General features: G+C 39.3%; 3 protein-coding genes and 3 pseudogenes across 3 annotated transcripts; 2 read left to right on the top strand and 4 right to left on the bottom strand.

Moving 5' to 3' along the window:
• Window positions 1–13602: 13602 nt before the first annotated feature.
• Window positions 13603–14562, bottom strand: Or5a21 (olfactory receptor family 5 subfamily A member 21). Its single transcript, NM_001000250.1, has one exon. The coding sequence runs from the start codon at window positions 14560–14562 to the stop codon at window positions 13603–13605; it is 960 nt and encodes a 319-aa protein (NP_001000250.1).
• On the bottom strand, window positions 20707–21221 carry Or5q2-ps1 (olfactory receptor family 5 subfamily Q member 2, pseudogene 1; annotated as a pseudogene).
• On the bottom strand, window positions 24717–28062 carry Rpl7a-ps9 (ribosomal protein L7a, pseudogene 9; annotated as a pseudogene).
• Window positions 28063–29788: 1726 nt separating this feature from the next.
• Or5an1b (olfactory receptor family 5 subfamily AN member 1B) lies at window positions 29789–30730 on the bottom strand. The gene has a single exon (NM_001001041.1). It carries the CDS (start codon window positions 30728–30730, stop codon window positions 29789–29791), a length of 942 nt encoding a protein of 313 aa, NP_001001041.1.
• Window positions 44564–45444, top strand: Or5an12-ps1 (olfactory receptor family 5 subfamily AN member 12, pseudogene 1; annotated as a pseudogene).
• On the top strand, window positions 61539–62501 carry Or5an6 (olfactory receptor family 5 subfamily AN member 6). Its single transcript, NM_001000759.1, has one exon. The coding sequence runs from the start codon at window positions 61539–61541 to the stop codon at window positions 62499–62501; it is 963 nt and encodes a 320-aa protein (NP_001000759.1).
• Window positions 62502–72089: the final 9588 nt, after the last annotated feature.

The raw sequence follows: 72089 nt of genomic DNA on the forward strand, positions 1-72089 counted from the left end.
TTTCTTTCTTTCTTTCTTTCTTTCTTTCTTTCTTTCTTTCTTTCTCTCTCTCTCTTTCTTTCTTTTTTTCTTTCTTTCTTTCTTTCTTTCTTTTTGCATAGATATTTTCTTTTAATTTAGAAAGTTTTCCAAATGTTAGTAAAGAATTATTCCTATGTGGCAAGCTTTCAAGGTTAAATATATTGTACATCAAAGTAAGTAAAACAAGAAAAAAGAGAATAGATCTGTTGTTGTAAAAATATAAAAACAAAAGAGGTAATCTCCCCCTCCCACCCCCCGCTAGGTCCATACTGCGGTGCCCCAAGATATCTGCTAGATATCTGGGTGGAAACACATCCCAGCCGCATACTTTCCTACACTCAAACCCTCACATAAAAGAACACACAACACGATAATCTTAGATCCAACTGATAAGATATAATGCCCACTTAAACATACAAAGCCCGGGACCATCCATCCCTTTGGAACATTGATAACAACCTGTAAATACACACAGCAGAATCTTAACCTCACCTGCCATATTGTCCTGCCATGGCTTCTCTGCCCTTCTCTCCCTCCTGTCTTTCTTTCTGTTCTAGTCTCCTCTTCTTCCTACAAACTTCTCTCCTGCCCATCCTTCCTTCTCCTCTAATGACAGGCCTCTTTCTATCCTGTACCTGCCCCTCACCTGTACTTAACAAATTCAATGGGGAGGTGGTCCTGGTGAAGTCACCGGAGTTCTGAGTACCTGACTAGGCAGCCTAAGCATCACCTACAGAATGCAAATGATGAAAGAGAATCTCAGGCACAAAAGATACAATGGAAGAAATCCATACATTGGTCAAAGAAAGTGCTAAATCTGTTAAGTTTCTAATACAAAGCATCCGGAAAATTTGAGACACTAAAAGACCAAACCTAAGAATAATAGAAATAGAAAAGGCAGACTCGCAAGTCAATGGCACAGAAAAATATCTTCAACAAAATTATAGATGAACATTTCCCTAACCTGAAGAAATAGATTCTTATACACATACATGAAGCCTACAGAACCCCAAATAGAGTAGAACAACAACAAAAACTTCTCCTACCACATAACAATCAAAACAAACTTTACAGAAAAAAAAGAAAGAATATTAAAAGACACTAGGGATAAAGGACAAGAAACATATAAAGGAAGGCCTAGTAGAATTACACCAGACTTCTCAACGCTTGTTTTTTTTTTTTTTTTTTTTTTTTTTTTTTTTTTTTTTTTTTCTGGTGGTAGCAGGTTTTAAGGGATGGAGGCAGAATTGGCTTCAGGTTGCTGGTTGTGCCAGGTGGCAGCAACACTTAGGGATGCAATTAGAGCTGGATTGTCCCTGATTTTTGCAGGCCTCTTTTTATCCTGGCCAGCAGCAGGCCTTCAGAGATGCAAGCAGAGTTGTGATCTATGAAATACAGTACAGAAGAATAGGATAGAGCTTGCTGCTGTTGGGTTTGTCCAGAGGGGTCTGAGGGAAGGGAACTGGAATAGGGATCTTGCTGGTGGTTGCTGATGGTTTCAGACATCTTGGATTGTAGTTAGTAGTGTGGGCTGGAATATGGAGCACAGAGGGGTTGGGGCTGACCTCAGGGTTGCAGGATTTGCCAGGCACCCAGCAAGCAGAGGTTTGGGGCTTGGGGATCTCTTCTGTTTGGTCCTGGCAAGAGCAAGCTTGTAATTTCTGAGGGACCTCAATATACATTTGGAGACTAGAGCACTTCTCAGGTGGAAACCACATTGTCTCTATAATCTCACTAAAGCAGACCTGTCAGGAGCAATTGAATATCTGGGTGATTATTATGCAAATAGAAGCAATGTGCTTTCTTCTGTCAAAGCTGTTTGGGTCTTTTTTCCTTCTTCCTGTAAATCTGATGTCTAATACACCGTCTTATGACCCACCCCAGACAGTCAGGTTTGATGTCTGTGTTTCTTTACCTTATCTTTTCCTTTCATTCCTCCTCTTCCTCCTTCCCCTCCTCCTCCTCCTTCTCCTCTTCTTCCTCCTCCTCTTAATTCTCTTCCTCTTTCTCCTTCTTCTCTTTCTCCTCCTCATTCTTCTATTGTTCTTCTTTTTCCTCTTCTTTTTCGTCTTTCTTCTCTTCTTTTCACTCTACCTCTCTCCTTTTCCCCTCCTCCTCTTTCTACTTCTCTTTTTCTTTCAACTCCTCCTTCTCTCTTCTCTCTTCTCATCTTTCTCTTCCTCCTTTTTCTTTTCTCCCTAACCCCTAAGAAATAACAATAATTTCAGCAATGAGGTGACTTCTTTGAAAATTTATCAAACATGATGTTTTATGAAATTTCAAATATCAATCAGTTGGTAAGCGAGGAATGGAGAAGAGGGAGGATGTTACATAGCATACTGCCTTGATGTCAGGACTTAATGCTTTTCACACAAAGTCAATTTGATACTCAATTTCCCTGTAAATCTAGTTAAAAATATATCTTTAGGATATCCTCATTGTTATTAATTTTAATGTAACAACTCCCATCTCTGAGAGGCAACTCCTTATGCTCTCTGCATACCAAGAGTTTAATTTTCTTTTATAGATGTAGCAAAAGAGGAACTTGAATATGTTGGAAATAGTCAAGAATCCCAGAGGTGGCAAACAGCGTCCTCAAATATACTCTACTCTTCAGTAAACAATTACCCTTTACTTTTTATTTATCGGTGACAGCTAAAACTTTGCCTAGTATGAAATAGTCATCAGATGAATTCATGTAACTCCTTAATATTTTCAGAGTCTTGTGACTTTTCTCTGGTATTTCTCACTGTTTATCAAATGCAGTCCTGAGCACTGTTTGTATTTTGAGTATGCAAAGTTCTATTTTCTGATATATAATCAGTTCCTAATTTAGTGTATGTTAATTTAGTTAAAATCTCATGGTTTGTAATGAGTTATAGGTGTGTTCTTCTAGATCTTCAACACAAATAATCAGGCTTTTGAGATTATACTTTAATTATAAATTTTCTCCCTTCCCTTTTCTCCCTCCAAACTTCCCATATACACCTACCCACTCTTCAAATTCATGGCCTCTTTTAAAAAAATTATCATTGCATAAATATATATAATATATATTCCTGGGCTGGAGAGATGGCTCAGCCGTTAAAGGCTAGGCTCACAACTAAAAATATAATATATATTCCTAAATATAACCTGTTCTGTTTCTTTAATTAGGTTTGACAATGAAATATTGCTTCATTTAAATTCCTAGTTTAAATTAGAAAGTAATAATAGACCATAGCTATAGCCCCAAAAATTATCTATGAGAAATTTAAATGTTTTTATTATTATTATTTCTCTTATTGAAAATATGTATTTCTCACATAAAATATCCTGATTATGGTTTTCCTCCTCTCAGTTTCTCCTCCCCTCCCCTCCCATCCAGAGCCAACCATTTCTGTTTCTCATTAGAAAACAAAAAGTTCTGAAGGGATAATAATAAAATGAAATAAAAAAAGGAAATGAAATGAAAAGAAAATACAACAAAATAACACACTAGAATAGGACCAAACAAACAACAAACCAACAAACAAGGAAAAGAGCCCAAGAAATAGCATAAGAAACAGAAACATACTTGCCTGCACACTCAGGAATCCCATAAAAATACTACATTGGAATCCATAATAAATACACAAAGAACCTATGGGGTAAAAACAGAAAAAAAATATAAAATAGAACAAAAATATAAAGAATAAAATTAAAAAATAAGATAAAAAAGGCCTGATACAACATTATGAGAGAGAATCCCCCAAACCTTGGCATAGATCCTGTTCTGTTGGCCATCTCCTGCTGGGCACACACCCTACATTAGCATAGTTTGTCTAGCCAGTGAAATTGAAATTTTCAGTTGCAAGTGGCTATCAGTTGGAGACACCTTCTTGATTAAGGATGGGGCATGCATCAACTTTTGTCAGCTTTAGATTCTAATTGGTGCAGACATGTTCAGGTCCTGTTCATAATACTTTGGTCTCCAAGAGTTCATATGAACATCCTATTGATTTAGAGGACCTTGTTTACTTGGTAAATAAATTTATTTATTTACTATAAATTTAAGTCTTAAATTTAAATAGAATTTTATCACATTTCCCCTCCTTTTTCTCCCTCCTGCCCCTCCTAAGTATCCTCCCTCAAACCCTCCTAGGTCCTCCCTCTCAAATTGATAATTTCTTTTTATAATAGTTATCATGTAGTGTTTTACAGGTTTTTTTTCCCGTGGAGGAAATGAAAGATTTTCATTTCTTTCTCATTCTCAAAAGTTGGAATTTTCATAGCTGTTGATGGCAGTTTCCTATAGTAGTGTAAGTTGTATGATATATGAATTATAACTCACAGAATCTGTCTGAATCCATATAGCCACTAAGGAAATTTTGAGGTTTTTCTTGTATGTATTTGTAGTGTGTATCTGTGTGTATGTGAATATGTTTGTGTATTCATGTACATATGTGCAATGTCTTAGGAACCCAGGCCACCTGCAAAGTGGCATAAATATCCCTTTAATCTCCCTTTTTCCCCAATAAATGAACCAGTTCTTTGACGCTGTTCCCAGGTGTGTGTTTGTTCTACCAAGAACTCAGTGTTCTTCCAAAATATGTCAGCACCTACCTGCTCAGCTAAGCTTCTCTCCCAATGTTCAGCCCAATGTGAAATAGGCCTGGCTATTGTCTGCCAAGAGAGAGAGGCAGACACAGGCCTGCAGGGTAGGGCTATACAACAGAGCACCAGCAACCTCTTGGGGACACTTCCATGAAAGAAATTGAATCTTGCTACCCATTCAGCCTTCACAGCAAAGGTCTTCAGCTGGTGGTGGGATCTTTTGAGCCTCTTCTTCAATACTTTAATTTGATTATTTTTGTCTGTGTAGGCAACCACAGCTGCTATGAGTTCATAAAGGAGATAGCCCTGTTATGTCCAGAAAAGAAGACAGTTTCATAACAGTCCTTCACAATTGCTGCCTTTTTCTTTTCATCTTTATTAATTTGGGTATTTCTTATTTACATTTCGATTGTTATTCCCTTCCCCAGTTTCTGGGCCAACATCCTCCGAACCCCTCCCCCTCCCCTTCTCTATGGGCTTCCCCTTCCCATCCTCCCCCCATTAGCACCCTCCCCCCAATAATCACTTTCACTGGGGGTTCAGTCTTGGCAGGACCAAGGGCTTCCCCTTCCACTGGTGCTCTTACTAGGCTATTCATTGCTACCTATGAGGTTGGAGCCCAAGGTCAGTCCATGTATAGTCTTTAGGTAGTGGCTTAGTCCCTGGAAACTCTGGTTGGTTGGCATTGTTGTTCATATGGGGTCTAAAGCCCCTTCAAGCTCTTTCAGTCCTTTCTCTGATTCCTTCAACAGGGTCCCGTTCTCAGTTCAGTGGTTTAATGATGGCATTCGCCTATGTATTTGCTGTATTCTGGCTGTGTCTCTCAGGAGAGATCTACATCCGGTTCCTGGCAGCCTGCACTTCTTTGCTTCATCCATCTTATCTAGTTTGGTGGCTGTATATGTATGGGCCACATGTGGGGCAGGCTCTGAATGGGTGTTCCTTCTGCCTCTGTTCTAAACTTTGCCTCCCTATTCCCTTCCAAGGGTATTCTTGTTCCCCTTTTAAAGGAGTGAGGCATTTGCATTTTGGTCATCCTTCTTGAGTTTCATGTGTTCTGTGCATCTAGGGTATTTGAGCATTTGGGATAATATACACTTATCAATGAGTGCATACCATGTGTGTTTTTCTGTGATTGGGTTACCTCACTCAGGATGATAGTTTCCAGTTCCATCCATTTGCCTATGAATTTCATAAAGTAATTGTTTTTGATAGCTGAGTAGTATTCCATTGTGTAGATGTACTACATTTTCTGTATCCATTCCTCTGTTGAAGGGCATCTGGGTTCTTTCCAGCTTCTGGCTATTATAAATAAGGCTGCTATGAACATAGTGGAGCACGTGTCTTTGTAATATGTTGGGGCATCTTTTGGGTATATGCCCAAGAGAGATATAACTGGGTCCTCAGGTAGTTCAATGTCCAATTTTTCTGAGGAACCTCCAGACTGATTTTCAGAATGGTTGTACTTGTCTGCTCTCCCACCAACAATGGAGGAATGTTCCTCTTTCTCCACATCCTCGCCCGCATTTGCTGTCACCTGAGTTTTTGATCTTAGCCATTCTCACTGGTGTGAGGTAGAATCTCAGGGTTGTTTTGATTTGCATTTCCCTTATGACTAAAGATGTTGAACATTTCTTTAGGTGTTTCCCAGCCATTCGGCATTCCTCAGCTGTGAATTCTTTGTTTAGCTCTGAACCCCATTTTTTAATAGGGTTATTTGTCTCCCTGCGGTCTAACTTCTTGAGTTCTTTGTATGTTTTGGATGTAAGCACTCTATCGGTTGTAGGATTGGTAAAGATCTTTTCCCAATCTGTTGGTTGCTGTTTTGTCCTAACGACAGTGCCCTTTGCCTTACAGAGGCTTTGCAGTTTTATGAGATCACATTTGTCCATTCTTGATCTTAGAGCATAAGCCATGGTGTTTTGTTCAGGAAATTTTCTCCAGTGACCATGTGTTTGAGATGCTTCCCCACTTTTTCTTCTATTAGTTTGAGTGTATGTGGTTTGATGTGGAGGTCCTTGATCCACTTGGACTTAAGCTTTGTACGGGTGATAAGCATGGATCGGTCTGCATTCTTCTACGTACTGACCTCCAGGTGAACCAGCACCATTTGCTGAAAATGCTATCTTTTTTCCATTGGAAGGTTTTGGATCCTTTGTCAAAAATCAAGTGACCATAGGTGTGTGGGTTCATTTCTGGGTCTTCAATTCTATTCCACTGGTCTATCTATCTGTCTCTGTACCAATACCATGCAGTTTTTATCACTATTGCTCTGTAATACTGCTTGAGTTCAGGGATAGTGATTCCCCCAGAAGTCCTTTTATTGTTGAGGATAGTTTTAGTCATTCTGGGTTTTTTGTTATTCCAGATGAATTTGCAAATTGTTCTGTCTAACTCTCTGAAGAATTGGATTGGTATTTTGATGGGAATTGCATTGAATCTATAGATTGCTTTTGGTAAAATGGCTATTTTTTGCTATGTTAATCCTGCCAATCCACGAGCATGGGAGATTTTTCCATCTTCTGAGGTCTTCTTCAACTTCTTTTTTCAGAAGCTTGATTTTCTTATCATACAGATCTTTTACTTGCTTGGTTAAAGTCACACTGAGGTATTTTATATTATTTGGGACTATTATGAAGGGTTTCATTTCCCAATTTCTTTCTCGGCTTGTTTCTCTTTTGTGTAAAGGAAGGCTAATGATTTATTTGATTTAATTTTATACCCAACCACTTTGCTGAAGTTGTTTATCAGGTTTAGTAGTTCTCTGGCGGAACTTTTGGGATCGCTTAAATATACTATCATATCATCTGCAAATAGTGATATTTTGTCTTCTTCTTTTCCAATCTGTATCTCCTTGATCTCCTTTTGTTGTCTGATTGCTCTGGCTCGAATTTCAAGAACTATATTGAATAAGTAGGGAGAGAGTGGGCAGCCTTGTCTAGTCCCTGATTTTAGTGGGATTGCTTCAAGTTTCTCTCCATTTAGTTTAATGTTAGCAACTGGTTTGCTGTATATGGCTTTTACTATGTTCAGGTATGGGCCTTGAATTCCTATTCTTTCCAGGACTTTTATCATGAAGGGGTGTTGAATTTTGTTAAATGCTTTCTCAGCATCTAATGAAATGATTTAGTTTTTATCTTTCAGTTTGTTTATATAGTGAATTACCTTGATGGTTTTCCATATATTAAACCATCCCTGCATGCCTGGGATGAAGCCTACTTGATCATGATGGATGATTGTTTTGATGTGCTCTTGGATTCGGTTTGCCAGAATTTTATTGAGTATTTTTGCGTCGATATTCATAAGGGAAATTGGTCTGAAGTTCTCTTTCTTTGTTGGGTCTTTGTGTGGTTTAGGTATAAGAGTGATTGTGGCTTCATAGAAGGAATTTGGTAGCACTCCATCTGTTTCAATTTTGTGGAATAGTTTGGATAATATTGGTATGAGGTCTTCTATGAAGGTCTGATAAAATTCTGCACTAAACCCGACTGGACCTGGGCTCTTTTGGTTGGGAGACCTTTAATGACTGCTTCTATTTGTTTTGGAGTTATTGGGTTGTTTAAATGGTTTATCTGTTCCTGATTATCTTCGGTACCTGGTATCTGTCTTGGAAATTGTCCATTTCTTGCGGATTTTCAAGTTTTGTTGAATATAGGCTTTTGTAGTAGGATCTGATGATTTTTTTGAATTTTCTCTCATTCTGTAGTTATGTCTCCCTTTTCATTTCTGATACTGTTAATTTGGACAGACTCTTTGTGTCCTCTTGTTAGTCTTGCTAAGGGTTTATCTATCTTGTTGATTTTCTCAAAGAACCAACTTTTGGTTCTGTTGATTCTTTCTATAGTCCTTTTTGTTTCTACTTGGTTGATTTCAGCTCTCAGTTTGATTATTTCCTGCCTTCTACTCCTCCTGGGTATATTTGCTTCTTTTTATTCTAGAGCTTTTAGGTGTGCTGTCAAGCTGCTGCTATATGATCTCTCCTGTTTCTTTCTGCAGGCACTCAGAGCTATGAGCTTTCCTCTTAGCACAGCTTTCATTGTGTCCCATGAGTTTTGGTGTGTTGTACCTTCATTTTCATTAAATTCTAAGAAGTCTTTAATTTCTTTCTTTATTTCTTTTTTGACCAGGTTATCATTGAGCAGAGCATTGTTTAACTTCCATGTATATGTGGGCGTTTTTCCCTTATTGTTGTTGAAGACCAGCTTTAGCCCGTGGTGGTCTGATAGCATGCATGGGATTATTTCTATCTTTCTGTATCTATTGAGGCCTGTTTTATGACCAATTATATGGTCAATTTTGGAGAAAGTACCATGAGGTGGTGAGAAGAAGGTATATCCTTTTGTTTAAGATAGAATGTTCTATAAATATCTGTTAAGTCCATTTGGTTCATGACTTCTCTTAGTCTGTCTATGTCTCTGTTTAATTTCTGTTTCCATGATCTGTCCATTGATGAGAGTGGGGTGTCGAAATCTCCTACTATTATTTTGTGAGGTCCAATTGCTGCCTTTTACAATCTTTCTATCCTTCTTTTTTCAATGGTGTGTGTGTATGTGTGTGTGTGTGTGTGTGTGTGTTCGTGCGTGGGTGCGCACATGCTTGTGTGGCCAGGCATGTGTGCATGTTATGTAGATATATTATTTAGGGGTTAACCATCAACAGTTACATATTCTCTGTACTCTACCCAGCTGTGAGTCTCTGTATTGACTGCTATCCACTGAAAAACACTAGGCTTCTTTCATGAGGACGGAGTGTGGTACTAATCTATAGGTGACCAGATAAGTGTTTAGAGGGTAGTGTGATACTGTCCATATAACAAGATACCAGCAGTAGATTCTTCCCTAGGGTCCAAGATTTCCCCCCTTTATCATTCTAGGCCAGGATTTTAGTAACAATCCTGAGTACCACCCTTGAGTGTGGGCCTTAAATCTAAGCAGAAATTGGCTAGCCCAGAAATCGCTATTTATGCTACATTTGGGCAGAGGACATATCTTTCTGTCATTATAATTCACAAGGTTCCCAACTGAGTAAAACTGTTGATAACTTTTACTCCTCAGCAGCCTGTAGAGCACCTTTCGGTGCTATGAAAGCTAGGCAGTAGGAAAAAGCTCCCAGGGCAGTATCTTCTTTTCTATCCTAAGTAAGGCACTAAAGGCAATCCCCACATGGATCCACTTGATCTAGGCAACCCTTAGTTCTGGCTTTATTCCCATATGACTATACTTTGTGGCAAGTTGAAATTTAAAATTATTCTTCATAACTTACCACTTGTTAACTTGACACATAAACATAACACCTTAACCTATAACTTTTTTAAACCTTTGTTCCGAGAGACTCATGTTAATATCATAATACAAAACAAAGTCTCACTCTAATGAGCTCCTAATGTCTTAAGCACGTTTACTACTTCAAGAGTCCAAAATATTAAAAAAACCCAAAGTCTCAATGAGTTCATATTTAAAAGGATATCACTTAAACATTCTTATTTCACAGTAATTGAACAATAACACTTAGGCCAAACAAAATCCAGTAGTGTAAATACCAAGCCCAGTTGATCAGTGCCTGGCTATCTGTGCTTTGTGATCTTCAGAGATAAAGAGGGTGTTGGCAGAGTCACCTCAGCAGTTCTGTCCTCCCCAGCACACAGACTTTCCACTTTATTCTAGCTCTATTGTATACCCACCGCTGTCCTTAGGAGATATTCAATGGTTCCGGCATCTCAGTGTCCTGGGTGTCCACAAGAATTGAGTCTCGACTTTCACCAATGTTTTCTACTCTCTCTCCACAGGGCCTTCAGACCTTCAGCACAGTGCCAGGCCTCAATTTCTCTCCACATGTTCTTTCATCATTTAGTTCAAGTACCATGTAGATTTTTTTTTTCTTTACTGCCAAGTTTTGCAGTAAAGGCCATGTGTAGCCTAGCCCTTTTGGACCACAGTTGAGTGAGTTTCTACATACTAATCCTGATGAATACTTTCCTATTGTTCTCATGATGCCCAAGGTTCACTTCAATGGTGCAAATTTCTTTTTAACCACAACAGATTCTTCAGCCCTAGTCTAATCAGCACACACATATTCTTAACTAAAATATATCAAAATTGTCTTCTGTCCCAGTTTCTAGTAAAGCCTGTGTCATCCTGAAACCTCATGAAAAGAGTCTGTCCTGTCCATATTTGTTTCAAAGTTAGTATCTTCCAAGCTTTCATTTAAAGAGCTTAATAAACGTTTCTAATAGTGTTCAATGGCTTTTCTAATCCAAAGTTGCAAAGTCTCTAATTCCTCTGTCCCAAAACATAGGGTCAGAGTTATCACAAGAACATTCCATTTCCTCAGTGCCAATGTGTGTTTGAATTTCAGTTCTGTTCTTGGGATAAAAGATCCCAGCAAAAAACAACAAGGAGGGAAGGGTTTATTTGGTTCACAGTTACTAGTTACATCCTTGAGGGAAATTTGACACAGGCATGCAAGCAGGTAGTCACATCACATCCACACTGGGGAGCACAGAGAGATTAAATGCATGCTTATCTGCTTGTTGGCTTCATGATTTCCTCACCACAAGCAAAGAACAGCTGATGCAATGTTGCTATCCACATTCCTGGTAGGTCTTCCCTTTTACCTCACTTAAGGGAAGTAAGACATGCCCAGAGGCTATCCGGATCTAGACAATTCTTCCTTCAGGCTATTACTATATGTTTCTGGGTTGTGACAAATGGATATTTAATACTAATCAAAACACACACACACACACACACACACACACACACACACACACACAGAGAGAAGTGAAAAGAATTTAAAAATTCTTTAAAAAGTAATAAAATAATACAACTTTAAAAAATCAAACCCTAACCATCACAAGAACTAATCATTGTTCTTTGGCAAATTATGAATTATGAAGGATCATAAACATTCATGCTTTCAATAAAATACTACATTTCTTTTAAAATATAACTTAAAACTTATTCTTTAAAATTTCCTGTGTGTATATAATGTGCCTTGATCAAGTTCAAATCTCATTTTTCTCTCTTGTCCCTTGCATTTCTTCTGGAACTATCATTCTTCCCAACATCCTTTGCTACTATTTCATATGAATACATTTTTTTAAACCCACTGAGTTTAACTGGGGGCTCTTGAACGTGGATGACTGCAGCTTACCAGAAGAAAATAAAAAAATGAAGAAATGAAGCACTATGACCACCACTCTCTCAGGAACCTTAATTTTCAATGAGCCCCTTGCTAGAGGCTCATTTTATTGTCTTCTGCAGGTCTTGTGCTGGTAAACAAAGTTTCTGTGAATTCAGGGGTTCAATAGCCATGCCATTCCTAGAATATAAAATATCATAATATCAACCCCCATCTTCATGCTCTTATCTTATATTCTCTCTCCTCCTTGTCCATGCTATTACCTTACCCTTGGGGTATAGAGAAGGTTATATAGATGTTCCCTTTAAAGTTGAGTACTTAAAAGTCACTTATTCTCAGAACTTTGACCAGTCATGAATCTCTATTTGACCATGTCCCACTGACAAGAGTCTTCTCTGACCCAGGCTGAGAGTTGTACAACTTAAAGATATAAACATAATTACTTAGCAGATAAGTTTTGATACATATCAATTTATTTGTTTGTTTTTCTTAAAAATGGTTCTCATTGTGTTGCCCTGGCTGTCCTGGAACCCATTTTAAAGACCAGGATGATCTTGAACTCACCAAGAACTGCCAGTTTTTGTGTCCAATGTTGGAATGAAACCAACCATGCCCAGCAACATATCCAGTTACCAACAGTAAGTTATCAGTAGACTCCCAGAAAGTGGTTGTGGCTTTAGATCATGTTTATAGTACCTGGTGCATAGATTCCCTCCAATAGAAAAAGCTTCAAATCCAATCACAAAGTGACTGGTTTCCTTGTGAACATTCATATCATTACTAGTCCAGTGAGCATATATTATCCTTATGCCCAGTTTGAGGGAACCCCAGGAGACCACCAAAAATTGTAATACAGATGTAATAAACAAAGGGAGTTTTTATTATGGAAGCCCTGACATGGATAACTGTTCCTCCCACTGCACAGGTTAGAAGAGCGACCTCAGTTCTAGGGGTTTGAGATATATATAGGGAGATGCATAAGCTGGGGCTCTTGACCTTGGGCATTACATGATTGGGTAGGGGAAAGGGAATGCCGTCCTTCAAACCCAATAGCATTTGTTCAGACAGGGAGGCAGAATCATGCAGCTGGACAAAGACCTTTATGACCTGGGAAGAAATAACTTATTCCACTATCAGGGACTAGCTTGGTCAAGGCTATCTGGGAATACTTAATTGCTTCTATCCCATAGCTCAAGAGTGGGCTTTTATCATCTCAAGGATACTAACTCCTGCTTCCTTCAAAGGTCAGAGCAATCTGCACCTGGAGAGTGCTGTCACAAAAAAAGGTATTGCAATATTCCAGAACCAGGTTGGTCTCCCTTTTGTCTGCCCTGTTCAAAAGCCAGAGGCATCTGTACTGGGGAAAGGGTCTACTAACTCTTCTGGCTCAGAATCTGATATGCAGGGGACAGGGGGTAGGGGATGGGGGTAAGATTACCTGTTCTTTTTCACCATCAGGCAGTTTGGTATTGTAATTGGCAAGGTCCACAGTTAGGTGATATTGTTGATGACTTCTCTTCTAACAGTCTATATATCACCTTGTGGTAAAAGTAATGCTAGCCAGCAGGGAGGAAGCTTCCATTTGAGTTCCAGCTCCATATCCAAAGTACAGAAAAGGGGTATTTTGATATTGCACAGTGTTATCTTGTCATGATGAGGTTTTCCACTAAAGAGAGCATTGAAACCTAAATGTACTCATGCTATTTATTTTAGGAACCAGTAATGATAAAACCATCTCTAATTAAACATAACAGAGGGAAGAATAAGCTCAGTCCATTAAAATGATCTTGAAGTTCAAGATGTCAAACCTACATAAATTTCTGCAATAGTAGGCCATTCAGACTGTCGTGCAAATAACATCCAGTGTCAGAAAAATGAATGCCCATGAGAAAGCATGTAGTCCCTTTCCACAGCTTTCCTCACAGCACATTTAATGTCCTTATTTCTGAGGCTATAGATGATGGGGTTCATCAGGGGGATCACCACAGCATAGAAGACAGATACCACCTTGTCGTGGCTGAGGGAATAGCTTGAACTGGGTCTCATGTACATGAAGAGACCAGAGCCATAGAAGAGGGTCACAGCAGTCAGGTGAGAAGCACTGGTACTAAAGGCCTTGGTCCTACCTTTAGCTGAGTTGATCCTAAGGACAGCAGCAACAATGTATCCATAAGAGATGAGGACTACCAGGACAGACATCACCCCCACAATGACACCTACAATAAAGGTTACCACCTGGCTAGTGAAGATGTCAGAGCAGGCCAGAGCCAGGACTGGAGGGAGGTCACAGAAGAAGTGGTTGATTATGTTGGGTCCACAGAAATCATGCTGGTAGATAGAGCATGTTTCAATCAAAGAACTAAGGAAACCACCCATATAGGCACCAGCCACCAACTTTAAACACAATGTATGGGACATGATAGCCATGTAGAGCAATGGGTTGCAGATGGCGGTGTACCGGTCATAGGCCATAGCTGCCAGGAGCAAGCATTCAGTCAGCCCCATTCCACAAAAGACAAAGTATTGTGTGGCACAGCCAAGAAAAGAAATGGTGTTCTCATCTGTGACAATGTCAGAAAGCATCTTGGGGGCAGTGGAGGATGAATAACAGATGTCCAGGAAGGAGAGATTACTGAGAAAGAAGTACATGGGTGTGTGGAGGTGACTGTCCATCCTGATGAGGGTGATGAGGCTCAGGTTCCAGGCTAAGGTCAGGAGATAAATCCCTAGAAAGAACATGAAAAGGAAGGCCTTTATCTGAGGCTGATCTGAAAATCCCAGGAGGATGAATCTGGTCACAGTTGTGCTGTTTCTTCCTCCGGCCATACACAAGCTTCCTGCATAAAAGACAAGACAATCCTGAGGTTGGAGAAATGATGTTTGAAACTTTAAGAAGAAATACCTGGGGCTGGAGATGTAGCTAAGTCGGTATACTGTTTGCCTGGCATGCCCAAAGGCCTGCGTTTGATTCCCAGCACCACATAAACTGGATATGTTGGCACAGAGGTGCCAAAGTGAATTAGAAATTCAGTGTGATTCTTGACTATATAACTAGTTACTTGAAAGCCCACATGGGACACATGAGACTTTGAAATGAAAAAGATGGGGCTACTGACATGATCTATCAGAAAGATGTTTGCTGCATCATCATGATGAAAATTTGCATTTGACAAATTTCAGCATCACAGCTTACAGTATGAAAGGACTGCAATCAAGCATCCTTGATAAAGGAGGATAAAACCTCAGAAGCACCAGATGCTAGGATTTTCCCAGAGAAGAGAAGCAGGAAGAACAAAGGGTTAATTAGGTCAGTGGTTGGCAGAGTTCAGCTTGGATGTTACCATTTAGCTCAGATCATCATTCTAAACACATGAGGTAAGCCTATGCACACTTGTAGTAAATATTTAAATCCCAGCCTGGGGTTTTTACCCTACCTTTGGTTATTGAGTTCCCAGATGAAAGACATACTCATAGCCTTTAGATTTACAATAAGACCTAAACAGCACAAGAGTTGGGCAGCTGCTTACCCTCCATGTTGTTAGAATCTACTTTTCTATTGATAACTCTGAGTTATTACTTACTATTTACTATGTTTCGTCAGTACTGCTCTTAACTCCAATTGGGCAGCTCTCAGGGCCATGCTCTCTTGACCTTTAATCCATGGTGGCTTCTCCTTCCTCCTTCCTGTACCTTCTTTTTCCTTGTGATCCTTCTTTCCCTCAAGCCTGTGAAATATAAGAGACCCCCACCTATGTCTCTTCTGCCCAGCTAATAGCTGTTGGCATCTTTATTCACCAGTCAGAATTAACTTGGGGCAGGCTCACAGGGGCTACATGCAGACTCCAGATCATTAGCCCCCCACCCCCAACATTACAGTAGGCAATAAAGGGCAAAACCTCAACACACACTCAACAATTAAGTACTGGTGTCAGGTCAAAGTGAAAGCAAGTGTGTTTTAAAAGGCAAATGAACCTATGCCTTTTTATCTTTTCATGATAGATTGGTGAAGTTCAAGCTGTTGCTCTTCTCTCACTTTTATTTGACTGCACATCCTTTCCTGTGTTTCTTGTCACTCACACTCATGTATAACATCTGCTTCTGACTTTGGGTGTTCTAAGATGTTGAATCATCCTTGTCCTTCAAGTAACAGACACCTGTTGACTAGATTCATGCTTATTCATGGCATAGAATAAATGTTTTCCATTGCTCGTCCTCAGAGTTCAGCAGAGTGTCTCTACAGTTATTATGCCTGGCATATTACTATAATAAAATATATAATTTTTTGTACACAAACAATGATCCTAAAATATAATCCCAATCATAATATAACTGTGAATAAATACCTACTTAATACTTAGCTATGTGCAAGGCACTATTGTGAGGACTCATTTGTACAAAGTCTGGTCCACACAGCCTCAGGATCTGGCAGTGTTTCTCTCTGCCTCTTTTACAGAGGAAAGCTGAGATAAGTCGAAATGTACTATTTTCAGGAGAATGAAGTAGGAGGGAATGAGTTAGACTTACTGAATTTCTTTAGGTGAAGTGTCTTGAAATCTTGTGCCACCAGAGTAAGTATTGGTGACATTTTAGCTGTGGCCTCTTCTGTAATCTTCAGTTCATTTGCATTTCTCAATGCTATGAACCTCATTTGTGATTACATCGTTATTTTAATGTATATTCACTTTGTGTAAATAAAAATGTGTGCTTCTGGAATCCCTGTTCCTTTGTCACTAAAGTTTTCAAATAACCTGTGGGAGTTTATTACTTTAATGGGCATAGATATCCTTCTCCCCTCCACCCCAGCTCCCAGAGGCTGGCCACCTCAGCTACACCAGGATCGAATGAGTAACACGAACAACCATTAGAGCTAACATCTACTGAGGAATAATTATTCTCTAGAGTAATGATGATGGGATTGGCTGCCCATTACCAATGTCTCCTGCCTTATTCTCCTATGAGACTTCCTTTATTTGGGTCTAAGAAGATGCCCTCTTATATTGAAAAACAGCTTTTCACTTTAACATGTCCTCAGCTAGAAATAAACTTCACACCCAAACAGAGTAAGACTATGGATAAAACATAAAGTGAATAAACAATTAATTAATTAAAAATGTGGTTCTTAGGAACAAAAATTTCCAACTAAGTGATTTTGGATCAAATTCCATCTGTGTTTTCTTACCCATAGGAAACAAATATGAACATGTTTAGTAGCTTAAACTAATATAATAATATCTTCTACCTGGAAGGGTACTGAGGTCATCAAATAAGATATGAATAAGAAATTCTTCACATGGTGCTTGATAAATAGAGCTCAATCCAGGAGCATAAACTAATAGCATGAATAACTCTGTTTCTTGAGTCATGGCCAAGAAGTGTGTACTACCGTACCCACATCTAAATTTAACTGGGTAGAATCTTGCCCAAAAGTCACTCCCTTAATTCAATTTAATATCTTTGAACACAGGATTAAGTACCATTTCACTTCCTGGTGTCCCTTTAATTCTCAAACTATATATTTTATATTTTTCTTTTCTGAGCTTGCTATGCTTAATCAAAACACTCTTCATGAGATTAACTAGAAAACAAACTCTATGATGAGTGTTTCTGTGTTTTTCTTTGTCAATGCAATTAGTCTGAATCTCTTCACCATAGCCTCAGGCATACTCTTCAGACAGGGGCAAAAAAAGCATGCATGTTCTTCCCCCAAAAACTACAAAAACAGTCTCTAACCACATGCTGAAATTCTTCTCGACTGAAACCTTTTGGGATAGATCTGCACAATTCAAATTACTCCCAGTAACAAAGTCTTCCATATTCCTACTAGTAGGCTATCAAACCCCATTTAAAGCATTCTATTTCTTTCCAAATCCAAAGTCCCCAAATTCACATTCTTCAAAACAAAACAAAACAAACAAACAAACAAAAAACAAAAAACAAAAAACAAAAAACAAAAAAACCCCTACATGGTCAGGTCTATCACAATACCCCAGTCCTTGGTACCAATTGCTGTCTTAGTTAGGGTTTTACTGCTGTGAACAGACACCATGACCAAGACAAGTCTTATAAAGGACATTTTTTCCCCCAGCCAGTTCTGAGGCTGAGCCGGGTTTATTTTTTCCTAGTCTGCTTTTACACCATTTTAATTACATGCAACTAGTAAGGTCAGTTCTAGCTTAAGGGAAAAAGCAAGACAAGAAACAGAATTAGTTAAGAACAAGCAAGGCAATAAACAAAGTCCTGTGATAATTGTTTCTAAGGCTTATCAGGATAACCAAGATACCTGACCCTACTTCCTGTCCTAGGCCAAAGTCATATTCTTGCCTGAAGCCTACTTCTTTGTTCTAGCCTAAAATCAGATTCCTGTCTGTGCTAACTTCCCTATCCTGGCCCAATGCCAAATTCCTGCCAAGCAGTCACAAAAACTTTCCTACCTCCTACTTTTTTATTTCATAAACAAGACTGCAGTTGACTCAAGTTGTTCTGAGAATGCTTTCCTTACCTGTAATAGAATATGCACTATCAAAAGCAATGCACCTCTGTCTTAGGTTGGTAAGGCTCTGTGCTGAACTTAACCAGTCTCTGAATGCCAGCCTGTTAAATTGGGGCTGACTTACAGGTTCAGAGGTTCAGTCCTTTATCATTAAGGTGGGAGTATGGTAGGATCCAGGCAGGCAAGGAATAGGCAGAGATGAGAGTTCTACATCTTCATCTAAAGGCTGCTAGCAGAATACTGGCTTCCAAACAGATAGGTTGAGGGTCTTAAAGCTCACACTCACAATGACACACCTATTTCAACAAGGTGACATTTACTCCAACAGGGCCACAACTTTTATAGTGTTACTCCCTGGGCTGAACATATACAAACCATCACAAATACTTAACTAAAGAGAAACCAGTCTGCATCACTGTCTGCCCCAACCTGCAGGGGGTTCAGTAGAGACCTGAGGAGGGGGTGAAAGAATGGGGGACAGGAGCAGCAAAGAAGGAGAGCAAGTAGATTGTCTGATCAAGCTCTCAAACTTTATTTCAGGGCAGTGGCTTAAAAAGACAAGCAAACAGGAAGGCCAAACAGAGCCTAAGACCAATTCATCACCCTCGCTACCATTCCATTGTTCTTTCTGTTCCTGCAATTCTAAAGTGTAAATTGTGGGTGTACTGATAAGAACAGATAACTTGCTAGGTTTCCCAGACACAGAGGCTGAGTAAGTGGGCCTGAAAAATTCCTGAGAACATTCCCGAAACAGAGGGTGTAAAAGTGGGCTTGGACCCTGGCAATTATCTATTCTATGATTTTTAAGAGCTCTTGAAAGATAAAAGCATGCATGTAATAATTATTCTTTTCCATCTACTGCAACATCTCATACACCTTCTAACTCTAAAACACAAAGCATGAATACAGGAGATAAGAAATAAGGTGCACCATCTCCCTATATTTTTTGTTTTTAGTACCTTCTATTACAATACTTACCCAGGCTTCCAGTCTCTTCATTGACACTTATTACAATGACATCATACAAATCTTCCAAATCAAATCAAGGAGACTCTTGAATTATCAAAAACAACTTGGTAATGAGATCCTTTTGGCTATGTACATTATGGAGTCTCATCTGGATATGATGACAGTGATTTAGGAAACATCAGTTATTGATTTGGCTTTGTCATGGATTCTGAATGCAAAACTCCTCACCAGGCATATTTATAACTCCCACTTGAAAACATTAGACCATTTTTCTTCTACTCTTAATAATTAGATAATTTCTTTCACTTTTAGCCAACAGCAATAATAGAAAAAGATGTGATCAAGGTTTTATTTGATGACTAGCAATGAGCCTTCATTTCTATCAGACTGGTCATTTCAGGAGATTTTACTTACATCAATGTAAAACTGTATTTTCAGCCTGCAGACATCCTCTGTCTGCATTCATCAGTCTCCACAGCTAAAAAGTGGAAAAGTTTCAAAAATCAATTATCATAAATACCTCTGACTAGAATAGTGGGAGCTGACATCATCTATGAAGTCAGTAAAGCAATAATTCTCCAAGACTCAATAATTCAAGTTGCTACATCCTGACATAGAACAACCACTGATTCATATTAATATCATTGTCTATATAAAATTGAATCTTTGTTTAAACCCTATGAACTGTGTAGTACGTCATACATGCACACATATTAGTAGAATATGGGCAAATATCTCAGAAAGATACATATTTGTGACCTTGGTAATGAGAAGTCCTCTGCTGCAACTTCTTAAGACTATAAATCAAGCATGCAACATGGGAATCACCCACAGGGCAGAGTATGACAGCAAATTTGAAAAAGGTAGAGGAGCCACCATAACTGGAACTCAAATAGACAAACAAACCCGAGGTATAGAAGAGGAAAACAGCTGTCAGGTATGAAGCATAGGTGTGGAAGACTTTAGAACTGCCTTTATTCTGTGTGATCCTCATGATGGAAATGTGTAGAGGATAGTTTTGATATTCTGCATGTGAACTCTGAATGTCCTGTTCCCCAATTGGTTCCTGATAAATCAATAAAGATGCTAGGCTAATAGTTGGGAGGAAGAGGTGGAAATTCCTGGTCTGTGAAGGTAGGCTAGCAGATGCAAGCAGAAGAAAGAAGTTGTAGCATTTTAGAAAGAGATAAAGCACCAACCATGTGAAATCTCAGGTGGGGTAGCCATTGGCCACCTCCCTAAATAGGGCTGGGATAGCAGATGGGAGATTAGAAACATAACTAAGTTAAGAGCAGATTTAGGGTGCTGAGCAGGAGAAGATAATCAGGCAATTAAAGTTGAGGGTAGATTTAGAGGTGTTGATCTGGAAGTAAAAAGAAGGTTGTGCTAGTCAAGGAGGGCTTAGAAGAGCCCAGTCATTGAGCTAAAAGCATATAAAAAATTAAGCTAATGTGTGCATGCATCCAAAGGTACCTGGGCTGGCCTGGTAGCTTAAAGCAGAGCAGCAGAAACTATATGCTACAGATAAGACTACATAGCCATATCATGATAAATAAGGCATTTGCTATTCCAAACAACGTGGTTAATATGGCAAGCAGAAGCTGTACAAAGAATTTGTCAGTGCAGGATAGATTTAATAGCTGGGGCATGTCACAGAAGAAATGTTTATTGAAGTTAGTCCAGAGAAGTAGAGCTGCAGCAAGGTACAAATCAGAGATACAAAAGTAGTAAGTCCAGTCATATAGGATCCCACCACCATCCAAGCACAGAGGGTAGGTGATATGATTGGTGATAGGTTACAAATGACAGCATACTTGTCACAGGCATGGCTGTCATGAGGAAATATTCACTTAGTCCTCTAGTGAAAAAGATAAAATATTATACCTTGTAGTTCACAAAGTGGATAGTTTGCTTCTCCTGGAAGAATTTGGAGAATGTCATGGTGATTGTTGAGGTGATATAGTATAAGACTTTGAAGGAAGATCATGAAGAAGAAATACACGAGTGTGTGGAGGTGTGAATCCATTCTTATTAAAACAATGAGGAATGTGTTCCAGTTGCAGATAAGAAAATGACTATTTCTGTGATGTGTGGGAATCTAAGAATCTCAGATGTATGAATTGTGTTATTTCCTTCCCCAATCATGGCCTTCATGATTATTGATGATGAAAAGCAACAACAGCAATGGAAGAAAAAGAAGAAGAAGAGGAGGAGGAGGAAGGGGGAGGAGGGGGAGGGGAGGAGGAAGAGGATGGGGAGAGGAAGGGGGAGGAGAGGGAGGGGGAGGGGAATGGGGGAGAGGGGAGGTCAAGGGAGGGGGAAGAGGAAGAGGAAGAAGAGGAAAAGGAAGAAGAATAAGAACAAGAACAAGGAGAAGAACTAGGAGAAGAAGAACAAGAAAAAGACAAGAAGAACAGGAACAAGAACAATAAGAAGAAGAAGGAGAGGGGAAAGAGGAGGAGGAGAAAGGAAAAGAAAACTAAAAAGAAAAGAAAATACATTGTTAACTTAGGTGAAATATTACAGTTAGTACATTATCCCTTTTCCTACCATTAAGTACTGGCAAGAGACATCTAAAATCTACATCATGAGAAGAGATTTTGAAAACTTGAAATGGCAACTTTTATGTGATTATTTATTAAATAATAAAAATTATGAATATATTTTTATAGTACTGTAAAAGTGGTCTTGGAGCACATGAGAAACATATACATTCAGGACAGCATTCAGAACTGTTAACACAGAAGACAAACTATAATATAAAACTCATTCTTGCTTTAGATAGAGATTGTACATTAGTGGCTGAAATACATTCAACATGAACAATGATGAAAGAGAATAATTGTAACCCATAAACATACATATAAACATATAAACACAAACACATACACAAATACATAAACACACATATAAACACATACACAAATACACAGAGGATTAGATTTACTGATTATCATATGTTGAACCATCCCTGTTTTTCTGGCATGAAGCCTATTTGATCATGGTGAATGATCTTTGTGATATGTTCTAAGATTTGAAATGCAAGAATTTTATTGAATATGTTTTTATCTCTTTCACAAGACAAACTGGCCTGCAATTTTCTTACTTTGTTAAGTCTTTACATGCTTTGAGTAGCAGGAGTACCTCTAGCAACATAAAATGAATGTGGCAGTAATCTTTCTGTTTCTATTTGAGAAATAATTTTGGCATTAGCTCTTTGTTGAACATTTGATTGAATTCTGCACTAAAACCATCTGCCCCATGGATTTTTTGGGTGGTAGGAGATTGTAATGACTACTTTTATATCATTAGGTGTTGCATGCCTGTATAAATTGTTTTTCTTATTTTGATTTAACTTTGATAAGTGGTACCTATCAAGAAAATTATCCATTTCCTTTAGAATTTCCAATTGTATGGAATACAACGTTTTTTTTTTCATCTTTATTGAATTGGGTATTTCTTATTTACATTTCGATTGTTATTCCCTTTCTCAGTTTCCAGACCAACATCCCCCTAACCCCTTCCCCTCCCCTTCTGTATGGGTGTTCCCCTCCCCATCCTCCCCTCATTACCGCCCTCCCCACAACAATCACGTTCGCTGGGGGTTCAGTCTTGGCAGGACCACGGGCTTCTCCTTCCATTGGTGCTCTTACTAGGCTACTCATTGCTACCTATGAGGTTGGAGCCCAGGGTCAGTCCATGTACAGTCTTTGGGTAGTGGCTTAGTCCCTGGAAGCTCTGGTTGGTTGGCATTGTTGTTCATATGGGGTCTAAAGCCCCTTCAAGTTCTTTCAGTCCTTTCTAAGATTCCTTCAACTGGGGTCCCGTTCTCAGTTCAGTGGTTTGCTGCTGGCATTGGCCTATGTATTTGCTGTATTCGGGGTGTGTCTCTCAGGAAAGATCTACATCTGGTTCCTGTCTGCCTGCACTTCTTTGCTTCATCCATCCTATCTAGTTTGGTGGCTGTATATGTATGGGCCACATGTGGGGCAGGCTCTGAATGGGTTTTCCTTCTGCCTCTGTTCTAAACTTTGCCTCCCTATTTCCTTCCAAGGGTATTCTTGTTCCCCTTTTAAAGAAGGAGTGAAGCATTTGCATTTTGGTCATCCTTCTTGAGTTTCATGTGTTCTGTGCATCTAGGGTAATTCGAGCATTTGGGCTAATATCCACTTATCAATGAGTGCATACCATGTGTGTTTTTCTGTGATTGGGTTACCTCATAAAGTTTATCCTTATGATTCTCTGGCTTCTGTCAATAGCTTTTATGTTCCCACTTTTGCTTCTGATTGTGTTAATTTGAATATTCTCTGGGTCTCTTAATTAATTTGGATAAGGGTTTGTCTATCCTGCTGATTTTTTTCAAAGAACCAGCCCTTTGTTTCATTGATTCTTTGTATTGTATATTTGTTTATTTGTTTCTATTTTATTTATTTCAGCCCTCAGTTTGATTATTTTCTGCCATTACTCCTCTTGGATGTGCTTACTTCTTTTTGTTCATGTGTGTTGCTAAGTTGTTACTGTGAATACTGTGAAATCTCTCTCTCTCTCTCTCTCTCTCTCTCTCTCTCTCTCTCTCCTCGTCCTCCTCCTTTTTCTTATTTATTTACTTAGTTTTGTGGAGATTTCTCTTAGCACCACTAACATTGCTGGTTGTGGTACTGGTATGTGTGAGTGTGTATGTGTGTGTGTGTTCCTTCTTTTGGTTTCAGTAGTGTGAGATTATTTCTTTCCTGTGTTTTCATGGGTGTAGTTAGACTTCTTAGATTGGAAATTTTTTATCTATTACTTTCTGTAGAGTTGGATTTGTAGATACATACTATTTAAATTTGGCTTTAACATGGAATATCTTATTTCCTCTTCCTATGGTAATTGAAAGTTTTGCTGGCTGTTACAGCCTGGGATGTCATTTCTATTCTCTTAGAGAGTACAGCAATTTGTTCAGGCCCTTCTGGCTTTAAGAATCTTGATAGAAAACTCAGGTGTAATTCTAATAAGTCTGAGTTTATATTTTACTTAGTGTTTTTCATTTGGAGCTTTTAGTATTCTTTCTTTGTTCTGTACATTTAATGGTGAAGTATTTTTTTTTTTTTTTGGTAATGGGACCTCCTTTTCTGGTCTAATATTTTTGGTGTTCTAGAAGCTTCTTGTACTTTCATAGGAGTGCCATTCTTAAGGTTAGGAAAATTTTCTTCTATGATTTTGTTGAAAATATTATCTGGATCATTGACTTGTGATTCTTCTCTTTCCTTTATCCTATTATTGTTAGGTTTGGTCTTTTCACACTGTCCCAGATTTTCTGGATGGGTTATTTCAGGAACTTTTTAGATTTAACAATTTTTTGACTGATATATCCATCTCTTCAATTGTATCTTCTTTGACTATAGACCTACAATCATCACAGATCCAGATTCTCTTGTTCATCTCTTGTGTTGGTGAAGTTTCCCTGTATAGTTCGTGTTTGAATTCCTAATTTTTTAAAATTTTGTAATTATATTTGTGCACAGAAAACTTAAGTGTACATTTAACCCAGTTTAGTGGTGAGTTCTTTAGCCTTTGCCTTTTCCCGCTTGGCAATGCGAGCCACAGACTTAGGACCCAGGACATTGCCTCCCCAGTGGCGGCAGATCTCATCATATCTGTCATTATAATTGGTCCCAATAGCTTCCATCAGCTTACCCAGAGCACCCTTGTGTTCCGAGCTAACCTGTGTGAAGGCAACAGTGGTGCATGTCTTTCTGTGGACCAGGTCTCCCAGCCTGGCCTTTCCCTTGATGATGCAGTAGGGCACCCCTATCTTTTGGCAAAGGGGAGGTAGGAAAACCACCAGCTCAGTGGGGTCTACATCATGGACAATCACCACCAGCTGATCCTTCTTGTTCTCCACCAAGGTGGTGACTGTATTGACCCCTGCTTGGAGGACAGGTGGTCTCTTATTTGGGACATCCTCTTTGCCAGCAGCTTTCTTCTCAGTGTGGGCCAGCAGCCTTTGTTTCTTTTCTGTTGCTTCTGTTTCCGACCTGCAGAAAAGAGCGACGACACAGTGTTCTTCTCAAAGCAGTTTATTCAGGAACCTTATAGCATGCAAGCAGGGATCTTTCTTTTCTTCTCCTTCTCCCTCAGCCCCTGAACACACTCCCTTATATCCTCCCTCAACTCCGCCTCATCCGTCCAGTCTGCATAATCTCAGTTCATAGGTCCACATCACATGGCCTGATCTTGCATCATGGTGCGCCTGCGCAGCTCTCACAATGGATGTGGCTAGTTTCAGGTGTGTGAGGAAGTCAGGTGCTAGTCACGAGACTTATCTGCAGTCCCGGGCGCCATCTTGGGACTGCCACCACACCTGCTCCCCACATCTCCCCCTTCTTTATGTTTTTGGCAGAGAGAATGCCTGTTTTAGGTTGCCCCCCTGCAGCAATGCCCCTTACCTGTCATCGGGAGACAAACAGCTTAGGTTTGATCCCTGTCTTAGTTTGGTGACATGCCCAGGGAGCCTTACCTGTCATTGACTACTTCTCTAGTACGCCAAGCCATACTTGAGACTGTCCCATCTCCACCGCTACAGAAACCTGCATCATTAAGGCTTGAGTTCTGCGCTGACGAAACTATATACAGCACATGCACCAAAAGGCCAGGACGCTAATAAGAATCCGGCATAGGGCAAGTCCAGCAAGCCCAGCCCATTCTTTCAGCCGTGAGGCAACGGTGGCAATCTAATCAGCCAGTCCTCCAGCTAAGGACATGCTCTGTGTCGGCTTGAATCATCCTTTGTGGTGTGCTGCTATGGTTCTGGTCCACTGCTTTGCTGTCTGTGAGTTTGGAAGCTTCAGCTGTTAGGAACCAGAGGCTGGTTAGCTTTGAGGCTGCAGAGGGCTCTTCGTGCTGCAGCAGACTTTGCGATCCAGTAGCTCTGGCCAACACCTTTAAACTTCCCCTTTCCCACCACTTCCACGGTGACTGTCCACTCGAGTGGAGTTGATATGGACAATGGATTGTCTCAATTCCTGAACTAGTCCATCAAAGTGTTGAGACCAAATTTCTGTAAGATACTGAGATATGTTACAGTATATCTGAGCAGCACAACTGACATTCACAAATGGTATGGAGGTGACACACAGTCCTGAATATTTCCCCTCACAACCCAATTGCATTAACTCCATCATAATATCTGCTTGTTCCTGGAGCAAATCGATCCTTTGATACAGCAGCAAAATTCCCGCTTTCAACTGACTATTAATATTATCCTGAATATCTAAAGCTTCTGCAATACCTGCAGATAAATTACTTATAGCTGCTACAGTCTGTACTACAGAGGTAAGGGATATGGCCGCAGCAATGGCTGTGGTGGCAGAAACTGCTATAGCAGTAACAATGGCTGCAGCAATGCCAAAAACTCTCCAGATTTCCGGATGTAAGCTACATCCCTCTGCCCCGCCTGGAGCGTACGGAGGCGGATGAGGCGGCCCCAGAGCCGATGGTTCTACCTTTAGTTTCACTTTCTCCAAGCTGTCGGCGATGCTTTCCAGATCGTCTTCCAACATTTCCCCCTCGCTAGAATTTCCTTCGGTCTCTAATTTTTGAGAACGTTCCTCCCTAACCTGATTTAGTGCCTCATTTCCCTTTTTGAGCTCTGCGCCACACCTTTCCTCATCCCCTATGCAATTTTTCACTAATTTCCACACTGGCAGCACTCCTTTTGGTAAATCCTTGGCAAACCTCAAATCTTTCCCTAATTTCTTCCAACTCGGCATTGTAAGATGTCCTGTCACCGGAAACCATGGAGCAATCTGGTCCACTGCTTTTAAAAAATTCTCTACTATTTCTTTCTTTAGCCCGATTCCTTTCACTTTTAACAAATCCTTGAGGGCTTGGTGAACTGTCTGAGCTGATGTTGAGTTCCCTATTGTGCTTGGTGTGACTTGTCCCAAAGCCGGGAACCTTATAGTCTCAATCCGAGAGCTTTTCTCGTCCGACTTACTTGGGAACTTACCCACTAGCTGCCCTGACCGCAATAAGTTCTGAACGAATGACCCCGTACCAGCCACCACTTGTTGCTTCTGTTTCCAACCCGCAGAAAAGAGCGACGACACAGCGTTCTTCTCAAAGCAGTTTATTCAGGAACCTTACAGCATGCAAGCAGGAATCTTTCTTTTCTTCTCCTCCTCCCTCAGCCCCCGAACACACTCCCTTATATCCTCCCTCAACTTCGCCTCATCCGTCCAGTCTACGTAATCTCAGTTCATAGGTCCACATTACATGGCCTGATCTTGTGTCATGGTGCACCTGCACAGCTTTCACAATGGACATGGCTAGTTTTAGGTGTGTGAGGAAGTGAGGTGCTAGTCATGAGACTTAGCTGCAGTCCTGGGTGCCATCTTGGGACTGCCACCACACCTGCTCCCCACAATTTTCCTGCTTTGTTTCTGGCTTGTACTTGTGGGCAGGCTTAGCAGCTGAGTCACTGTTTGCCTGTCTAGGGCCAGGGTGGACTGGTTGATGGCAGGAGGTACCTTGAGCTGCTTATATATGATGGCTCTTTGCTGCTGCAACCTGATGTAGCGGGGCCATTTGACAAAGCGTGTTAGATCTCTTTTGGGCTGGATGTCCTGCCCAATGCCAAAGGTCTTAGGCCTCTTCTCAAAGGATTGACCACCTTTTTGGCCTCCTGTTTCTTGACCATGGGGGGAGCGGGGCCACCTTCATCCTCTTGGCCTTCTTTCGTTTGGGCATCTTGTTCGGCTGAAGGAGAGAGAAAGAAGCCCTAAATTTTTATTTTCAGAATTTTCTTAGTTTTATTTTCTTTAGTGCTTCTATTTTCATATTCAGGTCTTGAGTAGTTTTTTTCAAGTGTTTATGTTTTCTTTCTTTAAGGGGTTTTTCATTTTTTCTAATTCTTTGCTTTTCTTAATTTCTTTAAGGACCTCTGTCATCTTTATGTAGTTGGTTTAAGAAGTTCTTTTGCTTCAGCTATGTTGGAATATTCAGGACCTGCTGTGATAGTATATCTGTGCTTTGGAAGAGAAATATTGGCTTGGTTGTATTGATTGAGATTTTATACTGATGTCTACATATCTTGGTTTGGTAGGATTATAGGTCTATGTGCAAATTTTTTGGCTAAGTTTGTGTTGGATGGTTGTTTTTTCCTTAGATTCTGTTTCTTCCTTGGATCTTTTGAGAGAGTGATGGCTGTGGCTCAACTGTTGTCTTCACAGGGAATTCCTGCTGGTGTTGTAGGTTGGGATTCTGGGATAAGTTGGATAAAGGAAAGTTGAGGGAGAAAGTCTTTGTGAACTGTCAGGGATGGGTTGAAAGGAAAAGGGAGTCTTCAGTAGGTTTCTTCCAATGGGTATGGTGATGAGACCTGGGCAGGGTATCAAGATGTGGGATATGGGATGTTGGTTGCTTCTTAGGGGCAAAAGGAAATGTTTTGGTTTCCATTCATCCTATTTGTTTTCCTCGGCAGAGGAACCCTTGTGTTACCTACTGGGGTTGGGAACTTCATAAAGGTATCAAGAGAGGATGGGGAGGGAAGTTAGAACTGGGTGGACTTTAGGATCCAAAAGAGGTATGATCAATGGGAATGGAAAACTGCAGTTGGTATTCTGTTGCAGCTCTGAGTATGAAATTGGAGTTTAGATTTGGAGGAACAGGAAGAGAAGAGAATATCAGAGGCCTACCTTGGCATGTCTATACATGTGGCTTATAACCATTGAATCTTAAGTTACATATTTTATCTTTAGCTTCAGAAGAAAAAATTATATAACTAAATTTATGGCAAAATATATTACTTTTCTATAATCTTTTTGCAATTAAATTTAAGCAGCAAATACCTTTTGAACTTAAGAATTTGACTTCATGTGAGAATCCTTCATGCATCATTACTATATTCCATTTAATCAGTGTTATTTTAGATATAGCTCTCTTAATTTGTTTGGAATCCATTTATCTTACATTCTTTGATAATTTCAGAATTGAAGGAATTGGAGATTGCATGAAATTCTTGTTGTCTATAAGTCCCCAAAGAAAACTTTAGCATAGTTTATAGTAAAAAATTAGCTAACGGGGGTTGGGGATTAAGCTCAGTGGTAGAGCACTTGCATAGCAAGCGCAAGGCCCTGGGTTCAGTCTCCAGCTCCAAAAAAAAAAAAAAAAAATTTGTAGAAGGTGAAAGAGTTAGAAATTTTTGGGTTGTTGGGTATCTGGAGTTTCTGATCAAACTAAGTCAGATGTTAAAGGCATGAGTTTCTGTTCTGTTGAACAAACAATGAAAAGAGCTCAGGTCAAAGCTTTATTTTGTTTACTATTTCTGAACCCAAGGAATGCTTACAATTTTCTGTAAGGACAGGACCCAGGGCTGAAAAGTCTTCTATTGCAGCAGGACAATCTTAAAAAGTTGGATGTTTCCGAATACTTTGAAGAAATAATGAAAGATTTCTGATGTAACATGAAAGGATAAACCTTCAGGATGTACAAGGGTTATGTTTCAGTAGCATTAAATCAGTCACAGTACATATTGCTATTATTAATTTCAATCTTTCTTCAATGTAAGTAGGTAGTTTGTTGGGAAAAATCTGTCAGAAATCTCAGAATCTTTTAGTAGCAGCATCCCAGCTTCTTCTGTAGCCTCTTTACAGCATCTTTGATTTCCTTGTTCCTCAGACTATACACCAAAGGGTTCAACATAGGAATCACCACTGTGTAGAAGACAGACACAAATCTGTCAAAGCTGGAGGAGCCACCAGAGCTGGAACTCAAATAGACAAAAGCACTGGAGGTGTAGAATAGGGAAACAGCTGTCAGGTGAGAAGCACAGGTGTTGAAGGCCTTGGACCTACCCTTAGCTGAAGTGATCTTCATAATGGACAAGACGATATAGACATAGGATACCATGATGGCTAAGGCATTTGAAAGACAAAACAACATTGTTAATATGAGAAGCACTACCTGCGCAAAAAAAGTGTCTGTGCAGGATAGATTTAATAGCTGAGGCATGTCACAGAAGAAATGTCTGATGACATTAGGTCCACAGAATTGGAGCTGCAGCAAGGTACACACCTGAGATACAGAACCTATGAGTCCTGCTGTATAGCTTCCCATCACCATTTGAGAACATAGTGTGGGTGACATGATGGATGAGTAGAGAAGAGGATTACAAATGGCAGCATACCTGTCATAGGCCATGGCTGTCATGAGGCAAGATTCACTCAGTCCCATAGTGGAAAAGATAAAGTATTGAACAATGCAGCCCACAAAGCTGATAGTTTGATTTTCCTGGAAGAGGTTGGAAAGCATTTTTGGGACTGTAGAAGAGATATAGCAAATGTCTATAAAGGCCAGATTGCTGAGGAAGAAGTACATAGGTGTGTGGAGGTAGGAGTCCATCCTTATTAAAACAATAAGGGACAGGTTCCAGGTTAGCGTTGTAATATAAAGGGTGAGGAACATAACTAAGAGCAGTACTTTGATATGGGGGAAATCAGAGAATCCCAGAAGGATGAATTGTACGATCTCAGTAATGTTTCTTTCTTTAATCATTGCCTCCGTGATCCTAGTTAATATTTGGGAGTAAAAAAAGAACACGTGATTGGCTCAAGTAAAATACTAACATTTTGTGTCTCCACCTCTGATTCTGAAGAGGGAGAAACTCCATTGCTTTTCCATAGAAAAGGCCTGGTGTTTCCTTTCCAGCTGTTAATGAAAACCTGCTCGTTTTCCAGAATATTATCTGATTCATATGTCATGAGTATTTAAAAAGATAATTAAAAGATTGACTAGAAACATTCATTAATGAGCCCATGAAATTGCTGAGCTTATGAAATAGATGGCAAGTGTGATTGATGAAATTAATTGAGTTTTGTGGTTTACTGACACTTTTGAGTATAATTGCTGCTTAAGACTCATGACTGTGTAGGTGTTGTTCTTTCAAAATTAATATGAAGTAGTTTTGCATCCCAGATTATCATTTTAGTAATTTTTATGATCTTTTTCATTTAGGAAAAGTTACTCTATTTATGAGAATCTCTCAAGTGCTTTGCTAATGTACTTATACAAGATTTTGAAAGTAGTCTGAAGTATTATATAATTTATAATTGTGATAGAATTATTCATTTGTGCCCAATCAAATCATGGACTAAATCTTGGGAATTCTTTCCAATCTGGAAGTAGGCAATTTATTCTTGGCTCTAAGGAAGGATTATCTTCATTTCAGGGTATTTTTGTTAGTGGACAGCACAATAGCAGGAATTCGATCAAAGTTTCAGAATAAGAGGTTTAGGTGTGATGACCCTTACATTGTGAGTTTGTCTTCGCTGCTTTACATAACTAAAGTTTCTCTTTTCAGCTTTGGTGTATTCTCTGTAGCCCATTATCCACAGAAAAGACTGAGGAAATGTGGATTCTTACTTTTATTCTCAGTATCAATGTTTTTGATAATTCATTCACTGTCTTTCACAAATATGTTCCCTGTGTTCACTATCTCTCTGGACAGCTAGAGAAGGAAAGTTTTCTGATGTAAACCTTAAATGAGAACTTCATTAGGTACAAGTAGCTAATGGATATGTTTCCCAGTGCTGATCTGACAAAGATGTGATCAGTTTGAGGTGTGTGAGGCACAAAAACAGGTGAAGCAGAGAATGTTGCTGAATAACAGATGATTTGATTTAAAGAAGCCAGAAGGCTGATGTTCAGACCCATGCTATCTGCTCATGTTGCCTGAGTTTGGATATCTGCTTTGTCATCCTGGTTTTCTCAGACTTGCCAGCACAACCAAGCAGATCAATAAAGAGCTGTTTGAAGCCTTCCAATGGGCAAAAGAAATGACTGTGTCATTCCTTTAACACTTACCTTATCTCTAGCTAACCGGAAGTTATGGATCAAGCTATATATTTCTACAGAGACTGAGTTCTTATTTTTAAAGCAGAATTCTGAAGAAGAGAAACAAAATATTATTCCAATGATGAAGAAAAGGGCAAACTGTAGAGATGAAGAAAAGTGCAAGTGTAGATAAGCATATTTTTATCTCAACTAACATTCTTGAAACAAATTTAAGTTTGTTTTGATTTACATCTCTCTGGAAGCCTTACGCCACTGTCAGGGTTGAGATTCACAGTTTCTTTAGGTTGAAGATCCCTCTATTCCCTTATAATACAAGTCAACAAACAGAAGGCAAAAAATGTTGAAGTAAGATATTTAGCATTTTAACACACTTCACTCTCCAAATTAATTTAGAATTTTATGTTTGAGTTAATTCTACTTATTGAAGTTCGGTAATCTGGGTAAAGAGAAAGAAATGGTTTTCAGAGTAAGAAAGTTTGAGGTGAGGGGAGATGGATGGATGAGGTAATTATCTATAAACCTTGTCCCATATAAGTCCTACTGTAAAAACTTCATAGGTCTTGACATAACACAGATTCTACATTCACAGTCTTGACATTTAGCTCCAACCCCAATCCTATAAGAAGATGTGGTTCTTTTGGAAGGTTCAAACTACCTGTTTTTCTTTCTGTGTACTTTCCTGATGAGTGCAATTTTTCTTCTTAGCGAATGCTTTTGGCCATGGACTTAGTTATCCACTCACAGCAAGTGATACAGGAACACTGGGATCCTGTTGAGTGTTAAGGTGGAAGGAGAAAAGCCAATTACATGGAAATACTACAGATAGTTTCTCTCTGGTGTAATGGTTGCTAGGGTGACTTCCCTAATGATTTTGGGCCCACTTTGCCATGTGTTTTGATTCTCCACTTCCCTCTCGTCCTATAATGATCTCAGGGTTATTACTCTATGGACCCAAGAGCTATTTGTAGAAAGATCACAGGAGATCTTCTAGTCTTCAAACTCCAAACTTTTAGGTTGCAATCATGAGATCAGAAATGTTAAAGAATTTTCCCCTAGTGACACAGCTGGCTAGTCACATAGCTTGATAACAGTTGGTTGCTCTTGCATACACTGCCTTGTTCACAATGCACTTTTAAAGCTACACAGACATTTTTCTTCAAACTCTTAACCTAAACCAATCATCCTAACAGTAATATTTTCTCCATACAAATGAGAGGAATTTCAAGTGCTTACATTCAAAACATACAAAGAACTCAAGAAGGTAGACCGCAGGGAGACAAATAACCTTATTCAGAATGGAGTTCAGAGCTGAACAAAGAATTCACAGCTTAGGAATGCCAAGTGGCTGAGAAACACCTAAAGAAATATTCAACATCTTTAGTCATAAGGGAAATGCAAATCAAAACAACCCTGAGATTTCACCTCACACCATTGAGAATGGCTAAGGTCAAAAACTCAGGTGACAGAAAATGCTGGCGAGGATGTGGAGAAAGAGCAACACTCCTCCATTTTTGGTGGGATTGCAGCTGGTACAACCATTCTGGAAATCAGTCTGTAGGTTCCTCAGAAAATTGGACATTGAACTGCCTGAGGATCCATCTATTCCTCTCTTGGGCATATACCCAAAAGATGCCCCAACATATAAAAAAGACACATGCTCCACTATGTTCATCGCAGCCTTATTTATAATAGCCAGAAGCTGGAAAGAACCCAGAGGCCCTTCAACAGAGGAATGGATACAGAAAATGTGGTACATCTACACAATGGAATATTACTCAGCTATCAAAAACAATGACTTTATGAAATTCATAGGCAAATGGATGGCAACTGAGTGAGGTAACCCAATCACAGAAAAACACATATGGTATGCAGTCATTGGTAAGTGGATATTAACCCAAATGCTTGAATTACCCTAGATGCAGAGAACACATGAAACTCAAGATGGATGATCAAAATGCAAATGCTTCACTTCTTTAAAAGGGGAACAAGAATACCCTTGGCAGGGAAGAGAGAGGCAAAGATTAAAACAGAGGCAGAATATACACCCATTCACAGCCTGCCCCATATGTGGCCCATACATATACAGCCGCCCAATTAGACAAGATGGATGAAGCAAAGAAGTGCAGGCTGATAGGAACTGGATGTAGATCTCTCCTGAGAGACACAGCCAAAATACAGCAAATACATAGGCGAATGCCAGCAGCAAACCACTGAACTGAGAACAGAACCCCTGTTGATGGAATCAGAGAAAGGACTGGAAGGGCTTGAAGGGGCTTGAGACCCCATATGAACAATAATGCCAACCAAGCAGAGCTTCCAGGGACTAAGCCACTACCCAAAGACTATACATGGACTGAACCTGGGCTCCAACCTCATAGGTAGCAATGAATAGCCTAGTAAGAGCACCAGTGGAAGGCAAAGCCCTTGGTCCTGCTAAGACTGAACCCCCAGCGAATGTGATTTTTGGGGGGAGGGTGGGGAGGGGAACACCCATATAGAGGTGGAGGGGGAGGTGTTAGGGGGATGTTGGCCTGAAAACTGGGAAAGGGAATAACAATTGAAATGTAAATAAGAAATACTCAAGTTAATAAAGAAAAAAAAGAATAATAATAAATATCAGTACCAAAAACATGTCATTCCAGGAAAATCCTGAATACTCTCTTCATATAGAGTAATTTTGGGTGTTCTCTTCATTTTCTTATACTTTAAAGCATGCCTCAAAAAAAAGTTTGTATAATTTAAAAAACAAAACACAACAAAACAAAATACTTGTTTGTAGACTTTTGTTTGAATGTTGATTATTCAAACTCAATTCCTCATTCTAATGCTTCAACCACCTTACTGACTGAGCCATGCCCCAAGCCACAAACATGTTAACCTAAATGCCATTCACAAACCCAAGGTGTGCTTTAAAACAACATTGCTTCTTAGATAACTTGTTATGCTTTGTAAATCTAAGCTAAATCTCAACCCTGTGAGCTGAGTTCTATATAACTGTATTCTCAGGTAAAATGATGAATGCACTGTGTTTGCTGCTCTTCTAGAGTAATACAGTTTTACACAACTGAGTCTCTTTCCAGTAATGGCGACCTAACTTCTTTTTTTTTTCCTTTTTTTTTTTTTTATTAACTTGAGTATTTCTTATATACATTTCGAGTGTTATTCCCTTTCCCGGTTTCCGGGCAAACATCCCCCTCCCCCCTCCCCTTCCTTATGGGTGTTCCCCTCCCAACTCTCCCCCCATTGCCGCCTTCCCCCCACCAGTCTAGTTCACTGGGGCTTCAGTTTTAGCAGGACCCAGGGCTTCCCCTTCCACTGGTGCTCTTACTAGGATATTCATTGCTACCTATGAGGTCAGAGTCCAGGGTCAGTCCATATATAGTCTTTAGGTAGTGGCTTAGTCCCTGGAAGCTCTGGTTGCTTGACATTGTTGTACATATGGGGTCTCGAGCCCCTTCAAGCTCTTCCAGTTCTTTCTCTGATTCCTTCAACGGGGTCCTGTTCTCAGTTCAGTGGTTTGCTGCTGGCATTCGCCTCTGTATTTGCTGTATTCTGGCTGTGTCTCTCGGGAGAGATCTACATCCGGCTCCTGTCGGTCTGCACTTCTTCGCTTCATCCATCTTGTCTAATTGGGTGGCTGTATATGTATGGGCCACTTGTGGGGCAGGCTCTGAATGGGTGTTCCTTCAGTCTCTGTTTTAATCTTTGCCTCTCTCTTCCCTGCCAAGGGTATTCTTTTTCCTCATTTAAAGAAGGAGTGAAGCATTCACATTTTGATCATCCGTCTTGAGTTGCATTTGTTCTAGGCATCTAGGGTAATTCAAGCGTTTGCGACCTAACTTCTGAACTCATGCTCTCAGTCATTCCTCTAATCACATCCTGAATTTTCCAAAGTATCTTTTTTTTTCTTTTTTCTTTTTTTATTAACTTGAGTATTTCTTATATACATTTCGAGTGTTATTCCCTTTCCGGGTTTCCGGGCAAACATCCTCCTCCCCCCTCCCCTTCCTCATGGGTGTTCCCCTCCCAACCCTCCCCCCATTGCCGCCCTCCCCCCATAGACTAGTTCACTGGGGGTTCAGTCTTAGCAGGACCCAGGGCTTCCCCTTCCACTGGTGCTCTTCTTACTAGGATATTCATTGCTACCTATGGGGTCAGAGTCCAGGGTCAGTCCATGTATAGTCTTTAGGTAGTGGCTTAGTCCCTGGAAGCTCTGATTGCTTGGCATTGTTGTACTTTTGGGAACTCGAGCCCCTTCAAGCTCTTCCAGTTCTTTCTCTGATTCCTTCAATAGGGGACCTATTCTCAGTTCAGTGGTTTGCTGCTGGCATTCGCCTCTGTGTTTGCTGTATTCTGGCTGTGTCTCTCAGGAGAGATCTACATCCGGCTCCTGTCGGTCTGCACTTCTTTGCTTCATCCATCTTGTCTAATTGGGTGGCTATATATGTATGGACCACATGTGGGGCAGGCTCTGAATGGGTGTTCCTTCAGTCTCTGTTTTAATCTTTGCCTCTCCCTTCCCTGCCAAGGGTATTCTTTTTCCTCATTTAAAGAAGGAGTGAAGCATTCACATTTTGATCATCCGTTTTGAGTTTCGTTTGTTCGAGGGATCTAGGGTAATTCAAGCATTTGGGCTAATAGCCACTTATCAATGAGTGCATACCATGTATGTCTTTCTGTGATTGGGTTAGCTCACTCAGGATGATATTTTCCAGTTCCAACCATTTGCCTACGAATTTCATAAACTCGTTGTTTTTGATAGCTGAGTAATATTCCATTGTGTAGATGTACCACATTTTCTGTATCCATTCCTCTGTTGAAGGGCATCTGGGTTCTTTCCAGTTTCTGGCTATTATAAATAAGGATGCGATGAACATAGTGGAGCACGTGTCTCTTTTATATGTTGAGGCATCTTTTGGGTATATGCCCAAGAGAGGTATAGCTGGATCCTCAGGCAGTTCAATGTCCAATTTTCTGAGGAACCTCCAGACTGATTTCCAGAATGGTTTTACCAGTCTGCAATCCCACCAACAATGGAGGAGTGTTCCTCTTTCTCCACATCCTCGCCAGCATCTGCTGTCACCTGAGTTTTTGATCTTAGCCATTCTCACTGGTGTGAGGTGAAATCTCAGGGTTGTTTTGATTTGCATTTCCCTTATGACTAAAGATGTTGAACATTTCTTTAGGTGTTTCTCGGCCATTCGGCATTCCTCAGCTGTGAATTCTTTGTTTAGCTCTGAACCCCATTTTTTTTGATCATTTTTTTTTATTAACTTGAGTATTTCTTATATACATTTCGAGTGTTATTCCCTTTCCCGGTTCCCGGGCAAACATCCCCCTCCCCCCTCCCCTTCCTTATGGGTGTTCCCCTCCCAACCCTCCCCCCATTGCCGCCCTCCCCCCATAGACTAGTTCACTGGGGGTTCAGTCTTAGCAGGACCCAGGGCTTCCCCTTCCACTGGTGCTCTTACTAGGATATTCATTGCTACCTATGGGGTCAGAGTCCAGGGTCATTCCATGTATAGTCTTTAGGTAGTGGCTTAGTCCCTGGAAGCTCTGGTTGCTTGGCATTGTTGTACTTTTCGGGTCTCGAGCCCCTTCAAGCTCTTCCAGTTCTTTCTCTGATTCCTTCAATAGGGGACCTATTCTCAGTTCAGTGGTTTGCTGCTGGCATTAGCCTCTATATTTGCTGTATTCTGGCTGTGTCTCTCAGGAGCGATCTACATCCAGCTCCTGTCGGTATGCACTTCTTTGCTTCATCCATCTTGTCTAATTGGGTGGCTGTATATGTATGGGCCACATGTGGGGCAGGCTCTGAATGGGTGTTCCTTCAGTCTCTGTTTTAATCTTTGCCTCTCCCTTCCCTGCCAAGGGTATTCTTTTTCCTCATTTAAAGAAGGAGTGAAGCATTCACATTTTGATCATCCATCTTGAGTTTCGTTTGTTCTAGGGATCTAGGGTAATTCAAGCATTTGAACTAATAGCCACTTATCAATGAGTGCATACCATGTATGTCTTTCTGTGATTGGGTTAGCTCACTCAGGATGATATTTTCCAGTTCCAACCATTTGCCTACGAATTTCATAAACTCGTTGTTTTTGATAGCTGAGTAATATTCCATTGTGTAGATGTACCACATTTTCTGTATCCATTCCTCTGTTGAAGGGCATCTGGGTTCTTTCCATTTTCTGGCTATTATACATAAGGCTGCGATGAACATAGTGGAGCACGTGTCTCTTTTATATGTTGAGGCATCTTTTGGGTATATGCCCAAGAGAGGTATAGCTGGATCCTCAGGCAGTTCAATGTCCAATTTTCTGAGGAACCTCCAGACTGATTTCCAGAATGGTTTTACCAGTCTGCAATCCCACCAACAATGGAGGAGTGTTCCTCTTTCTCCATATCCTCGCCAGCATCTGCTGTCACCTGAGTTTTTGATCTTAGCCATTCTCACTGGTGTGAGGTGAAATCTCAGGGTTGTTTTGATTTGCATTTCCCTTATGACTAAAGATGTTGAACATTTCTTTAGGTGTTTCTCAGCCATTCGGCATTCCTCAGCTGTGAATTCTTTGGTTAGCTCTGAACCCCATTTTTTAATAGGGTTATTTGTTTCCCTGCGGTCTAACTTCTTGAGTTCTTTGTATATTTTGGATATAAGGCCTCTATCTGTTGTAGGATTGGTAAAGATCTTTTCCCAATCTGTTGGTTGCCGTTTTGTCCTAACCACAGTGTCCTTTGCCTTACAGAAGCTTTGCAGTTTTATGAGATCCCATTTGTCGATTCTTGATCTTAGAGCATAAGCCATTGGTGTTTTGTTCAGGAAATTTTTTCCAGTGCCCATGTGTTCCAGATGCTTCCCTAGTTTTTCTTCTATTAGTTTGAGTGTGTCTGGTTTGATGTGGAGGTCCTTGATCCACTTGGACTTAAGCTTTGTACAGGGTGATAAGCATGGATCGATCTGCATTCTTCTACATGTTGCCCTCCAGTTGAACCAGCACCATTTGCTGAAAATGCTATCTTTTTTCCATTGGATGGTTTTGGCTCCTTTGTCAAAAATCAAGTGACCATAGGTGTGTGGGTTCATTTCTGGGTCTTCAATTCTATTCCATTGGTCTATCTGTCTGTCTCTGTACCAATACCATGCAGTTTTTATCACTATTGCTCTGTAATACTGCTTGAGTTCAGGGATAGTGATTCCCCCTGAAGTCCTTTTATTGTTGAGGATAGCTTTAGCTATCCTGGGTTTTTTGTTATTCCAGATGAATTTGCAAATTGTTCTGTCTAACTCTTTGAAGAATTGGATTGGTATTTTGATGGGGATTGCATTGAATCTGTAGATTGCTTTTGGTAAAATGGCCATTTTCACTATATTAATCCTGCCAATCCATGAGCATGGGAGATCTTTCCATCTTCTGAGGTCTTCTTCAATTTCTTTCCTCAGTGTCTTGAAGTTCTTATTGTACAGATCTTTTACTTGCTTGGTTAACGTCACACCGAGGTACTCCATATTATTGGGGTCTATTATGAAGGGTGTCGTTTCCCTAATTTCTTTCTCGGCTTGTTTCTCTTTTGTATAGAGGAAGGCAACTGATTTATTTGAGTTAATTTTATACCCAGCCACTTTGCTGAAGTTGTTTATCAGCTTTAGTAGTTCTCTGGTGGAACTTTTGGGATCACTTAAATATACTATCATGTCATCTGCAAATAGTGATATTTTGACCTCTTCTTTTCCGATCTGTATCCCCTTGATCTCCTTTTGTTGTCTGATTGCTCTGGCTAGAACTTCAAGAACTATATTGAATAAGTAGGGAGAGAGTGGGCAGCCTTGTCTAGTCCCTGATTTTAGTGGGATTGCTTCAAGTTTCTCTCCATTTAGTTTAATGTTAGCAACTGGTTTGCTGTATATGGCTTTTACTATGTTTAGGTATGGGCCTTGAATTCCTATTCTTTCCAGGACTTTTATCATGAAGGGGTGTTGAATTTTGTCAAATGCTTTCTTAGCATCTAATGAAATGATCATGTGGTTCTGTTCTTTCAGTTTGTTTATATAATGGATCACGTTGATGGTTTTCCGTATATTAAACCATCCCTGCATGCCTGGGATGAAGCCTACTTGATCATGGTGGATGATTGTTTTGATGTGCTCTTGAATTCGGTTTGCCAGAATTTTATTGAGTATTTTTGCGTCGATATTCATAAGGGAAATTGGTCTGAAGTTCTCTTTCTTTGTTGTGTCTTTGTGTGGTTTAGGTATAAGAGTAATTGTGGCTTCGTAGATGGAATTCGGTAGGGCTCCATCTGTTTCAATTTTGTGGAATAGTTTGGATAATATTGGTATGAGGTCTTCTATGAAGGTTTGATAGAATTCTGCACTAAACCTGTCTGGACCTGGGCTCTTTTTGGTTGGGAGACCTTTAATGACTGCTTCTATTTCCTTAGGAGTTATGGGGTTGTTTAAATGGTTTATCTGTTCCTGATTTAACTTCGATACCTGGTATCTGTCTAGGAAATTGTCCATTTCCTGAAGATTTTCAAATTTTGTTGAATATAGGTTTTTATAGTAAGATCTGATGATTTTTTGAATTTCCTCTGAATCTGTAGTTATGTCTCCCTTTTCATTTCTGATTTTGTTAATTTGGACGCACTCTCTGTGTCCTCTCGTTAGTCTGGCTAAGGGTTTATCTATCTTGTTGATTTTCTCAAAGAACCAACTTTTGGTTCTGTTGATTCTTTCTATGGTCCCTTTTGTTTCTACTTGGTTGATTTCAGCTCTTAGTTTGATTATTTCCTGCCTTCTACTCCTCCTGGGTGTATTTGCTTCTTTTTGTTCTAGAGCTTTTAGGTGTGCTGTCAAGCTGCTGACATATGCTCTTTCCTGTTTCTTTCTGCAGGCACTCAGCGCTATGAGTTTTCCTCTTAGCACAGCTTTCATTGTTTCCCATAAGTTTGAGTATGTTGTATCTTCATTTTCATTAAATTCTAAAAAGTTTTTAATTTCTTTCTTTATTTCTTCCTTGACCAGGTTATCATTGAGTAGAGCATTGTTCAATTTCCACGTATATGTGGGCATTCTTCCCTTATTGTTATTGAAGACCAGTTTTAGGCCGTGGTGGTCCGATAGCACGCATGGGATTATTTCTTTCTTTCTGTACCTGTTGAGGCCCGTTTTTTGACCAATTATATGGTCAATTTTGGAGAAAGTACCATGAGGAGCTGAGAAGAAGGTATATCCTTTTGCTTTAGGATAGAATGTTCTATAAATATCCGTTAAGTCCATTTGGCTCATGACTTCTCTTAGTCTGTCGACATCACTGTTTAATTTCTGTTTCCATGATCTGTCCATTGATGAGAGTGGGGTGTTGAAATCTCCCACTATTATTGTGTGAGGTGCAATGTGTGTTTTGAGCTTTAGTAAGGTTTCTTTTACGTATGTAGGTGCCCTTGTATTTGGGGCATAGATATTTAGGATTGAGAGTTCATCCTGGTGGATTTTTCCTTTGATGAATATGAAGTGTCCTTCCTTATCTTTTTTGATGACTTTTAGTTGGAAATTGATTTTATTTGATATTAGAATGGCTACTCCAGCTTGTTTCTTCTGACCATTTGCTTGGAAAGTTGTTTTCCAGCCTTTCACTCTGAGGTAGTGTCTGTCTTTGTCTCTGAGGTGTGTTTCCTGTAGGCAGCAGAATGCAGGGTCCTCGTTGCGTATCCAGTTTGTTAATCTATGTCTTTTTATTGGGGAGTTGAGGCCATTGATATTGAGAGATATTAAGGAATAGTGATTATTGTTTCCCTTTATATTCATATTTGGATGTGAGGTTATGTTTGTGTGCTTTCATTCTCTTTGTTTTGTTGCCAAGACGATTAGTTTCTTGCTTCTTCTAGGGTATAGCTTGCCTCCTTATGTTGGGCTTTACCATTTATTATCCTTTGTAGTGCTGGATTTGTAGAAAGATATTGTGTAAATTTGGTTTTGTCATGGAATATCTTGGTTTCTCCATCAATGTTAATTGAGAGTTTTGCTGGATACAGTAACCTGGGCTGGCATTTGTGTTCTCTTAGGGTCTGTATAACATCAGTCCAGGATCTTCTGGCCTTCATAGTTTCTGGCGAGAAGTCTGGTGTGATTCTGATAGGTCTCCCTTTATATGTTACTTGACCTTTTTCCCTTACTGCTTTTAATATTCTTTCTTTATTTTGTGCGTTTGGTGTTTTGACAATTATGTGACGGGAGGTGTTTCTTTTCTGGTCCAATCTATTTGGAGTTCTGTAGGCTTCTTGTATGTCTATGGTTATCTCTTTTTTTAGGTTAGGGAAGTTTTCTTCTATGATTTTGTTGAAGATATTTACTGGTCCTTTGAGCTGGGAGTCTTCACTCTCTTCTATACCTATTATCCTTAGGTTTGATCTTCTCATTGAGTCCTGGATTTCCTGTATGTTTTGGACCAGTAGCTTTTTCCGCTTTACATTATCTTTGACAGTTGAGTCAATGATTTCTATGGAATCTTCTGCTCCTGAGATTCTCTCTTCCATCTCTTGTATTCTGTTGGTGAAGCTTGTATCTACAGCTCCTTGTCTCTTCTTTTGGTTTTCTATATCCAGGGTTGTTTCCATGTGTTCTTTCTTGATTGCTTCTATTTCCATTTTTAATTCCTTCAACTGTTTGTTTGTGTTTTCCTGGAATTCTTTCAGGGATTTTTGCGATTCCTCTCTGTAGGCTTTTACTTGTTTATTAATGTTTTCCTGTGCTTCCCTAAGTGTGTTCATGTCTTTCTTGAAGTCCTCCAGCATCATGATCAAATATGATTTTGAAACTAGATCTTGCTTTTCTGGTGTGTTTGGATATTCCGTGTTTGCTTTGGTGGGAGAATTGGGCTCCGATGATGCCATGTAGTCTTGGTTTCTGTTGCTTGGGTTCCTGTGCTTGCCTCTCGCCATCAGATTATCTCTAGTGTTACTTTGTTCTGCTATTTCTGACAGTGGCTAGACTGTCCTATAAGCCTGTGTGTCAGGAGTGCTGTAGACCTGTTTTCCTCTCTTTCAGTCAGTTATGGGGACAGAGTGTTCTGCTTTCGGGCGTGTAGTTTTTCCTCTCTACAGGTCTTCAGCTGTTCCTGTGGGCCTGTGTCTTGAGTTCACCAGGCAGCTTTCTTGCAGCAGAAAATTTGGTCTTACCTGTGGTCTTGAGGCTCAAGTTCGCTCATGGGGTGCTGCCCACGGGCTCTCTGCAGCGGCAGCAATCAGGAAGACCTGTGCCGCCCCTTCCGGGAGCTTCAGTGCACCAGGGTTCCAGATGGTCTTTGGCTTTTTCCTCTGGCGTCCGAGATGTGTGTGCAGGGAGCAGTCTCTTCTGGTTTCCCAGGCTTGTCTGCCTCTCTGAAGGTTTAGCTCTCCCTCCCACGGGATTTGGGTGCAGAGAACTGTTTATCCAGTCTGTTTCTTTCAGGTTCCGGCGGTGTCTCAGGCGCAGGGGTCCTGCCGCTCCTGGGCCCTCCCCCACGGGAGCCCAGAGGCCTTATACAGTTTCCTCTTGGGCCAGGGATGTGGGCAGGGGTGAGCAGTGTTGGTGGTCTCTTCCGCTCTGCAGCCTCAGGAGTGCCCACCTGACCAGGCGGTTGGGTCTCTCTCTCACCGGGTCTGGGAGCAGAGAGCTGCTGCGGGCCGGGATCCGCGGGTGTGGGACTTCCGGTAAACACAGAACGTGCCCGGTCCTAGAGAAATTCTGCTTCCGTGTGTCCCAAGGTCACCAGGCAGCTTTCGTGCAGCAGAATTTTTGGTCTTACCTGTGGTCCCGAGGCTCAGGTTCGCTCGAGGCTCAGGTTCGCTCGTGGGGTGCTGCCCAGGGGCTCTCTGCAGCGGCAGCAACCAGGAAGCCAAAGTATCTTTTTAAAGAGGACTTCCAGTGGTAATATTTTCTTACTTTCTTTTTTTTTTTTAATTTGTTTTACCTGAGTGTACTGGCACATGCCTTTAATCCAGCACTTGGGAGGTAAAGGCAGGTGGATCTCTGTGATTTCCAGGCTACCCTGATTGATATAGTGAGTTCCAGGACAGCCAGACATATACCATTTCAAATAAAACAAAAAAACAAAGGAGATTTACTTTCTTTTACTGTGTCCCTGTGTGTGCATGTATGTGTGTGGGCACCAAGGGAGTCCAGAAAAGGATAGCGGAGTAACAGTTTTGATCTACCTGGTGTGGGTTGTGGGACTGAAACCCAGGTCCTCCCTAAGAGCAGCAAGCACTGTTGACTGCTAAGCCATTTTTCAGACTGAGATGTTGGATTTTGTCTTCATGAAAGCCTTATGGAGCAATATTAAAAAGTAAAACAATCTTTTTATACTTAGAAAAATTGACATAAGGAATAAAGTCAAATGGGGTTATTTCACTAAAAAAGTGCTAGTCCCTTGGGATACGTGTTCTGTGTGGCTAAAAGGAGACTTGTTTTTATAGAATCTTGGATAACAACTGACCTAGAGACCTATTATTGTCTTCCGTGTTGGCAAGACCTGGGAACACCAATGGAACCACTAGGGAAAAGAAGGCACAACTGTGAAGTTCATACTACTAGGAGTCTCAGAGTTTCCAAAGCTCACTACTGCCTCTTCTCAATATTCTTAGATCTATCTCATGATGCTGTCCTGGAATGTGAGCCTCTTCATTCTCATTAAACTGGACACCCATCTCCATATAACTCAGCAACCTTGCCATTCTGGATATTTCTATGTTTCGATCATTACCCTCAAGATGCTTCAGGAAGCACAAATCCATCTTCTTTGTGGGCTGCACCTTGTAGTAGTACTTCTCAAGTCTGGCTGTGGCCGAGCACTGTCTTCTGACAATCATGGCCTATGATTGGTAGGCTGCCATTTGTAATCCTCTGATCTCCACAGCCATCGTGTCCTGTCCATCTGTGTGCACATGATGGCAGAGTCTTTTATCAGTGGATTCTTTGGTTCATTTATTCAACTGTGAGCCTTGCTTCAACCGGATTTCTGTGGGCCAAATATCAACCATTTCTTCTATGACCTGCACGAACTGCTGACTCTCTGTTATTCTGATACCTTTTCTTTTTAAGTCATGGACCCCTGCTTACAGTAATGTTTGAGCTCACATCTGTCTTGGTTAACATGGTATCCTATGGTTACATCATTGCTACTATTCTTAAAATCACATCAACTGAAGGCAGATCAAAGGCCTCCAATACCTGTGCTTCTCGCCTAACAACAGTGATTCTTGTTTGGTTCAGGTATTTTTGTCTATATGTATTCTTGGGAGATTAGCAAAGCAAGTTGGCATTGGCCTTATATGCTATTATGATTCCTATGTCTAATCCATTGATCTACAGTCTGAGGAACAAAGAAATCAAAGATTCTCTGAACAGACTGAATAAGAGGCTCTTTGTGTTGCTACTAGTTACAGAATTTATGATAAATGTGCAGTTGCTCTGCATGTCTAGTATAAATGAAGGGTGGGCAGAAAACCAGGAAGATGAAAGATCATTATAGAGTTGTGACAAAACGAAACCAAAAGAAATCAAACAAACCACCCACAAATAGGCTAAAGTAACCAACAACCATTTCACTATGGAGATGTGACAGTGTGACAGTGTGACAGTGTGACAGTGTGACAGTGTGACAGTGTGACAGTGTGACAGTGTGACAGTGTGACACTTTATCTTGAACATCCCATAACTACAATGGCCATAGGCATCTGTCCTCATCAAGAGGACAAGAGAGTGAAGAGACTAGCAAGACCAGGAGGCAGGTGTCCCAATTTGTGCAGGAAAGGGATTTCTGTAAGTACTGGAAGATATTTTAAAATTTATGTATGTATATATGTATTATGTATTTATATATGTATTTATTTATTATGTGTGTTACAATCCTTATATGCTCACACATGTGCGCTGAAGTGCTTGTCTGTACATATATGTATGGATGCCAGATTCTGACGCTAGCATTTTCCTTCTCTTACCTGCTGAGAGAAATCTCACTGAATCCAGAGTTCACAGTTTCTATCAGACTGGCCAGTAAGCTCCCAGGTCTGCCCGTCTCCAGCTTCTGCCCTCAGTGCTGGGCTTATAGATGTGGATCACCATGCTTGTTTTTTAACGTGTATACTAAGGATCCAGCTCAGCTTCTCACGGTTTCCCTTCATGCACTTCATCCACTGAGCCATCTCTCCAGCCAACTTCTTTGGTCTTTTTGTTATTTTAAAAGATGTTAGAACAAAGCTGCACATACTAATGGGGTACATATACTTATTGTGTGATACCTAAATGTCATTAAATATATTCATCACTTCAAATACTTTATTTTTTCCAAGTTAGTTTTTATTTTGGATTTGGTCTCTTACCTCTGGAAATCTTATTTTGCTTTATTTATTTATAGAATTATTCAACATAAAATTAATCATACAGATAAACAGATTTTGCTAACATCACACAGCAGACATATATGTGTAGTAGAAATGACTAATACAGCTACCATGTTTAAGACTTTGCTGCCTAGTTAGCTGGGAAATCATGTGATTGGTGTAGAATCATTTATTACTTTCTGTCTTAAACTAGTGGAAATCAGGAATAAGACACAAGTTCTTTGTTGGTGAGGTGATTATATTCTGATTTTGGCAACTTCTACATGACTGTTTGTTATATTTTTAGCTTGTTTAATAAAGGAAATCTATAGTAGAAAACTGTTTGTTACTAATTAAAAAATAGAAATTGTTGGTAAAACTGACAAGAAACTAGATTTGTGGAAGAATAAGAAAAATCTTAATTTAGGGGCTAGAGAGATGGGTTAGTGGTAAAGAGTATTTTCAGAGGATCCAGGTTCAATTCTCAGCACTTGCAGGGAAGCTCGTAACCCACTGTAACTCCAATCCTAGGGCATCTGGCACCCTCTTCTGCTTTCTGCAGGTGCCAGATACACAAATGGTGCACAGACATACGTGCAGGCAAACATCCATAAACATAAAAAAAAGATATTGTAAAAGAAAATGTTAGTTCAGCCATTTCCTTCCGGCCTATGTGGGAGTAGTGGAGAGTTGAGATTTCAAGTCCCTAAGAAAGGACATTAGAAGGAAAGGTCGCCTCCATATTTCTTTACTAGGATTCTGATTTCCTTAAGCTCAGGAGAGTACAAATTGTGGAAATTTACAAGGGTTTAGTTCTGATCAAAGCTGTTCTATACACCCAGAACCTCATGTCTGCTCAAAAAGGAAAATCCTCCATTTCCCCAAATATTCATGTAATAAAGGCCTACTGCAGAGCTCTTGGACTACTGTCAACAAGGCAGTTATAGAGGTTCCACTCTGGACTCATACACCTCTGGCATGGACTGCCACTCCCAGCAGTGTGGATACGGAAGGGAGAGCTCATGAAGAGGATGGTAGACAACATTATTGGAGGAACTTTGCTGAGGAAGTTAGAACTGGAGTCCTAAGTCCAGATCTTACCTGTCTTCTTAACTCTAACCTTTGAGGGTGTCCTATGTCTATACTTCCCTGTACACCAGCTTAAAGTTGAGGATATTAGCTCACATCTATTCTGTGGTTAAAAAGAGAAAGAAGTGTGTATGGCCATTCCTTTATCTGATTGTATTATTAATATTTTATTGTCATTAATAATAGATTCATAAGATGTCTAAATACATTGCTACTTAAAGTCAAGGTCCACTGATTTTAAGTTTACTGTGTTCTTTTTCATTCACATATCACAATAATTTCTGTTTTCTGAGATTTTGTTGTGGTTTCCATTGCTACAGTTTCATGTGTTTAAATATCCTGCATCTAGATGATAGGGTTCTTTGGGGACATTGTGGAACCTTTGGGTTGGGACCTAGCTGGAGAAAGTGTCACTGGAGGGCAAACTTTGAGGTTTATAGCCTGCATCTCTTGGGATGTGTCTCTCTCTACCTCTTGACTGCATTATACTTTTGCTACTCTAACCATGAGTTGTAACTGCCCCACTGCTGTGCCTTTCCCACTGTGATGGACTCTTTTCCTTAAAATCATGAGCCAAAACTAAATTTCTCCTTTCTTAAACTATTCCTAAATTCTGTCACAATGGCACCGAAAGTAATACAGATGCATCCACTGATTTTATTTTTATATTTTGCTACTATATATTGAAGATAAAAAGCATTTTACTTACTGCTATTGATCCCCAAGGCAGCAATATTTCGCCTATATGAAACAGATACTGAAATTGTTACCCAATAATCAGGTCAGCCTGTTCTAAATTGTGTGTAGAATAGTAAATTTCCCTCACTTAAGTTGTTTTAATATGAACGAATTCTTCTGAAGTAAATTTTTTGTTCCACTGTTACTTTATTCTCAACATTTGTACATTTGCACATTGTTGAATTATTGTTTGAGTTGAAATTTTTATGTTAACATTTTCCCAGAAGATTACTTTTGTGAAGCTTTATTCTCTGATTTGAACATGAGTGCACTTTTACAAAGTCTTTCCCAGTGACTTTAATTTAATGTTTAGTTTTCCAAATCAGCCAATTTGTTGTTCTCTACTTCAGTTACTATAAAATCTCTGGAATTGCAGGTGCCCATCTCCCTCCTCATCAGTTGCTAATCTCTAGAAGGCATCTGTATATAGTCCATACAATCTATGAGACACTCAGAGATCTGCTGAAAAATCCCCTTTTATCCTCAATTTTCTGTCTCAATGTGCTGGAAATAAAATGTTAGAGTACTTACCAAAAACAAAGTATTAGAACATATTACACTGTTTTAGCAATTTAGAATATAAAATCAACACTCTGTCCTGAGTTGGAAATCCAGCCATGAAGGGTTCTAGCAACCATCAACCCCTCTTCCTTTATAACAGAGCCAAGAAAACATGACTTCTTACAATGTGAGATCATTTCCTTTAAATCCCAGAATCATTCTAACTCCAGGCTAGGTATAAAGTACTGTAAGGAACCTGGGGACAAAGGAAACATTGAGTGATAGAGTTGTGGGACTGGAGAGACATCTGTTAAGAGTATTGACAGCTCTAGCAGAAGGCCCATTTTTAACTCTCAGTCCCTAACAGCCACTTATTACTACAGCTTCAGAGTGAACCCAATCTACCTTTTTTGACCGCACAGGCAGTTGCATGTGTATATACATACCTCCTCTCTCACACATATATATAAATGAAAATAAATCTTAAAAATAAAGAACTATCAGCTGTAGGCAAATTCCCTCGATGCAGCATATAAAGAACATTTATTTTTTTGAAAAATCACATGATTTGTTAAATACATACACAAAAACTTGCATGCTATATACTATATTCTATAGATGATTTGAAGACGAGACCAAGGTAAATTTTCTTCCTTTATTGAACGAATTCTTAAATCAGTGATGGGGGACTGGCATGATGGGAAGGCTTGAAGAATTGCTATGGAGATTCATCACATTATAATATAAAATCAAGAATAGCTAAACAGATGGTGGCAATGGTATATTGAATTTTAAGAAATGATAATTCATTGGTTTTAAGGAAGAATGCAAAAAAACTTGCCTTTTTAACTATTCAGTTTGTTAAAATTAATTCCTATCAAAATTTCAAATGGACTTTGTATATTACTTTATGTGCCATTGTGACAGAATTTAGGAATAGTTTAAGAGAGGAGAAATTTAGTTTTGGCTCATGATTTTAAGGAAAAGAGTCCATCACAGTGGGAAAGGCACAGCAGTGGGGCAGTTACAGCAACTCATGGTTAGAGTAGCAAGAGTATAATGCAGTCAAGAGGTAGAGAGAGACACATCCCAAGAGATGCAGGCTATAAACCTCAAAGCTTGCCCTCTAGTGACAAACTTTCTCTAGCCAGATCCCAACCCAAAGGTTCCACAATGTCCCCAAAGAACCCCATCATCTAGATTCAGGATCTTTAAACACATGAACCTGTAAAGATGGAAACCATAACAAAATCCCAGAAGATAGAAATTATTGCTATTTGTAAATGAAGAAGAATGTAGTGAATTTAAAATCCGAGGACTGAGTTACAAAGGAAAGTAAGTTGAAACTGTGATGACTTTAAATATGGTTAGTGGACAACCTAAATAAAATTATATGACAAAGAAGAAGTCTGAAGAGAATAATGCAAGAACTCATTGATGAAGGGCTGCTGTACGTGAATAGATGTGTGTAAATGCAGGGGTATACATACATGTATGTAAGTATGTATCAGTGTTTGCACATGTGTGCATGCATGTGTGAATGCATACATGTGTACACACACATGTGTGCATGTTGTATGTGTATGTGTGTCTGTATGTGTATAGATGTGTGTAAATGCATGGGTGTACATACATGTATTTATATATCAGTGACTGCATGTGTGTACATGCATGCGTGCGTGCGTGTGTGTATGTGTGTGTGTGTGTGTGTGTGTGTGTGTGTGTGTGTGTGTGTATTGCTGGGAACTGAACCAAAACATTGCATATACCAAACCGACGATCCCCTCCTGAGCCACATTGTTAATCCTAGATTAACATTTGATGGAATTTTCATCTGATTACTCGCTTAGAAAATAACCAGATAATTACAAAACTCCTGTAGAAATTATGAAAGAGAAAATGAAAAGGCTTAAAGTCAAAGTAATCAAATAAGTTCAAGTCACAAGAACTAAAGTGGCACATTTTACCTTTCGGAGTAACAGGAACTTAAAGCAGTTTAAACATTGAGTAAGGTCTAATTGTTCTAGAAGACAAATAAACATATTTTTTAATACAGAAAATACTTTTTCACTTTTGATATAAAAACATGAAATTAACTATTATGATTAGGTAGTTTTATCAAGTTCACAGTCAATGTTTTCAGATAATTGCTTTTTTTTTTTTTTTACATCCAAGTGACTGTGCAGTTTTTGAGAAATTCTAGGCTAGGAAAGGCCAGAAAAACGGAAATAAAAATATCTCCTTCCACACCATGGAGAACATTTGCCTGTATTCTGAGATAATAGTGCCTCTTTCTGGAGGGGAAGATGGGCAGGCTGCCAATAGCCCTCTATCAGATCTGGGCATGTCTTCCAGGCCTTCAATCCTTGGCAGTGACACAGACCCAAACTGTGTGCACATGACCCTCCTGTGGCCACCAACAGATTACCTTCATGGAACCTAAGAAAATGAGCCCACAAATCTCTTCAAGTCCCTTTTAGCTCACTGCATTCTTACTATCAAATCTGTTGGTTTTCAACAAGCCAGTGCAGCAGCTCCCGCTACACAGATGCTTAGAACCTGCCTGAATGTTTGGCACCAGATACACATCAACTTGTTAGAACAAGAGGCATCTATAAATTCCCCATATGGCCAGGACAGTGAATACTCACATACCAGATCTGCCCGATGGTAATAGATACACAATGTGTCTGGAGCCTTTATGAACTCCCAGGCATGGTTGTGTGTGATTATTCAGTCCCTCCAATCCCCAGAGAGATACATTATTATTAGGCACGCATTTCTACACGAAAATAAGAGGCAAAATGGCATAAATAACTATGCCAATGTGTTATAACCATGAGTGGTACAAAGATCCAAAGATCCAATCTGGACATTCTACATCCACTTACTGCAAACTTGGACATTCCAAGTCTGTTCAAATTCTTTGGCTCAAGTGTGAGACAAAAAGGACTCACCAAGTATTCATGTTTGTAGTCTCAGCACTTGGGAAATTGAGGCAGGAAGACTGGAAGTCCAGTTTCAACTGCATATCAAGCCTGGGCCAGCTTGGGCTACGTTCCATTTAGTAGGCACTTTTTAATGGGGCCAGAGATAGGTCCTAGTTAGGGTTCTACTGCTGTGAAAAGAAATCATGACAAAGGCAATTCGAATAGTGCTACTCCCTGGGCTGAGCGTATACAAACCATCACATTCCACTCCCTGGCCCCCATAGGCTTGCTCAAACATAAGCGTCTATGGGGGGGCATACCTAACATAGCATAATGCAAAATACATTTAGTCCAACTTCAAAAGTCACCATAATCTATAGCAGTCTCATCAATGTCTCTTCTGAGATTCATCCAATCACTTACCTGTAATCCCCAAAGCAAACCAGTTGGGCAAACTCCAAACTCTGCCTCTCATGGCTGATGTCAAAGCAGTCTTCAGATCTCCAATTTTCTTTTCATCTTTGTTGACTGCAACAAACTACTTTCTCCTGGGCTGGTTTCACTTTCTGTTAGCAGCATTCCTCAGAAGATAGCCCATGGCTCTCGCATCTTGTACATTTTGGGGTTTCCAAGGCAACTTCAGTGTTACAACTTTGTGTTTAAATGTCTGGGCTCCACACATGATCTTTTGGGCTTCTCCAAAGGGCCAGCATCACTTCCCCAGCTCTGCCCTCTGTAGCACTCTAAACTCAGGTTGATCCACTCCATTGCTGTTGCTGTTCTTGGTGATCATCCTATGGAACTGGTGTCTCCAATAAACTAGGGTCTTCCATTGAAACTAGGCTTTACCAGTAGCCTTTCATAGGCTGTCTTCATAGTGCCAAGCCTCAAATCTTTTGCATGAGTCCTTCAGTCCTAGGCTGTCAACTGCAACTGAGGCTGTACCTTCATTGATGACCTTCCATGGCCTCTCACAGTGCCAAGCCTCAGCTGTTCTTTATGACCCCTTCATGCCTTAAAAACCAGTACCACCTGAGTGACTCTTACACATCACCAAGTATGGCTGCAGCATGAGGTTCAACCTTGGCTATCTCTGGAACACAGTTCCTTTGTGCTCTCAGAAAATACTTCCCAGAAGATTTAACCTCACTGATACTGGTCTCTTCTTAACCACCATTAATTTCTTATCTCCAGCTAACCATCATCAATTGTCCCAGTAGGCTCTTCTATTCTTGTCTCTAAAGTCAGATCCACACAGGCAAAGTTGCTGAGTTCTACTGCTTGCTGGGGTTCGGAACATGCCCTCCTCCCCTTCTTCAACTTTATCATTGCTGGGATTAAAGGTTTGTACCACAACACCTGGACTTAAGTTTTTCTTCACTTAGAACTTTCTCTGTCCCAGGCTAGCCTTGAACTTGAGTTCTGTTTACTAAGGCAACTCTTATAAAGACAACATTTAATTGGGACTGGCTTACAGGTTCAGAGGTTCAGTCCATTTCATTAAGGCAGCGACATGGTGCAAGAGAGGCTGAGAGTTCTACATCTTTATTTGAAGGCTGCTAGAATACTGACTTCCAGGCAGCTATGATGAGGTTCTTAAAGCCCACATCCACAGGGACACACCTACTCCAGCAAGACCACACCTATTCCAACAGGGACACACCTTCTAATAGTGCCACTCCCTGAGCTGAGCATATACAAACCATTACAGATAGATAGATAGATAGATAGATAGATAGATAGATAGATAGATAGATAGATACTGTGTAGCTACTCTTCTCAGGAACCTGATAGTTTAGTAGAGATATAATGTAGAAAGAAGTAATTTTACTACAGTATGAATAAAGGCAAAATTTAAAATATATACAACCTACACAACAGTCTTGAATCCTGCATATCACACGCAAACTGGAAACAGACCACATTAAATCCAAATTGGCTGGTGATTCTCATATATAATCTATGAGAAAGTAGTTGTCACAAATTACAAAGTTATAAGTTACAGTTACAAAAAACTATGCTAATCAAGAGCTTCACTGGTCAAGAATTAATTAATTTAATGAAACCAGTGTTCTATTTTCGAATTTTTATTTGCTGAATCTAGTGTTAACAGAAAGAATATCAGAGTTTTCTGGATCTAATCACTGTTGTTTAACAGCTATGAGAATGTAGGTAATAATTTAGACACCCAATGTCTCAGCTTCCTCATCTAGAACTTACAGGAAAATAGTGTTCATAAAACTGTGTAAAATTAAAAACAGGGGTTGGGGATTTACCTCAGTGGTAGAGCACTCGCCTAGCAAGTGCAAGGCCCTGGGTTCGGTCCTCAGCTCCAAAATAAATAAATAAATAAATAAATAAATAAATAAATAAATACAGCATTGTGTTTTAGAATAAATAACAAAGTATATAAAAATAAACTCTTTATATCATAAAGAATAGATTAATTAAGAAATGGAAAGCCAAGAAAAATAGATAAGTAACTGCCCAACTCATTAAACAGCAAACACTCATGCTTAAAGTGAATGAAAAATATTAAAATAATAAAATTCAGTTGAAAAATAAAAATTTCTTACTATTTTGAAACTTTAAAGTTAAGTAGAAATAAAATTGTAGAAACTCAGATTTGGAATAATATCTGTACATTCAGTCCAGGATTAGCTTAGTCCAGTAGAAAAAATGATCTAACTGAAGTGAATTGAGGGTAGAATATTATAAGTTATGGACACTAATATTTATAATGATACCTGTGAATGATTTAAGTATGCTTGATAACATTCTGAATGAAATATACACAATGCATCCCATAAGCAACAGAAAAGCTAAAAGTCAAGTTTGGAGAAGATATATGGGGTACATCCTTATTCTAGTGACCTTTTGTACTAAAAACATTTTTCTGAATGAAGAAATCATATGTAGCAAAATCACCAGGGGGAAAACTCACTTTTCCCATTACCATTACACTGGATAACAATTACTTGACTGTTAATTAGTGGTATTTTTTTACACAGTGTGTCTAAGGAGGTACTTAAGTGAACCTCAAGTGGAAGCAATTCTCTTATCACAGATGGATGGGCAGAAGCTTGCTGGACAGAGCAGAGTTTGGAGTAGACAGCCTCCTGTAGGAATGCTTCTTCAGAAGAGGGAAGGTGTGTAATGACCTTCACCAGGATCTAGAGCAGAGTCCAGATCAGGAGGTGAGAACCGAGTGCTGTAAGGTTTCCCACATTGCTGTAGAGCAAGTAGCCACCAATCGCTCACCTTCCTCGGAAACATCTGAGTGAGAGCTGTAGTCAACAGGTGTATGTAGTCAAAGGACAGCATAGGTTAGCCTGGGCAGCCCAGTGCTATTAGTGCTCATGGCTTTACCCTGTTTTAGGATCATCAATTTTTCATAGCCTCCTTGCCTGCCAATACCTACCTATTTTTTCTAAACTGCTGCTCCCCTGACTGAGATCTTCTCAGAGGTTGGATGTTTTCTACTGGGAATGATGTATCCTTTACTAGAGAAGCAAAATATGTAGTTAGTTAAGTAAATGTGGAATTAGGAATTTTTTTTTCAAATCTTGGTAAAATGTCTGTTACTATCACCCTCTTCCCTTTTTTCAGTATTATTTTAAAAAGCTGTGTTAATTAAGAGCTTCACTGATTAAGAATTAATTAATTTAATCCAATCATTATACCATTTTGGAATTTTTATTTGCTAAATCTAGTGTTAACAGAAAGAATATTGGAGTTTTCTGGATCTAACAACTATTGTTTGACAGCTATGAGAATATAGGTAATAACATAAACACCCAATGTCTCAGTCTCCTCATCTACAACTTACAGGAAATGGTGTTCATAGAACTAAAAGAACAGCTCAGATACTATATGCAAATTTTTGGGAATTATGCCCATCATAAAATAAGGACCCAATAGACAGCAACTTGCTTAATGAGTAAAAGATAAATTCTACTTCAGAAAAGGGTTTTGATTTAATCCCACTGACATAAACCTATGGTCTCAGATGCAGGAAACTGAAAAAGGAGGATATCAAGTTGAAGGCCAACCTGGTCAACTTAGTGAGATCCTCCATCAATATAAAAAGTAAAACCAAAAATCTTTGACATGGATTTCACTGTTAAGAATTTGCCTAGCATGCACAAGTAAAAAAAAAAAATAAGAGAATGCTTGACATTTTAATTACCTATGTTATTTTTTTCCCATATAAGATCATTTCTTATTATTCACCACCAGGACTATAGTTCTGTATGCTTCCAACATCATAGAGCCCAGAGTGTGTTGCCTGTGAGAGGAAGCAGGTGATGTAAGATATGTCTTCCATGCCAGGCTTGGTGGAGTCTATGGAAGGGAGAGCTCTGTGAGTTCAGATCCAACCAGGGCTACACAGTGAGACACTGTGCTCTCTCCCTACTCCCCTCACCCCCACATACTCTTAGTTATTACATCTTAAAAGTCCTGTACCTTTAATTCTTGGGGGTGGGGAATATCCTTTTTAGCCTTAATTTATCTCTGATGATTATTCCCTAAGCAATTATCACTCTTAGAAAACCTAACACTGTGAACGAGCAAGCGGCCACTGATGCCAGATGCTTGTCTTCCCTTCTTCCAGGCAATCCCCTCCTATCTCTAACTCTAGGATGGAGAGAAGAATCGATGAGGGGGATGGCACTTTCAAGACATTTATCTCCACTTTAAGACAAAATGTTGAATTGAGAAAACTTTTATATATAAGTTGTAAAAAGAAATCCAAGAAACAGACATACTTTAAATAATTATATATAGGACATATACATAAATTTAGAGGAACATACTTAAATTTAACCACCACATAAAAGGATGGTCAGCAAACAGCTAACTGAATGTACAAGGGTGGTCTCATAATATTATAATGAAGTTTAAGAAATCCTATGGTTTAGTGCCATGAGTCATTGGAACACTGTTAAGTAGGCATATTACATTACCCATGTCTGTGGTGATGCTGCAGTAAACTACTACTGAGTAGTCAATGCTGATGTGGAGTATCGAGTACATAATAATAAATAGTTATGCTGCTGGTTTATGTATTGTGTTGTGCTGTGTGCTATGCTATGTGCTATGCTATGTGCTATGCTGTGTCTTTTTATTTTAGCATTTACTCTTCTACTTATGTAGAGCAGTTTATGGTGAACAGTATGTGTCACCCGAGTAGCAGCTTCATACATCTTGAACTCACCAACATTGCATTGTCTTCTTTAGGGCTTGACTTAATCTTGTGCTGTTTTAGTTGTATGGCCCCAAAGAGGATAGAGTTTAGCTGTGTACCATTGTGGTCTGTATAAATACATTATAATTTTCACACCATTATGAAACTGCTGAATGGCACACTTCACAGAAGTTGTACATAGCTCAGCAATGCACAACGGCATTTATGTGTGAGTACACTAATGCATTAAACATTCAACATGGCTCTCCAGAATGCATTATAAAGCATGAATAAAAAATGAAATGATTTGGCAATTAAAGTCAGTCCAAATTAGGTACCAAATTTATAATTAACCTGATCTATTCTTCCCAAATAGACTATTTTTCTTGAGTGTTTTGTTAAACAGCTTCACATTAAGTGTGTGCATGTGCATGTGTGTGTGTGTGTGTGTGTGTGTGTGTGTGTGTGTGTCTATATGTGCAAGCAGATTTTCCTGTGTGTGAAGGCCACAGGATAACTTTGGCTATCGTTCCTTGGGGACTATGTATGTTTAACTTTTTGGTGAATGTCTCAAGTTGGCCCAGAGCTCACTTAGTTGGGGCTCTACCTCCATGTGCTACAGAAATGCATTAGTGGACATCAGAGAACCATATTCCCTGGCATGTCTTTGGAGGATCCCCTTCCTTACGGATACTTTCATCACCCATTCAAATTAATTCTGCCAATGAGACATCAGAAAGTATTGAACAGTCAATAGTTTCATGCGCACACAATATTGGGTCTTGCTCTTTGGGAGTCTCAGCTTATGCCTAGAAGAACTGAGACAGAAAGGCTACATGGAGGGAAATCTCAGCTATCCCAGTCATGACAGTGTGAGTTCCAAAACGTGAGTGATATTCTACCAAGTGTACCCAGTTCCATCTGACAAACTGCAGTCAACTCAGTAGACTACGGCCATGAGAAGAGGGGAATAGCTTGTGAGCTAGCCAGCCAGCCAGGAGAACCATGAGAAAGTAAAACTCATTTATTTATTGTGCGTGTACACATATATGCGTGAATGAATGTGCCTCAGAGCATGTGTGAAGATCAGAGGATAGATAACTTGCAGGAGTCAGCTCTCTCTTCCCACAATGTGGGTTCTGGGCATAAAATTCAGGTCCTGAGGCTTGGCCTCAGGTGCTTTTACTGCCTGACCCAGCTCATTAACCTCTCATTGATGTTTTAAGCAAATACATTTGAGTCATTGTTTTAACCGAGCAGTATAGAAAAGATATATTTGTTATATTAGTTGATTTCTTTGTTTGTTTGTTTGTTTGTTTGTTTTTCAAGACAGGGTTTCTCCATATAGTACTGGTTGTCCTGTAACTCATTCTGAAGACCAGGGTGCCCTTGAGCTGATCTACCTACCTCTGCCCCCAAAGTGCTATAATGAAAGGTGTGTACTATCCCCAGCAGGCTTGAAATAGGTTTTAAAATTTTCTTACCTGAAATGATATCAATAGCCTAATGTATAATAATATAGCTCATAAAATTTAAATATGAGTAGTGAGATTTTCAGTACAGTAGAAAATGGCCCATGTGCAGTGAATTTAGAAGGAGCTCTAAATTCATAATAAAAAAAAGACTTCCAAAGTGAATGAGAAAATAAGCTTTATTTCATACGTTGGACCTTTCCTTATTCATATTAAATTATCTATTTACTTCACCTTCCTTCCTCAAACCATATTAAAAAGTAACAATGGATTGTTCCTGGAGCCATTTGAAGAGCTTATTTAATCTTCCTTCTGATGTTTACCAAACGGTGGTCTTATTTGGTGCTTTGCAGGTGTTAGATTTCAAGAAACACTGTATTATGTGCACAGCAGGAAAATATTTTCTGGGATTCCTACATCAAGATTTAATTTGGGTTTTAATATTGAAGAGAAACAAAATAAACTCTTTAATTCATAAGATAAAATATTTTATTTAGATGATTATGACATTTTATTATATTAAGAGAAAAAGATTGCAAACAAACAAACAAAAAGGAACCGGCTCTTTGTCCCCTCACTCTTAGGTCCCTTAGTCCCCTGGACTGACCCCTTGGGGTGTCATCCTATGAATAATTTATTACTGTTGCTTATTTCTTCTTCAGAAGTATATGAATGCTATTTATCTATTAACTGGCTGTATACCTTTTTTTAAACTCCTAAAAATTACTGTACGCAATTTTTTATTTTTATTGCCTCTGATAACATTTTGTTTGCAATGAATTTCCACAGTAAAAGAAAACTTAGAAAGTTAAGTCTGATCATTTCAAGAAGAAAAGATGCATTGTTATTTTTTATTTATGTGCGTGTGTCTGTGAGTTTATGTGCATGTTTATGCAGGTATACACAGAGGACAGAAGAGGATGTCATATGTCATGGAGCTGTTGTCACAGCAGTTGGGGGCCACCTGTTGTGGGTTAGGAACCAAAGCTGGATCCTCTACAAGGGCATCAAGCTCTTTTAACTGCTGAGCCATCTCCAGTTCCCTAAACCTAGCCTCAGTGTGCTCTGTTTATATCGCAGTGATGTCATGCCTCTGACACTGCATGTGGTTAAATTGCTATTGTGCTTCTGGGCCATTTGATCCATCTCACTGACTTGCAGGAGAGTGAGGGAAACACATTTATTATGGCATTCCATAATTTAATAATAATAAAACACATTTATTATGGCGTTCATGATTTCATCATGAATGGACAATAGGAAACTAAGGAAAAGTAGTTGCAGGAATTAGTGTTTTTTTTTCTAATTAAGGAGTCTTTCTCTATTACCAAAGTAGTATTACCAGCAACACTGCCATCTAAATATTTTTATTTCATTTTCTCTTCCTCATCAGTGAACTGGAAGAGATATCACATTCATTTGAGAGATTAAAATTGTGTTTATGGGTTCATTAAAAGATCTGTTCACTCAAACAGATGAAAGATAGAAAAATCTTCACTGAATGCATTTCTTAGTAATTTAAAAATAATATTCAATTTTCAGGGTCTCCAGAACAAAATGTGTCCTGAGAATAGACTTGAGAAAACATACCACAGAAATGCCAAAGTAATTAATATTTCCTATAAGTCACTTACCTAATTTCTTGAAGAAAAATTCTTTAATAATTCTCTTGAGCCATTTCTGTCTTTACAGAAGAGGTTTTAAACATAGGCATCCCATAAGTCAATTTTACAGCAGGAATATAGCCTAGACCTTGGTATGTCCTTATTTGTACACCGATGAATGGTATGGGTCAGTGTAATTTCCTTTTTGCAGGTTGCTAATTAATCCTCTTCTTTGGTTGCTAAAATTGCATTACTACTGCTCTAGAGAACCAGACCACAGCTCTTCCTGTGTGAATTCTTACCACAATTATTGATTTCATACTTGAAACAACCCTTTGATATATAGAGAACAGCTGGAGTGATTTCATTTTGAAAACAGAGAAACCAAAGCCCCCAGAGGTGTCAAAGTGATGCAGAGACAGACCTTGGAAACGAAAGCAGGTGTCACTAGACTCAGGTCCTCTCATCAAGTGTAGCAGTAATGAATATTTAGTAGGAGTTAGTGTTACCTCTTTAGTTACCAACTGAGATAAAAGAATTTTTATGTGTCATTTCTCCTAGACTAATGAAAAATGAAATGCAGAGTGAATCCTAATTTTATTATTTTTTTGATGCACTCATTACACAAATCTTCTGAAGACATGGACATGGGAACCATCAAAGTAATATCTGAAAAATGAAGGGATGCTTGCCAGTCATTAAAATGCTCTATGACTTAGCTGTAAAATGGTATCATAAATAATTATAAAATATCCTGGGTCTGAACAGGTAACGCATGAACTAAGATTAAAAATTGAGCAAAATATGGTTTGTGTAATTGGTCTTATTATAAAGATGACTTTAATTGTTAGGCAAATAATTTAATTCATTGTAGTGGACGAGTGCCAATCAATTTAGAAAATACCCAAAGTAATATTAGACTTATAGTTTTATAATGTGCTAAACATTTTCCAAAAGATTAATGCAAATATTTACACTGAAACTAGATGAAAATATAAAGAAGAATCTTATTGAATTATATAACTAAATATTTTTTCAGTGTAACACAAAGGTAGGACCATAATTATTGAGTGGAGGTGAACAAATAGAAATATGATGGATATATTAAAACTGTGATCACCCTTGGTATTGACAATGAATGATAAACTTGGAAAATAATTGCCAAGTTTTGGGAAGAGTGAATTAAGACTATTTATTTAATGAAACTCTGATAATACAAACCTAGTAGAGAAAGAGGATGGCAATCAATAGATACAAATTTAAAACAATAAAATAAATCTTACTTGTAAGATTGTCAAAAATAGAACCTAAATAAGTCTATGCAATGTTGATAATAAAACATGAAACACTGTCATGAAATCTTTATACTAGTGAAAATCAGTATCAACATTTAGACAAGAATTTGGCAACATCTGTTTATATGTGTGGGAAGAATTGTAGGACTGTAACTCAAATTGTGAAGTGATAGTAAGAGGATTTTCTAACAATTTTCAGAATAATTTTTATATCTTGATTGTGTTAAAGCTAGCTTGATTGTGGATAATTTTTCAAACCAAGGAAGTTCTCTAATGTTAAGAAGGTCATTTTTAATCCTAGTATCTATCTGCAGGTTCAAGTTGCTCCGAGACAATGCCAGGAGGGAGGAATAACACCATCATCACCAAGTTCATCCTTGTGGGATTCTCAGATTTTCCCAAGATCAAGTTGGTTCTCTTTGTTGTCTTCCTGGGAAGTTATCTCTCCACAGTAGTATGGAACTTGGGTCTCGTCATCTTGATTAGGATTGACCCTTACCTACACACACCTATGTACTTCTTCCTCAGCAATTTGTCGTTTTTAGATTTCTGTTACATTTCATCTACAACCCCTAAAATGCTCTCAGGATTCTTCCAGAAGCTTAAATCTATCTCCTTTGTGGGGTGCACCATGCAGTATTTCTTCTTCTCAAGCCTGGGTCTGGCCGAATGCTGCCTTCTGGCAGCCATGGCTTATGACCGGTATGCTGCTATTTGTAACCCTCTTCTCTACACAGCTATTATGTCCCCATCGCTCTGTGTGCACATGGTGGTTGGAGCCTACACCATTGGTCTCTTTGGTTCATTAATTCAACTGTGTGCTATACTTCAGCTTCATTTCTGTGGGCCAAACATTATAAACCATTTCTTTTGTGACCTGCCTCAGCTATTAGTCCTCTCCTGCTCTGAAACCTTTCCCTTGCAAGTCCTGAAATTTGTAATAGCAGTGATTTTTGGGGTGGCATCTGTATTGGTTATTCTGGTATCCTATGGTTATATCATCAGCACAATCCTGAATATTAGTTCAGTAGAAGGTAGGTCCAAGGCATTCAATACCTGTGCCTCTCATCTGACAGCAGTCACCCTCTTTTTTGGATCAGGACTGTTTGTCTATATGCTCCCCAACTCTGACAGTTCTCAGGGTTATGACAAGATGGCTTCTGTGTTCTATACAGTGGTGATTCCCATGTTGAATCCTCTGATTTACAGTCTCAGGAACAAGGAAATCAAAGATGCTCTTCAGAGATGCAAAAAGAAGTGCTTTTCTCATTGCCACTGCCAGTTAAAGATCTGTTGACTGGAAGTCCCTATATTCTGCAGGGCATTTAATGTGATTCAAACACTCTGAATCTGTGGTGGAATTACAAATGGGCTACCCCACCAAATTCCAGGGCTGGTTTATAGTATGTGAATCCTGTGTCTTGTCTTCTTTTAGTCTTAAACTTGGTTCCTCTCCTGTGCCAGCGTGGCACCACAGAGAAGTTTCCATTTTCTATAGAGTAGCAATCTTATGTTCTTAAGTTTTCAACCCTTATTCTTTCTTTCAGAACTTCAAATACATAAGCCAAAGAATACAGGACCAAACACAAGGCTCCTTCTCAATCACCATATCTCAAGCAGTGTAATGACGATGTGAATGGTCTGAGACTTCAGAGTCTTGAGATGTGTCCTGCTTGATTTTAAAAACAAAACAAAACAAAACAAAACAAAACAACAACAACAACAAAAATCACAAAACATCTTGACACAAGCTAGAGTGATCCAAAGAAAAGAACTGGATTTAAGAAAATGAATCTATCAGATGGCCTGTAGGAAACTTGCAGGACATTTTCTTAATTAATTCTTGATATGGGAGGGCTCAACTCACTTTGAGCTTTGCAAACTCTAGGCTTGTGGCCCTGGGTGCTATGAAAAATGTAGACAGAGTTGCGTGAAGCAAGACAGTAAGCAGAGTTTCTGTTGTGGTCTCTGCTTCAGTTCCTGCTCCATGTTCCTACCTTGAGTTCTTTTTCTGACTTTCGGTAGTATGATTTATTTTGTTGTCCTGACCCTTCAAAGGATCCCCAGTTATAGTCAACTTTAAGAATTTTTAGTTGTTAGAACTGCTTGGCTCTATGACCATGAGTGTTGGTTGCCTCTTGGATTTCTGGAAATAAGATAGGACATAATAAAAGCCAGCTGATGTTGGTAGGGCCATGCGGTAGGGCTAGCAGAGCAAAAACAGAAGGCAGTTGGTGCAAAAGATACTGTTAGGAGACAGTTGAGGGAGGAAAGGCTAAACTGAACAGATAGACTAGCACAGTTGCTATAGTGAGGAGTTGTTTGTGTTGGGATAACTGGGACAAAGGACTATTTAAGCAGACTTTGGGGTTGGGAGAAACATTTGTTAGTTGGCAGATACACTTGAAGGGACTGGGCTGGAAACTGGGAAGAATGGTTGAGAAAGAAAATAGATTCAGGGATCCTACCCACCCCTATCCTTCTTTCTCTCCTATCTAGTGTTAGGGTGTTAAACCAGGAGAATAAAGGGTAAGAAAAAGAACACTCAAAGTAGCAAAGGCCAGCTACAACTTCCCATCGTGCCTGACTACAAGATCTAAGTTGAATAAACACTTTTCTCTCCAAGTCACTTTTGGTGATGGTGTTTTAATCACAATAGAAATCCTAACTAAGACAAGGTACTTAGGCAAGTTCCAATTGATGAAGACATGAATGTGGAGGAAAGTATCATGCTAAACTTTGATCTAAATTATCTGCCAAAGAAAAAATTATATAATAAGGTGTTTGTTCTAAAACTAGTGTTTTAGGAACTTATTTTCAGAACCACACATAAATAGCCTGTAAGTGAATGAGCAAAGTGATTTTAATGATGCTATACTACACATGGATGGGATCATATCTTTTTCTGTCATTGCTCCCCTATCTAGAATGACACTGTATGAAACCATTACTAGGAAGACCTGAACAAATGTCTATTCATCTATAATAAGAAATTAATGAAGGACTGATATATAGATACCAAGGTCCAACTTGATGAAGCAATGAGTTTTACTGGGGTCACTTACAGGAATGTGGGTGAGGAACTACTTATAGAAACAGAAACGACTCAAGGCGAGTTGTATCACCAAAATCACCAGATCCACAAAATCTGAGAACCTGGAGCATACTGTGCAGCCTGCAGGCAGCTCATCATGTTGGAAGACATCCTTTCCAGGTGGCTCAGTTGGTCTGGGACTTTCAGGAATCTCAGCTTTTTCCAGAAAACTAGGCTTGTCTGATAGTGACTTTTAGCCATCTTTACTGCTCATGCACTCTTGGAAAGAGACAGACTTAGTGAATCTAGTTGGTTTCAGGGACTTCCAAAAGTTGTTTTGAATTGTTTCCTTACTGTACTAAAGGAACTTTCCTGTAGAATGCAATGTTTCAATCTTCTGTGAAATGGCTATACACTGGGTGAGTGGACATTTGTTCATGTATCCCAGAAAACGTTCACATAATCCTTGGTGCTCAAACATGCATGACAAAACAGGAGGAACACCCTTCCCCATGTGGCATAGAATGGTACGCATCCTTACTGCAGTGGTGGTTGCACCATTACCATTAATGTTGTGAATGAGATGATATGTAACTAAGACCAACTTATTTGAAAGTGGAATGTCCACAGGAGGAAATCCAAGAGTATCTATCTTTCTATATGTGGTATGAAGTGGCAAGACTTCTTGATGAATGAGATCCCCCATGTGAGTATGAGGGGTGAATATGTGGATGCCTCTCAAATGACTGATGAACTAGAGGTTATGTCATAGTTACTGAAAGTGGCATGTATGGATTGAGACTGTAAGTAGACTGTGGCATCACTTATATTTCCCTGCTCTTGGAAATAATACTTATAACCAAGGCTGAACCATGTGTGCCCTCACAAAGAAGTTGCCTATTTACACGAAAAAATTACAATGAGAAAAATATATGCAGATGCTATCATCCACAGTAGTCTCTGAATTGACAAAAGAAAGAGAGATGATATTGGGATGTTGGCTTCATGAGTTCTTGCTGGGAGATATAAGAGAAAAGGAATACAATTTAGATCACTGATAAATATATCCTCCTGAGATTGAAAAACATGCAACCCATGGGAAGAACTGGGTAAAAGGGAGAGGGTGAGGAAGAAATAATTGAAAATACTCTTCAGGTTCAATCTTTAATGTAAAAGAATGGGAAATCCATGATACAGCATACAGATGGCCTGGTACAGGAAACCATGGTAATCAGAGATTATTTGATTGTAAAGTACTTGAATTGGGATAGATTTAAACAGAAAATTAAAGAGGCTTTTAGAGAACATTAAAGAGTGTCTGACTGCCTGGCTAATCCGAGCCATGAGGAACACTGGACTTTGTTATCTGAGGGTCTCATGAATATCTGGGACTAGAGAACAACAAATGAAAACCTGGCATTATTGAGAGAATTGTGCAGGAAAGCCACATTTTCTTCAGTATCATACCTGCTTATAGTTGCCCATCTTCCTATAAATAATTCTCACCCACAATCCTACAAGCAGCCTTTATTGAACTCATCTGTTCACCAAGTTAGACTTCAATAGGGGTTCTTTGGTCTTTCAGCATGCTCTGCCTGGGATGAAAAATTATTTCTTCATCTCTCCCAGGCAAAGATCATATACCATAACTTCTATAAAGTAACAAATGGAACTGAGTGGAGTAATTTCCAGAAAATATCTTAAAATACAATTTTGAGCAAATAAAAATGGAAATTTTATGCATGTAAATTTGGATAATGTAAAACAGCAATCTTAAGATCATACACAGTACTGAAGATAGCTTTCACACATGGGAGGAATCTATTTAACTCTAAAAAATACCTCTCTCCTCTGCTCTGTTCACCTCCATGGTAGCTGGCTGAGTCTCCCACTTCTGCCTTTTTCCTAGTCTCCCTCTCTCTGCTCAGAAGTTCTGCCTTCCACTTCCTGGCCATTAAGATCTCTATTACAGCCAATTAGATACAATCCTAGATTGCTTTAGGCAGGTGAGGAAGAGCAAATATTTACAGAATATGATAAATAACAGTACTAAGCCCCTGCCAGCATTTAGCTTTCTGCTATACAGAATTAACAATTGAATATACAAAGACATACCTTCACACAAGGTACCCTAACAGTATTTGATAGGGTGGCAAGCACCTTGAAATACACACCACTAAAAAACGTTAAATCTTGCCTTAATATTATTTTTAAAAGCATATTTTTATTTTTATTTTTATTTATGTGTTTGTATGTGTGATGCCACCTGTGTGTATGTGTCTGCAAAGAGCAGAAGAGGTCGTTGGATCCTCTGAAGTTGGAGTTACAGTCAGTTGTGAGCAGCCTGACAAGGGTGCTGAGAACTGAATTTGTTTCTTTTACAAAAAAAGCAAGCACTTTAAACCATGGAACCATCTCTCTAATCCCATCTCTTAAGATTCCTAACAGACCATCTAAGCCCAGAATAAAATTATTTCTCTCAAATAATCTTCTAAAGAAAATTATACTATACAAATCTCAAAATGTGTAAAGGCCAAGAAGACATAAACTTTAAGCCTATAAGTATTCATGGGCTAAAGAGATAGCTCAGTGGTTAAGAGTGGGCACTACTCTTGCAGAGAGCCTGAGTTCAGTTCTAAGCACCCACACAGGCAACTCATGACTGCCTGTAACTCTAGCTTCAGAGGATCCATTACCTTCTTCTGGACTGTGCAAAATACTTGCACTCATCCATGCATAGCACGCATGTGCGCACATGCATGCACACACACACAAATAATGATAATCATAATTAATAATAATAAATAACATTAACATTTAAAACAAAGAGGAAATGAAAATATAGTTAAGAGAATAAATGATTCCTGCACCTGGTAGTATGTGTGTATATATGAATATATACACACATACTACCTCATACCTAGAATTACAGAAGTACTGGAATTGAAATAAAGTCATTTTATATGTATTATATGTTATAATAGTAACTTTTATTCACCAAATGTAATTTGTTCACCTCTATGTCAGCTGGCTATATCTCTCACTTTTGCCTTTTCTCCCACTCATCTCAGAGACTTACTGCTGAATAAGGTCATCCTTTCTAGTTCTTTCTTAACTCTGGCTGGTTGTTCCAACTCAAAATTCCAATCCAAGCTGACTGATTTAAACTGGCTTCCCTCAGCTTCTTATTGAATTGCTCTGCTTATAGAAACTGTCTTATTTCACAAAATGAACTGCATTGACTGCATGAACTGAACAGAATTACACAAACTCAACTAAACTCAACCACATTTAACTGAACTCTTCAGAACTGCAGTCACTGAACTGCCCTCCACTCCTGACTCACTCTGACCTGTTCTTAAGTCACCTCTCTTTCCTGCCTGTTCTTCTGAGAGTTGGGTGTATCCTATCTCTGACTCATTCTTTTATCTTTCTCTGATTCATCATTTTGACAGCCCCTCATTTAGATGTCACATTAAAAAATGGCTGCTTCCCACCCAATTAGACAAGATGGATGAAGCAAAGAAGTGCAGGCCGACAGGAGCCGGATGTAGATCTCTCCTGAGAGACACAGCCAGAATACAGCAAATACAGAGGCGAATGCCAGCAGCAAACCACTGAACTGAGAATAGGACCCCCGTTGAAGGGAAATCAGAGAAAGAACTGGAAGAGCTTGAAGGGGCTCGAGACCCCTTATGAACAACAATGCCAAGCAACCAGAGCTTCCAGGGACTAAGCCACTACCTAAAGACTATACATGGACTGACCCTGGACTCTGACCTCATAAGTAGCAATGAATATCCTAGTAAGAGCACCAGTGGAAGGGGAAGCCCTGGGTCCTGCTAAGACTGAACCCCCAGTGAACGTGATTGTTGGGGGGAGGGCAGCAATGGGGGGAGGATGGGGAGGGGAACACCCATAAAGAAGGGGAGGGGGAGGGATTAGGGGGATGTTTGCCCGGAAACCGGGAAAGGGAATAACACTCGAAATGTAAATAAGAAATACTCAAGTTAATAAAAAAAATGGCTGCTTCCTTCTACAAACTAGCTTTGTTTTCATTGTTTAGGATTAAAGGTGTATACTAAGGCTATGTCTATATTCCAGCCAGATCACACCTAGAAGGTCTTTGGATGTGATCCCTTCTCAGAGAAGCCATGTTGGTGGATTAAAATTCCTCTGTAATATGTCCTCTCACTTTGTGAAAATGTGGCATAAGCTAGACATAGATGAAGAAGAATTGGAGAGCAGGGGAGTAAACAAGTACCAAACGATTTTATTGAATGGAAGTGGGGGAGCCATGCCAGAACTGTATATTACTTGGCAGAATATATTGCATAGATAACCTGAATGGTGTGTTTCAGACCAAGTCAGGACATGACTCAATTGATCTGAAATATCAACTTCCTATAAAGCCCAGGCATTCTACAGATTGTGTTTAAAAAAAAGAAGAAATGACTCATAGCAAAAAGAAATAAAATACGCTGAGCCAAATGCCTGTAACCAGGGATTTCAAGGTAGAAACTTGGTCATACAAACAGCAGAATTGCAAGACTTTAACTACCAGAAGGAAAGAATGATACAGGGGGAGAAAGAGGGATAAATAAGACCAAGGATGTTTGATACAAGCTTTATGGAAACATAATTTTATATTGATTTAAACTACATGTGTTTTAAATGAAGTTATACCACTATCGATGTTAATTTTGAGAGCCATAAACTATCTAGCAATGCCTCCAGTGCTGGACATAGAAAACCCCTCTTGGAGTTATTGATTAGGGAAGTTCAGAAGACTCCCAAAACAGTATAATTTATTTCTGTTGTCCTTGTTTTCTTCTCAGAATTTGAAAGTAAGAACCTATTGCTGAAGACAACACGTACTTCAGATTTAGGACTTAGAGAAACTGAATTGAGATGGACAAAAAGCCTCTTCTCCAGAATTAGCTCTTATAGTATCTGAAGGTGTAAGGCAAGTTGTCAATGGAGAACAACAATCACTATCCTAGCCAACTGTAAAGCCTATGAACTACAACAGTGACTGGTACAATAACTTATCCTCAATAGGTTGTATTTATATCTTGGGAGTAATGAACAGACATTTAATTGGATGGAAGGTCCAGTCAATAAATTACCACTAAAGAGAACAAGGCAGTTTAAAGTATACAGTAAACAGTGACCAAGGACACAGATGAAAATTTTGCTCAAATACCCATGCCAACTGGGATATCCGCACAGCCCAATTGATGCAGGACCTACCCCCAGCTCTACCTTCCTTCCAGTCCACTTTCCCACCTGGGCCAGATCAGCAGACCAGCCAATATCCTCCCAAATGCTACAGCCTGCAAGCCTCCCACAGGGTCCACAATAACCAAGGGCACAGGAGGTCCACAGTAACCAGGGACACAGGAGACCTTCTTTAACCAGTCACAACACTGCCTGCCTGCAAGGAGACCAGCTCTCACTCAGATCACAAAGTTCTACCTACTTCCAAGGAGGCCAAATCTAGTCAGAGACACCCAGGGCAGTTAATACCACAGAGAACCAGATTACCAGAGGCAAGTGGAAGAACATAAGTGACAGGATCACACTGCTGTTTGGCACCATGAGAACCCAGATCTTACAACAGCAAGCCATAGATACCATAACACATGTGAAAAACAAGGTAATGACCTAAAATCCCATCCCATGAAGATGATAGAGGCCTTTAAGGGGGATATAAAGAACTCACTTAAAGAAATACAGGAAAATACAACCAAGCAGATGAAGGAATTGAACAAAACAGTCCAAGAGCTACAAATAGAAATAGAAACAATGAAGAACACAGAAAGGGAGGCAACCATGGAGATGGACAACTTAGGAAAGAGATCAGGAGCTACAGATGCAAGCATCACCAAAGGAATACAAGAGATACGAGAAAGAATCTCAGGTATAGAGGACACCATAGAAAATATTGACATATCAAAGAAAATACAAAGTGTAAAAAGATCATAACTCCAAATATCTAGGAAATTCAAGACACATTAAAAATAGTAAAGACCTAAGACTAATAAGAATAGATGAAGATGAAGAATCCCAGCTCAAAAGTCCAGAAAATCTCTTCAACAAAATCTTAGAAGAAAACTTCTCTAACCTAAAGAAAGAGATGGCTACAGATGTATAAGAAGCCTACAGAACACCAAATAGATTTGACCAGAAAAGAAAACTACATTATAATCAAAACACAACATGTACACAACAAAGAAAAAATATTAAAAAACTGTAAGGCAAAAAGGCCAAGTAACATATAAAGGTAGATCTATCAGAATTACACCAGATTTCTCAACAGAGATTCTAAAAGCCAGAAGATCCTGGCCAGATGTCATCTGGATCCAAAGAGAACACAAATGCCAATCCAGGATACTATACACAGCAAAACTCTCAATCATCACAGGTGAGGAAACGAATATATTCCACATCGAAACCAAATTTAAACAATATCTTTATACTAATCTAGTCCTACAGAAGATACTGGAATGAAATCTCCAACACAAAAAGGGTAACTATACCCAAGAAAACACAAGAAACTAAACAGTTCCCAACATACTCAAAAGAAGAGAATCTGCACACATAAAACCATGTCCAGCAATAAAAATAACAAGAACTGACAATCATCTGTCTTTAATATCTCTCAACACTGATGGACTCAATACCTCAGATAAAAAGACGTAGTCTAGCAGACTGGATACATAAACAGGATCCGGAATTTTTCTGCATACAAGAAACACACTCCAGTGACAAAGAGAGACATTACTTCAGAGTAAAAGGCTGGAAAATAGTTTTCCAAGTAAATGGTCCTGAGAAACAAGCTAGAGTTGCCATTCTAATATCCAATTAAATAGACTTTAAACCAAAAGTTATCAAGTGAGATGGAGAAGGAGACTTTATGTTCATCAAAGGAAAAATCCACCAAGAGGTAGTCTCAGTCCTAAACATCTATGCCCCAAATGCTAGGGTACCCACATTTGTAAAAGAAACTTTACTAAAGCTCAAAACACACATTGAAACTCACACAATAATAGTGGAAGGCTTAAACATCCCATTCTCACCAATGGACAGGTCATTGAAACAGAAACTAAACAGGGACATAGTGAAACTAACAAAAGATTTGAATAAGATGGATTTAATAGATATTTACATAACATTTCATCCCCAAAACAGGAAAATATATCTTTTTAGCCTTTTGTGGAACCTTCTCCAAAACTGACCATATAATCAGACATAAAACAAGCCTCCACACATACGAGAAGATTGAAATAATCCCATGCATTCTATCAGATCACTGTGGATTAAACCTAGATTTCAATAACAACAAAAACAACAGAAAGCAAACATACTCATGAAAACTGAACAACTGTCTGCTCAATGATTACTTAGTCAGGGAAGAAATAAAGAAAGATATCAAAGACTTTATAAATTCAATGAAAATGAAGACACATCATACCCAAACTTATGGAACACAACGAAAGCAGTGTTAAGAGGAAAATTCATAGCACTAAGTGCCTTCATAAAGAAATAGGAGAGATTCCATACAAGCAAGTTAACAGTACACCTGAAAGCTTTAGACATAAAGAACCAAATACACCTAAGAGGAGTAGACAACAGGACATAGTCAAACCCAGGGCTGAAATCAACCAATTAGAAACGAATGGGGGCAATACAGGGAATCAAAAACAAGAATTGTTTCTTTGAGACAATCACAATAGCCTATAGCCAAACTAACTAGAGGGCACAGAGATGGTATCCAAATTAACAAAACCAGAAATAAAAAGGGAGACATAACAACAGAACCTGAAGGACTTTTTAAAAACCATCAGA

The sequence above is a fragment of the Rattus norvegicus genome, chromosome 1 (genome assembly GCF_036323735.1).
Source record: "Rattus norvegicus strain BN/NHsdMcwi chromosome 1, GRCr8, whole genome shotgun sequence".
NCBI classification, from domain to species: Eukaryota; Metazoa; Chordata; class Mammalia; order Rodentia; family Muridae; genus Rattus; species Rattus norvegicus.

Coding starts and splice junctions, on each gene's coding strand:
- Or5a21 (NM_001000250.1), bottom strand. CDS start 14,562: ATGGCCGGAGGAAGAAACAGCACAACTGTGACCAGATTCATCCTCCTG.
- Or5an1b (NM_001001041.1), bottom strand. CDS start 30,730: ATGATTAAAGAAAGAAACATTACTGAGATCGTACAATTCATCCTTCTG.
- Or5an6 (NM_001000759.1), top strand. CDS start 61,539: ATGCCAGGAGGGAGGAATAACACCATCATCACCAAGTTCATCCTTGTG.